This window comes from Delphinus delphis, chromosome 10, assembly GCF_949987515.2.
Source record: "Delphinus delphis chromosome 10, mDelDel1.2, whole genome shotgun sequence".
NCBI classification, from domain to species: Eukaryota; Metazoa; Chordata; class Mammalia; order Artiodactyla; family Delphinidae; genus Delphinus; species Delphinus delphis.
This window is the reverse complement of record NC_082692.2, coordinates 103,805,971-103,875,609: the sequence shown is the minus strand read 5'-3', so window position 1 is coordinate 103,875,609 and position 69,639 is coordinate 103,805,971. Positions and strand designations below refer to the sequence as shown.

General features: G+C 57.2%; 1 protein-coding gene across 1 annotated transcript; it reads left to right on the top strand.

Moving 5' to 3' along the window:
- Positions 1-20,677: 20,677 nt before the first annotated feature.
- On the top strand, positions 20,678-67,822 carry ALDH1L1 (aldehyde dehydrogenase 1 family member L1). Its single transcript, XM_060023206.2, has 23 exons — positions 20,678-20,772; positions 24,314-24,465; positions 25,890-26,124; positions 26,881-27,046; positions 28,665-28,766; positions 29,511-29,600; positions 30,722-30,859; positions 32,790-32,915; positions 35,701-35,792; positions 41,542-41,689; positions 42,956-43,075; positions 44,112-44,239; positions 47,251-47,401; positions 48,377-48,447; positions 52,124-52,229; positions 53,213-53,300; positions 59,914-60,007; positions 61,438-61,537; positions 62,733-62,831; positions 63,492-63,657; positions 65,981-66,086; positions 66,559-66,758; positions 67,577-67,822. Exons 2-23 carry the CDS (start codon positions 24,339-24,341, stop codon positions 67,630-67,632), a joined length of 2,709 nt encoding a protein of 902 aa, XP_059879189.1. The 5' UTR covers positions 20,678-20,772; positions 24,314-24,338; the 3' UTR covers positions 67,633-67,822.
- Positions 67,823-69,639: the final 1,817 nt, after the last annotated feature.

Below are 69,639 nucleotides of genomic sequence, written 5' to 3'. Positions count from 1 at the left end.
AAAAAGCTGACTCTATTTTAGTTGGTTTTGTAAGTTGTCTCCGGAGAAGCCTCCTGTGATTGTCTGAACTGGAGGCAGGACCCCCACTGCCCTGCCCTGGGTATGCACTGCTCCAGACCTCTTATATTTATTTTTCGTGATTTCTGTCTTACTTGATTTTTGCTATCTTCTTTGTTTATATCCTGTGATCACCTTTACATTTCATTTTCATCTTTTTTTTATTACTGATATTTAAGAATTTTTTATACCTAAATGCTATTAACTCTCTGTGTTAGTTTCCTAGGGTAACTCAGTCCCACGGACTGGGTATCTTAGAGCAACAGAAGTGAATTGTCTCTGTTCTGGAGCCTAGAAATCTGAGATCGGGGTGCTGGTCGGGTCACGCCCCCGCTGAAACCTGCAGGGGAATCATTCCTCGCCTCTTCCTGCTTCGGCTGGATCGCTGGTGATCTTTGGCGTTCTGTGGCTTGAAGATGCATCACTCTGACCCTCTCTCTACACACGGCCTTCTTCCCTGTGTGTGTCTGTCTCTGTGTCCAGATTTCTTTTTTATAAGGATGGAAGGTATTGGATTGGGGCCCACCCTAATGACTTCATTTTAACTAGATTACCTCTGTAAAGATCCTGTTTCCAAACAAGGTCACATTACGAGGTGCTGCGGGTGAGGACTTCAACATACGTCTTTGTGGGAGGGGACGCAATTCAGCCCATAACACTCTGCGATGTTCATTTTGGTTGTGAGTTTTTTTTTACCAGTGACTTCTTCCTCTTTTAATATTTGCAGTAATTTTTAGCATAAAAATTCCCATTTTTACATGATTAAATCAATTATGTTTTTTCCTTTCTGACTTCTGAAAAACAAAATACTTTTTACTCCAAGTTTTTAGAATTATTATTGTATATCTTATTGAAATAATTTTATTGATTTTTCATGTTTAAGTATTTATTCCTTCTAGAAATGAATCTGTGCGTGGTACAGAAGTATCTCTTGAATTAAACATAAACGTGTACTTAATGACCAGTGTTAGTTCTCCCCACACTGAGGAAGGAAACGTCTCCTTACTGCCTCTTAATTAGCAAAGGGCCCCCCCCTTCCGTGGACTCAGTAAAGCACCATTATCTGAAGTTCGGTCTTTTCCTGCTTCCCTTTCGGGCTTCGCCAGGAGACAAAGTGCCCACAGACCCCCTTCCCTTACAGGCTGCTCCCTGGCAGCACAACGAAAGCCTTAGGAATGGGCAGTCCGGAAAAGCCTGGACGAAATTATTAGCCAAGGAGCGTTACTGTCCTCGGTCTCCATCTGGGAGAAGAGAAAGGAGGCTACGCACGCTCACACGCATGCACAGATATACGCCCGTGTGCACACACGTGTTATAGTCATATATGCCAACGCCAAATTTAAAAAGTATAAGTCTGAAATCCAGCTGCCTTACTGTACTCTCTACTGTTTTGAAACGGACAGTTAATATAATGACACTTGTCTCCTTCCTTTCCAAAGTTTTTGCCTCATTTCTCGGTCTTGTTGCGTCGTCTAGAATCTTGTGGGCAATGTTGGTTGACAGCATAGGTCTTCAATCAGCAGTGCAGTTTCTAAGCGCCAAAAGGTCTGAAATCTCAAAGTCCTTTCATAGGTTTGTGGCAGACTCCCTGGGAGACAGACCCTGAGCTGAGCTAATGTTGGTTGTTCGTAGCCCTCACGTGCACACCTGGGGCGAGCACGCCTGGCTGCTGAGGCACTGGCCACTCTTCACCTCCCCACCACGCTGTGTCTGGTTGCACATCTCAGTGTCTGGCTGGGTTCAGAGTTGCTGGATCATTTTGCCACCTCCTGTTTTCTGTTAACCCAAAATGCCGGACCGATCGTGTTGCCAAGAAACAAGAGTTGAGAGCAGTGAAGGAAGTAGCCCAGGAAGAAAACTTGCTACTTCTGACTACGACCAGTGGAGGCTCTCTGCCCTGGGCAGTGGGCAAGGACCTGCAGCAAGTGTGGGCACCTCAGGGCAGCCGGAGAGGGAACAGCACGCCGAGGATGGTCTGAGAGTGTCGGAGGCCAGCACTTCATCTCTGTGAAGCGCTGTGGTAACGTCACCCAGAACCACCACAGTGGGTCCCATCGAATGTAGACATAGGGCTTTTGGTGCCCTGACGCTAGGAGTGGTCCTGAAGAGTGAGGACAGGCTTGGGAGACCTGTCAGGCTCCTAAACATGCTTGTATCAGGTAAAGGCTAGGTCGCACCATGGTAGCAGACAACGCTGAAGCAGCAGTGGCTTCGCACGGTAAATCTGTATGGTCCCTCACCCAGAGTCCACTGCACGTCCAGGCAGTGTTCTCCATGCAGGACCACGTGGTCCAGGCCATGATGACCTTGGGGCTTTGTTGGGGGAGCTGCAGCCGGGCACCAGGGACTGGAGGGTCCAACACCGGCAACGAAGAGCTTCAGCTTGGAATCGATGTTCACCGTTTCTGTCCGCGGCCAGAGCTGGTCACAGGGCCCCCGCTGATGGCCGAAGCAGCAGCGACTGGCTGTGCTCAGCGGCAGGAACTTCTGCCATGACCCTGACGCCTGGTGGTTTTGAGGAGAAAAGGTGCAGGGTGGGGCTTGGCATTTTTCTCTCCTCTCTCTTGAAGGGCAGCCGGTCCAGCAGAATGCACAAATCTCGTGAGGCCGTGTGACGAAGTTTTACACGTAGAAGGACAGCTGTGTGATGGACATTGTGTGAGACAGCGCCCAGATCAAGACACCCAGGTCCCCAGGAGGCATCCTGGTCCCTGCTCCAAGGGAACTGGCCCCAAACCTCCGCTCTGACCTCTCACGCTGTAGATCAGTTTTGCTTGGTTTTGTATTTTAAAGAATGAAATCCACAGTTGTGTGCTGTTTTGTATGAATGAGAATTCAAGATTATGCCTGTGAGATCCACCCACGTTGCTGCAAGGATTCGTGTTGTTTTTGTTACTCTGTGGTGTTCCGTTACGTTCTTAAACACCACCACTTAATTGGTCTTTCTACTGTTTAGAGACATTTGTGTTGTTTTACATTTGGGGCTAAAAAAACAGAGTTGTCGAGAGTATTCCTGACTGTAGCTTTTGGGGGATGTGAGCCTTCATTTCTGTAGATTCTATACCAGGAGTGGAGGTGCCGGTTCACATGGTCAATTTGCTTCATCAGATGCTTCCCCATAGTTTGCCACGTGGCTGCACCAGCCGTGCTCCATCAGCAGTGCACGGGTCCACACTCTCGGCCACACCTGATGTGGTGAATGTAGCCACTCTGGGGGGTGGGGCGTGGTATCTTGCGGTGACATTTATTCGCATCTCCTGGTGAGTGACGATGTTAAGTACCTTCTCAGGTGTAGACTGACCATCTGGACATCCCCCTTGGTGAAATATCTACTCCAGCCTTTCACCAGCCAGTCTTTACTGAGTTATGTCGTTTTCTTATTGATTTGTTCTTCTTCCCACTTTCTGGTCATGATGGAGAAAAGGTGACTTTTGTTAGTTGTTTGTTTCATTCTTAACAGTGTCTTCTGGTGAGTAGAAATTCAGTTAATGAGGTTTAACTTTCAGCATTTTCTTTTCTGTTTCGTGTTGGGCGGTTTTGATCCTGTTCTAACCAGGCAAACATAAATAACCACAGCCTCCAGGGGACCACCCCCCTCCCTGGCTCAAAGCTGAGCAAGTGGCATCACCCGGCAGGGTGTATGTCCTCTTGGTGGAGAGAAGAGGACCGAGGCCCCCTCACCCGAGGGCCCTGTGTGGCAGGAAGCAGGATGCGGATGGGAGATGGCAGGTCACGGGCCGTACCTCCCGAGGGTGTCGAGGGCTGACCCGTGCCTCACGCTCAACCCTGCAGGGAGGAGCTGGGAGGATCCGCCTGGGCCTTGTTCTCCTTCCAGACCCTAGGACCTCGCGGCCACACCTGCGGTCAACAAGCCAGGAGGCAGTAGTGTGTCACGCGTCTGGCCTCCCTCGTGCCGCTGCTCCCTGGGGCCCTCCCCCCGGGTACGTGACTACGTGACTGGGGCGGTAACTGGACCGTGCACCGGCTTCCTCCAGCTGCAAACTCACGGCAAGGCTCTGCCCCAGGGCGCTGGACAGCAACAGCTCCACTGCTGGGTGTCACTCAAAACGTGTGTGCACGTTCAGCAGGAAGCATGCGCTGGAGAGCTGGTCCAGGGCCGTTCCTCACAGTCCTGACAGGGCCCCCTGCAGGCGGGGGCGTAGATTGCAGTTCATCACGTGGCGGGGAGCCAGGCGGTGGTGAGGAGGAACCCGACGGGCGAGGGAATATCTGCCACGAGATTCGCGCACATAAAGGCCCCAAAGCAGGCAGAACGGACGTATGGTTGCAGAAATCAGGAAAGGGTTTTCCCCTGGTGGCAGGAGATCGGGGGAGCAAGACGGCTCCTGGCGGCTTGTAATGTTTGCTTTCTGGATCTGGGTGATGGTGACATGAGTGTGTTCGTGTAAAACTCAACCAGCTGCACACTGGGGGATGCCTGTTCCCTGCATGCATATTGAGTGTCCAGAAGTGAGAAAGGAAAAGACTCTGGCCTGGGGAACCCATCAGGGTGGGAGGTGGTACCCACAAAGATAAGCGCCCTAGCTGCCACTGGCGCAAGTGTCGGTGGGGGCCGAGAGGGATGGAGTCTTTCCAGGAACCACAAAGGCATTTTCCCTGTGGCTTTAGACCCTGGAGCTCCTGGGCAGGAAGCCCCACATCCTGGGAGACAGCCCTTTGGAATTCTGGGCACAGTGACTCTGGCTGCCATCCTGGAGGCGTCTCTGGAACCTCAGCCGCATGGTCTGCAGGCACATGGGGTGGCGGAGAGTGAGGGGCAGAGGGGAGGCCGTGGGCTCGGAAGTGCAGCCAGGAGGAGCAGGCAGGACCCCAGGCCCTCGGGTCTGCTGGGCTGGGGAGAGTGGGTGGCCCTGGCCCTCCATGGCTCCCTGGGCTCTGGTGGGCAGGCCGAGGCAGCGGGGCACCGGCTGGTCCCCTCCCTGGGGCCAACCCCAGGTTTCCGGGCCCGCGTTCCCATTTGCAGCAGGACAGAGCTGGCTGTCCTCACCTCCTCTGGGAGGGCAGCCACGGAGGACTGCGGCCAGGACGGCAGGACGCTCTTGCCATGCAGATGAGCTGAGGCAGCTCCGCGGAGTCCTGCACTAAGGCTCCTGATCTCAGACCCTAGTGTGGTTCCAGGCTGGGTTTTCCAGGGACTGGGGGTGTCCTGCAGACCCAGAGGTCCGGGGTGTGGGGGGGAGCTGGGGGGAGGGCATGGCGGTGCCGCTGGCTCTGTGGCGGGGGCTGATTCCATGCTCTCTCTCTCTCTTTAGTTCATTTTTTGCAGCAGGTCCTACGTTTACCTGGTTCAAAATCAAAATGATTTTTAACAAAACGATAAAAATGTTCACTTCCAAAACCTCACTGTCCCTCCCTGTCTACCTGCTCTTCTGCGCCCCCTGCTGGCACGTTGATCAGCTCTGCACGCGTGGGACAGGTTCAGCCCAAGGTGAAATACACACTCCGCGCCGCCCTGTTCTCCACGTTCTGTGCCTGGCCCGCTTTCTTTCTCTCTCCCCACACATGCAGAGGGTTTCCTGCTCTTTCTGACGGCGCACAGAGCTGTGGTGTCCACTTAGCCAGGCCCGGTGGGCGTGTGCCATTTTGCACTCCTGCAGACGTATCTGTGGGAGCTCCCCTGTTTGTCCCCCTCACTGACCGCGAGGCCCTCGGTGGCCAGGGCTGCACATCACGTGGGCCTGACTTATCGGCCCCCCACCCTGTCAGCCTCCCCTGCAGGAGACCCGGCTCAGAGAAGATTCGACGTGGCCTGACCCATATCCCGGGAAGCCCCTTAGGGGGTTTTGGGTCTCCTGGACCAAGCACAGAAGGCTCAGAGTGACCCCTCCAGTCCTGGTGACCCCCTGGGCTGTGAGCGTTCAGGGACCCTTGGGCAGTGAGGTCCACAGGACATGGTGAGCTCCCAGCCAGGAGGTTGGCCCTGAGACCCCACGGAGGGGGATCTGATGTGCGCCCTAGGCCGGCGTGGAGAGAGGTGTCAGCCCATCCGAGGCGTCGGCCCACCTGTGGGCTCTGGGCCCCAAGGAGAGGTGGGGCAGTGCAGCAGGGAGCCTGAGTGAGGATGCAGTCGGGAGGGACTGGCGGCTCCCAGGCCAGCCTGGGACATGGCGGTGGGCTTTCCGTCTTGGTCCCGGGACAGGCGCCTGGGTCAGGAGGGATGGGCACGGCTCAGGCAGAGCATCGGAGAAGCCCAGCGCTCGCCCAGAGCCCCTCCTGTGGAGCTCAGGCTGAGGCAGGGGAACTCGTGCCCACAAGGTGTGCCAGGAATTAGGGGACACTTACCTCAGGTTGGTGGTGACCAAGGAAGGGGGGCGCCCATCTCTTCACCGTGCCTTGCCTTAAACCCAGGACTGAGAACTGCGTCCTGGGCCCGTGTTGGGCCAGGACCCCTCGTCCACGTGTGAGATCGGGACCCGTAGTCCCCGTAAGAAGCTGCTTTTTCATTTTCAGTGATGACATACACATATTTTTCAAAGGATATTAAACAAAGATATAACTTGATTTAAAGAAAATTTTAATAACTGTGCCTATAGTATCGAAATATGCCATAAAAAGCAAGGGACTCAGGTTGGAGACACAGTGCTCTGAAGGTAAATCGTGTGACGGGTGAGCAAGGGGGGCGCAGTGGGGTCTCGCCACCGGGCCAGGTCTGGAACGACCCCCTCTGAGGCCAGGAGGGGAGGACCTGGGCCCCGTGCAGGGCTCCCCCATGGCCGGCTCTGTGGGCCCCTCCCAGCTGGCACCCTCCTGGGCAGGACGGTCCCCCAGTCTGTATGTAGCGAGTCATTTCCAACAAGAACCTTGGCCCATCTTGGAAGTGTCTCAGCCTAACTGACTTTAATTATGAACAAAGAGCCACACTGTGTGCTTGAGTCTTCGGGGCTTAAAAATGGGGCTTCCAGGTAGGAAAACGTGGTGGGAATTTTGACAGGCGGTTTGGGAGAGGTCGTGATCAGAAAGGAGATGTCTGGAAAAGAAACCACAGCCAAAGTGTTCGAATGGCTCCTTTGTCAAAATGCCGACTGATGGCATTGTTTCAGGAGAAAGATGTGGCCGAGGTTTTGTGCAGGCCCACGGGCCTCCCCAGACCTCTGTCCAGCTCAGGCCCTGCACGGGCCTGGGGGCAGGGCGGGGGGCAGGGGCGCCTGGACCAGCAGAGAAATTCCAGGTGGTGAAAAAGCACTCGCCCTCTGCAGGCAGCCAGGACCCTGCTGGGCTGGAGGTTTTGCAGGAGACAGTGCAGGATCTGGAAGAACCAGTCTGCGCACTGTGAACCGATCCTGGGCTGGGTGGATTGCAGCTTTCCCTCTGTCATTCACTCGCTGTGATGTTGGTCAATCAAATTCTTCTCTGAGCCTCAGTTTTCTCACCTGCAAAATGGGTTTTTTGGTCCATGTGGTTGTTTGTGGTCTGCGGGCCGCAGGGCCTGGCATGTGCCACTCCCCATCTTCCCAGGAGCCTCGGGTCTCTGCTGCCTTTGGCAGTGCCTGGATCGCGGGCAGCAGGACCTGTGTCTGGTCAACTGGAGCAAGAATCACATAGCAATGGGGCAGCTCACAGAATCGAAGAGGAGGTGAGAAACAAATTCCTAAGAACCAGAGCCAAGGGCAGCTCCCACTGAAAAGCTGGAGGACACTCCTCCCGGGGGTGATGGTGGGTCTCCTGCCGTCCACGTTTGCAGTACTCTGCTCAGGACTCAGGTCCCCAGGGACCCAGCGTCTCGGCTTGTGTCACCGCCTGTTTCCCAGGAGGTGTCTTGATCGACTTCTCACCACAACTGCGTGCACTACAGGTCTGCAGGCCCCAAAGCAAAACCAGCGAGCACTTGGAAGTGGGACTGGATCTGGGGGGTGCAGGAAGGAAGAGGGCAAGCGTCCATCAGCCCCTCCACTGAGTGTCTTCTGTCCTGAGAGCCTCTCCCCTCCCGTGTCCCCCGGGCCTGGGGCTCTCCGAGGACCATTCAGGATCACAGCGCACCTGCTCCATGGCGATCACAGCCTCGGAGGCACATTAACATCCCACGTGGGCACGAACCTTTATGTTCCCCAAGTGTGATCTCAGCATTTCTTCACACCCACTCTCTCTCTCGTACACCTTCGAGCTGGCAGGCAGGGGATCCCGCATTTTCAGGAGGCTCCACAGAGACTCGGATGGGAGAAGTGAGTGGAAGTGGCCGATGCCCGGTCACAGAGCTCACAGGATGGTACTTACTAATTTTAGTAGTTTTTCTGTTTACTCTCTTGGGATTTTGTGGATCAAAATCGTAACTTAAAGTGGTAGTACTTTATCTCTTCTATTTATTATGTATTCTACTTCGTTTTTCTTTTATTACACTACCCCAGCAATTTACAGTAAAAACAACAGCCGATGCCCCTGTTCGCTTCCTGATCTTAATGCGTCTGCCCCTCAGGTTCTGCCTGGAAACACGATGCTGGTTGATGTGCTGAAAACGGTGTTTGGTCTACAGTAGGTGCTACCTAAGTGTTGGAGAGTAATTATCATCACTCCGCCTCGCAAACAGAGCCAAGCCCCCTCACCCCTTCCACACCTGGGCTTGGGTGGAGCTGAAGGGGCCTTGGGTCGTGAGGCCAGAGGCTCAGGTACATGGTGGGGGCTCGGCGCGTGTTTACTGGCTTAAAGTGCATGCCTGGTGGACAGTGAAGGAGTTCCAGCAGCTCCGTCCGGGATGCGCCAGCCTCGCGGTGGAGGGGACAGTGGTGGGACGGTGTGATGATCCTTACAGCTCAAGGTGGAGTCGGACACCGTCCTTCCCCCAGCCTGCAGCCAGGCTTCTCACACCGAGAGCCGGACTCTGCCCTCACCCCAGAATCTGGACTGTCTCAGTGACTGGCCTGATGGGTAGACAGTGGTGGAAGCAACATTCTGGGACTTGCAGGCCAGTGATGGGCCTCATCACTCCACCTGGACTCTCGCTGTGCTCACTCTGGGAACACCTGTTCTTGAACGCTCCCTCGTGGAACCGAACTGTCACTGAGAGCAGCCCTAGCCCCACAGATGCCGAGTATGAGTGCTCCGGTCACGGGCCCCAGGTGACAGGCAGCATTGCCTGCCAGCGATGTGACTGAGCCATCCTGGGCTTCCAGCCCAGCTGAGCCTTCAGAGGACTTGCAGCCCCAGCAAAGACCTGAGAAACCCCGAGGAAGACTCCTGAGCCCGTCAGCGTCCCTGACCCCAGCGTCATGGCATGATAGCACACTGTGTTGCAGGCCACTGTGTGTGTGTGGGGGGGGGGTCTTAAAGCTGGAGTCGATGCCCAGAGCTTCTGCTTAGAGGGACACACACCACTTCCCCTCTCAGGATCCAGCCCCGAACCCGCAAGTCATCGGCCAAGAATTGGTGTCCACGGGGCAGAGAAGTATCATCCTCCCTCAGAGGGGCTGCAAGTGCTCAGGACAAGAGTGGAGAGCGGAGGAAAGTGCTGGATACAAGATAAACACGGGGATAAGGTGCATTAGTGCACACTAGCCACAGCCCCTTACAAAATACAGTGAGTGAGGATCCCATTCACAGCCCCAATAACAAAATAAAATATCTGGAAACAGCGTTCGCACCTTGAATCCATCTGGTTCCTGGTACATGGCCCCAGGGAGGTGGGAGAGGTTTTGCAGTGAGTGCGTTAGCAGGGTTGCATGCTGGGAAATTTCCAGCCAAGTTGCACACAGGCTTCCTGCATCTTCCAGATGACTGAAAATGTTCTTCTGAACTGTTAAAATGTTACTGTGTACGTGCTGAGGTCGGAAAACATGGTATAAAGTAGGGTAGCTGGTCTGATTGAACCATAACTGGGAAATTCTTTTAACTATGTGCCAACGTGAAAAAGCATAAAATCACCTGCAAGACGGAGCCCCCAGGCCTGGGCATTGGTTCCACAAGCACAGCCGACGCCACTGAGCCCTCTCCCTCCGTGGGCGCCCAGCCCAGGCCTGGGCGGATGGCCCCCAAGAAGAAGGCAGGTGCCCCGCCTCTAGAAATACAGTTTCTAATAAAGCTTTGCGTGCAGGAGGAACGCAGTGGGCGTCCCAGGGCTCCTACCCTTTGGGAATGAGACTCTGACCAAGGCTACAGATCCTCTCCCGGGGAGAACCCCACCTGCACAGCACACACATGCCTGCGTGACACTTCTGATGGCTGCTAACTCGGAATCTTGTCCCAACCCCCAGGTGAGCAGAGCCTGGGCTTTAGAGGTCTGCGTGACCAGGGGAGGGGGAGGTCGGCAGGGAGACAGGTGAAGAGGGTTTGCAGCACGGAGCACACCTGAGCACACACCATAGTGCTGGGCAGTGATCAGCAGAGGGCGGTGAGGAGAGAATGAACAGTGAGGGAAGAGGTCCTGGGGTGTCTCAGAGGATGGGGTCCAGAGCCCTGGGGCGTGGGCGGCCCGGGAGGTGAAGGGCACCTCTCCTCTGGAATGAAGGGAGGGAGAGGAGGGGGCAGGGCCCGGGACCAGCCTCACGGGCGCAGGACCCTCCCAGGCGCGGGGTCCTGGACCCTTCCCACAGGCATTTACTGAGCATCGCTGGGCTGGGGCTGCTCTAGGGCACCGTCCCTGCTCTCATGGGGCTTGAAAGGGGCAAATAAGTGAGTAGAATTTCGTTAATAAACTGGACAATTTCAGGCATTGCTTGGTACTGGAAGGAAGTATATCAGGGGATGGGAAAGGGGACAGTAGGGTCCTCGATGAGGCCAGGCAGGTGGCTGAGGAGAGCATCAGTGGGGGCCAGCGACTGCAAGGGCCTGGGGGAGCTGGCTCTGCTCCCACGCCTAGCTGTCAGCTTCCCCCTCCCCATGGAACGCTCACTGCCCACAGTGGGTGCTCACAGCCCTGAGTGAATGAGGAGCGAGGAAAGGTGGATGTGTGGTCCATGGCCCCCCACGACCTAGGTGCTGGATGCGCCCTGATTTCCCTTCATCCAGGAGCTCGCCAGGCACAGCCCTGCCCCAGAGCCTGTGCTCAGCGTGCCCTTCCCCCAAGTGTCCCTTTCTTCCAGGTGTGCCCTTCTGCAGGTGTATCTTCCCCCAGGTGTGCCCTTCTGCAGGTGTATCTTCCCCCAGGTGTGCCCTTCCCCAGGTGTATCTTCCCCCAGGTGTGCCCTTCCCCAGGTGTATCTTCCCCCAGGTGTGCCCTTCCCCAGGTGTATCTTCCCCCAGGTGTGCCCTTCCCCAGGTGTATCTTCCCCCAGGTGTGCCCTTCCCCAGGTGTATCTTCCCCCAGGTGTGCCCTTCCCCAGGTGTATCTTCCCCCAGGTGTATCTTCCCCCCAGGTGTGCCCTTCCGCAGGTGTATCTTCCCCCAGGTGTGCCCTTCCGCAGGTGTATCTTCCCCCAGGTGTGCCCTTCCCCAGGTGTATCTCCCCCCAGGTGTGCCCTTCCCCAGGTGTCTCTCTCCCCAGGTATATCTTCCCCCAGACGTATCTCCCCCCAGGTGTGCCCTTCCCCAGGGCCCACATGGCTCCCTCGCCTTCTCTAGGCCTGTGCTCAGCCATCACTGTCTCATGAGGCGTCTCTCACACCCTGTTTAAAAGGCAGCGTACCCAGCCCTCCTCTTCCTTTTCCCCACTTTATTTTTCTGCATCTCACAAACTCCGTAACTGCCGTGTTTGTTCTGTTTATTGCCCACCGCCAGCCATCGGATGTAAGTGCCAGGAGGGCGAGGTGTGTTTTGAGATGTTTTCCTTCTGTAGCCCCGGCGTCCAGAACAGCGTCTGCAGCACAGCAGGTGCTCAGCGCACCTTCAGCAAGAGAAAGAATGGTCTTTGACTTTGAACCTCAGAAGCACAGGAACCTTGTCCTTTTCATCAGGGCCAACACACAGTGGGTGTTTGTTCAAACGTTGGTTAAACTCAGTGGCCCATCTGCCACTAGAGACACCAGTAATTTCCAGGCAGCTCAGAAAACCCTTACGGGAAAGGTTCTCCCCTGCCCTGGTGGGGACGGCTCCCTCCCCTGTTACCAACTCCTGTCCCAGCAGTGACCTCAGTGGGGCTTACTCAATCTGATCAACAGAGAAATTTCACAAGCCCGGTGCCACTCCTGTGGGGAACCTCAGCACACAGGAGAGCTGGGGCAGCCCTTCCCTGTCCAAACTCCCCACTCGGGGAACCAGTCGCTGGGATCAAGTTCACCAGAGCGACCCTCAAAACGGAGAGCCGCCTGTGAGGCCAGCCAGACCTGCCTCGGCGGGCGGCTCGCTGGGGGATGCGCCAGCCCGCGGGTAGGGTGCCACGCTCCTGTTTGCAGTAGGGCCCCACCAGAGAGGGTCTCAGAGGTGACAGCGAGCTCCCCCAGACAGCACCCGAGTCATCAGCCCCGGGCACCCCTGAGGAAGAGGCCATGGAGAGATTGTCGTTGGCCTTCTGGGTCATCTGGGGGCCATCCGCTGGCCACGACCAGCATACTGTCCGTAGACATTCCAGCCAAGTAAGCCCCCAACTGACCCCGCATAACTGTTGGGCCCTTTCAGCTTCCCAGGACCCCATGCATGGAGCGGTGTATGTGTGTGTCTGGTGGGGAGCCCTCTGCACCTGAGTATGGCGAGCTGCTCTGCCCAGCCCGGGCACTGGTACAGACAGCCCTGCTGAGTGGACGGTGCCTAGAGAGCAGTACTGCCCAGGGAGCGGACACAAATGCGACCTGCAGGATGAGTAGGAGCGGGCGGGGCGCCAGGAGAGCTCAGTGTGTGCGCGACGTTCCAGGGGCTGAGGTCGGCGTGCTGACCAGAGCGAGTGTGCTGGACAAGCGCACACGTGCTGACCAGAGCGAGTGTGCTGGACAAGCGCACACGTGTTGACCAGAGCGAGTGTGCTGGACAAGCGCACACGTGCTGACCAGAGCGAGTGTGCTGGACAAGCGCGCACGTGCTGACCAGAGCGAGTGTGCTGGACAAGCGCACGTGTGGGTCCTTGGCTTGGGAAGGCGGCACCGGAGGAGGGGACGGGGAGGGGAGAGCCATACAGCCTCCTGGCAGGGTGGCCTCTGCTTGTTCAAGCCACGAGCCTTCCGAGGAGCCTTTGGAAAGGCATCTCACCGGGAAGGGGAAGCTCTTGCTGTCCACCCCATCTCCCTCGGGTCCAGGCCTGCCTCGTGGGGTGGAGGTCCCTGAGCTGTGGCTGCCAACACCCGGCAGAGACGAGTCCAGATGGGCGGGCATTCCCGCAGCCACCAAACCAGCATCCTCCAGCTGCACCTTGACAGATGCGCTTCCATGGTGACCTGCAGGCCGCGTTTGGTGCAGGTCTTAGGCGCCCAGGCCTCCAGGGAAGGCCTGGCTTTCACGGGCCCTTGGGACAAGTGTGGAGTTGCATCTGCAGGGAGCTGGGATGGTTGTGTGGACTTTATTATTTCTTTCTTTCACTTTAACTTTTAAAAGAAGTTACAGAAACCTGGTTAAAAGACACCCTTCCAATCCACCGTCCTCACTTTAGACCCTCCCTTCAGTGTCCTGGGCTCCAACCTGGCGATCGCGTTCTGCTTCTACTGCTCCTTGAACGGAATTTGCCTTTTTACATTTGACAAGCGCACGAGCTTGTCTGGATGCGTTAACTGTTGTTAATTGCGCTCTGCTTATCCTAAGCTTAATTATCAAGCAGCACTTGACTCTGCCCCGATCGCACATTGAACTGGGATGTTCTGGTCGCCACATTCCAGCCATCGTCTGTGTAGGGCCCAGTGAGCCTGCGGAGTCCCGCCCACCCTCCAGCCCCCCCTTGGGTGGCGTGGGGTCACAGACTCCGGCTGGGCCGGCCCCCCAGGCCAGCCGGGATGGCCGTGGCCAGTCCAGGTGGATCCGAGGGAGGTCCGGGCCTCTCAGCGCTTTCACGGGAGGGGTGAGGTGTGAATGTCTATCGAGATAGAGAAACACATCCCCTTGCCATGTATGTGCCCGTTCTGCTTTGCAGAAACAAAAAGTCCGTTTCAGGAGCGTGTGTTACCACAAAGGAGTTTTGGCGTAGGAAGCGCTGTGTGCACGTGTCCTGCTGGAAGGGGCTGGGGGGGGACGGAGCAGTGGGGACTCCTCTGGACTCCGGGAGAGGGGAGCTCAAGGCCCGCGTGGTGTAAGGAGGCCCCTAAGTCTGCCGGCCTCTGAGGTGCGTGATCCTGACCCTTGCGGAGGTTCGTCGGGTCGTCCATAAACAGCAGGGCCCAGTGCCTGGCTGCCCCCTGCCCACCGCCCCTCTCAGCACCCCAGCCCCGAGAGCTGCACGCAGCGGACAGCGGTGGCCCCCGTCTGGTGGCCTCACCTCAGCTCCTGCTTGGGCCCTGTCCCAGCCTCCCCGCCTCTTCACCTGCACTCGGTGACAAGTAACTGAAGACGCTGCAACGGCGCCAAGCCCAGGGGTTTTCTCCCCAGCCTGGTGCTTGCCAGCGTGCTCTGGGGTCTGCCTGACACCCAGCAGGTGGCTCTGGTCCCCCGTGGACGGGGGCTGGGTCTGGGAGGGGATGGGGGGTGGCCCTCCCGAGGGCGTGGGACGCGACCCATCAGACCATGTGCCCTGCATTGTGCTTTTCTAGTCCCCATAGGGGAGAGAGTGAGGGAGAAGAGTTGGAACGACCCAGTTGTTAACGTTTGTTTTTATGAAAACAGCACGTGCACGCGGTTACACACTTGAACAGCGCTAAGAGCACAGGACAAGAAGGCCTCCAGACGCCGTCCACTCCTGCCCCTCTGCCTCACGCGGGCGCCGCATCCACAGCACATGCGCTCCTTCAGCCGCTGGCTTTGCTCCCCGTCCCTGTGCCTAGAACAGTGCCTGCCGGGCAGTGGGCCTTCCAGGACCGTGCGGTGGACTCTGACTTGGTCAGTGTTTCCAAACAGCAGGCGTCCAGGACTGCGGCTCGGGGAGAAGGTCCGTCACAGCAGGCGAGGGTCTGGGCCTCGCCAGTGACTCCCCCTCGCCCTCACCCCCGACCTTCCAATGCAGGAAGAGCAAAATGTGGGTAAAACTAATAATCGGTTATAAACTGAAGAACCTATCATGACCGTGCATCACTAGGCACTGTAGAGACACAGTAGGACATTGTGATTTTCCTTCCTGGTCCAGTTCTTTGTTATTCTTAGAGTTAGTTTTTAAAATGTGCTCAATTTCAATGTATGGGTCTTTATTTTTTATTTTTCTGAAATGCCCCATCAGGCCTGTCACACGCACAGCGATGTTCTTTCTTTCGTGCTTCTCCTAATATACAATCTGTGGGCTTCCGTCCCAGCCCCTCTCTGCGGACGCTTGTCCGGCCTGGCCGGCCATCCTGAGATTGTCCTTTTTTACTTCCTATGCTGAACCCTGTTTCCTTGATCCAAATCCTGCTGTCTCTGGGTTTATTTTGTTCTTTTTCTGGATCACGTGCTCCAGTGTCCTCTCGGAAAGAATGCTGTGTGTGTGTGTGTCTGGGTGTAACTTTCAGTACTAGCTTGTCTTCAAAGTGTTCTTACACTCCCTCTGTGTCTCACTTGGAGTTGGGAATAAAATATTTGAAAGTAATTTTCCCTCATAATTTTGAGAGCAGTGGTTCTTGCTTCTGAGAAAGCCTCCTTCTTTATTTGGTTCTCAGTGCCCTCCCTTTTCCCTGCTCTGAAATCGTGTGGACACCTGCTTTTCCGTTCATGGAAGTGGCGCCAGGCGAGTCCTTTCCATCTGGGCGTCCTGGTCCTTCGATTCCTGAAGGTTATGAAGCACCATTATTCAAGACTGTCTCAAATTATTCACTTTTCATACGAACTTGTTTCAGAACATAAAAGCTTTTCTTACTTCCAGTATACAGAGGGCTTCTGTAAATTGACAAAGAGAAAAAAGGGAAAATGCAGGCAAATTATAGAAGCAGAATCCACAGCGTTAATAAGCATAGTAAAGGTGATAGTTTCTCTGGTGTCACAAAGTTGCAATTTTAAGACGACAGTAAGATTCTGGTTCTGAGGTTCTGGTTGGCAGAAATGAAAAAGCCAGACAACTTCCAGGGCTCTCTTACCCTGCAGTGTGAGGGGGAAGCGTGACGTATTGTAACATCTTCAAAAAGCAAATTTGGGTAATATCTGCTAATATCAAAAGTGTCCATACCATGTAACTCAGCAATTCAACATTTGGAAAACTAGCCTTCAGAAAAGTTCCCGCACATAAGGATGTTTGCTACAGTTTTGTCGGTTGGGGGGCAGGGGGGTGTGAAACTGCGACGTGCACCAGAAAGCCGTCCCAGCGGCCACATGTGAGCCCACGCCCGCTGCCGTGCACGTGTGTGCGGGACGGTGCCACCGGGCAGAGTGCACAGATGCGAGAGGAACCACCTGGGCTCCTCCCAGCCAGTGTGCGGGGCTGGGGGATGCAGGAGCCACTGTGACCATCAGCGTCCCGGGAGGAGAGCAGCACAGAGGGCAGACCAGAGGGTTCAGTGAGATGTTGCAGCTGAATCTGAGCTGAAAGTTTCATTATGAACTTGTGATAAATTCTGTCTTTGCACGTGTTTCCTAGCTCCTGACCTGGGGTTCCTGATTAAACTGATTTAATCAGGTGGTTCCTGATTAAGCTCATCCCGGTCCTGCCAGGCCTTATCCTCCCAGGGGGGCCTGATGCAGCCCAGGCCCCACTCCTTATGTCTCCCCTCTCACTGATCACGGCACTTCCCCGTCTTTGGTTTCTGCTCCCCCGCTGGGCTACAAGCACCTCCAGGAGGGACACTGTGCCCGACCCTCTGCCATTCTCACTTGCTCCCCTGCACTGAGCTCCTGGGGGGCCACCTGCAGCCCAGGCACTGTCGCAGGCGCTGGGGATACAAACCCAACCACCCCCCACCAAGGTTTGATTTTTACATAGGGGTCAACAGGCCCCTGTGCGAGGCCTTTGCAGGAGCACAGCTGTGCGCTCTGTGACTGTCAGCCCAGCTCTCCAGAAACCCTTGTTTTTATTTCCAGGTCCTTGCGTGGGTCCCGGTTCAAAGCCTGGAGCTGTATGAAGGTTCCCTCATACTTCGCCTCTGTCTGTGCTGTGGTCTGAATGTCCGTTTCCCCGAATTTGTATGTTGAATCCTAACCCCCAAAGATGCTGGTATTAGGAGGTGGGGGCTTTGGGAGGTGATCGGGTCATGAGGGTGGAGCCCTCGTGAAGGGGATTTGTGCCCTTAGAAAAGGGACCCCAGAGCTCCCTCGCTGCTCCTGCCACGTGAGGACACAGCGAGAAGTCTGTGACCCAGAGAAGGGCCCTCACTCGACCATGCTGGCACCCTGACCTCAGACCTCCATCCTCCAGAACCCCAAGCGATGAATGTCTGTTGTTATAAGTCACCCAGCCTGTGGTATCGTGTTACCAGGCTGAACTAAGACAATATGTGAAATCCCACGTTGCCCGTTTCAAGGGGGAATATCGAGGGAAACCATCCTGAATTCTCAGTCCCCATGGGGGCTGGGCATCAGGTGACACCATGAGTAATTCACAAGGTGGGTAGATGCAGGGGTTGGGGGGGCGGGTCTCACTTTGCACCTGAACAGGAGACCTTAGGACTTGGGCAAAGGCAACACTGGCCCCAAGTTGGAAAAGAAAGCCTGGGTCATGCGGCCACTGCCTTTGCTTTCCCAAAGGCCACAGACCTCCCGAGTTAATGTTTCCCTTCCAGCATACGCACAGCACCCAGCTCCTGAGTTCCTGAGGGACAGCTGACTCATCCTTACACAACAGAAAGAGATTCCATCTGGTCACGCATCCACCTGGCTTGAGCCACACTCACCCCCTAAGCGACCCCTAGACTGCCTCTCACCCTCAGCCTAGGCCGAGCAAGCCCCCACTGTGCCCCGGCCACGAGGGGCCTGCAGGATGCTCAGCAGAGACTCTGTCTGTTGGGGGCATCGTCCGTCCACACTTGCCCGCTGGGGCCTCTTTAGAGGCGGCTGACGGAGACCCTTCCCCCTCCTCAGGAGTCTTGCCATTGTGGAAAGACAGACAAGCATATGGCAGAGTATACCAGGGTGCGAGTTTTGCTATGAACGTGGGATCCCGAGGGAGGAGGGCTGGGGCTGCAGGAGCCCATCCCTGAGCCGAAGCAAGGCTCAGATAGACCAAGTGCAGGGCATTGCGCAGAGCGAGCTGAGCTGGCAGAGGTGGGTGCAGTGTGATGCACTCAGAGCACCATGTAGCTCTAGGATGCAGGAGAACTGCCTCCTGCCGCTCTCTGACCTCAGGCCCCATTCCTCCATCTGGAGAGTCACACACTGTCACCCTCCATCTGGAGAGTCACACACTGTCACCTCCACCACGTTGCACGTGTGAGAAGTGAGCCACGGAGTTCAGGCCACACTCGAGGGCGCGAGGAACTGCACTCCTCTCCTGAAGGGGTGTGTTAAAGACCTCTAAACTGCCACGGTCCTCCGAGAGCCACAGATTACTCACAGTTCTCCCACACGCAAAACATACGCACTCCCCAAATCCCAGCCACAGCAGGATGGGCTCAAAGTCCAGAGTCTGCGTCTCAACCAGGTTCTGATGTGGAGGAGGCTCCTGGGGTACAGTGGCTCTCAATCTGAACACCTGTGAATTCAAGCACCAGTTGTCTGCACTCCCAAGCCCTGCCCACACCCAGCACACAACAGTGGGACAGGCACAGTGTGACCACCACAGGCACTCGAAGGGGACAGGGCTGGGAGGCGCACAGGTGTCACTCATCATACAGTCCTGAAATCCCCTGGGCAGAGACTGGAAGCTCCTTCATTAGGGCTCGGTCTGATTCTGGCCTGAAAATATGTCCTCGTGCTCTTGGTTCCACCTCTGGACTCTTCATTCTGCTCTGCAAGCCATCCTTTCATTTCCATAAAACGTACCCTATGTTTGCACCTGTGTGGTCTCTCAGGCTGCTTCCTGCCAGAAGAATTTGGGGGTGGGGGAGGGGAGTTCCAGAGGTCTCTTTTCATTTTGCACTGTCTCTGATACTTTCAGTCCAAGCTTTTGCCAATATAATTCTTTTAAAAACCAAGTGTGTCTTCTATGAATCTTATTGAGGTTCAGTCCTTTGATCAGCTGGCAAACCCACTCAACCTCTTTGAGATACACCCTTCTCTACCTTGGGCTTCTGCTGAATGACAACTTTTTCTTTTTTTAAATTCATTTATTTATTTTTTGACTGTGTTGGGTCTTTGTTTCTGCGTGCGGACTTTCTCCAGTTGTGTCGAGCGGGGGCTACTCTTCATTGAGGTGCATGGGCTTCTTGTTGCAGTGGCTTCTCTTGTTGCAGAGCACGGGTTCTAGGCACTCGGGCTTCAGTAGTTGTGGTGCACAGGCTCAGTAGTTGTGGCTCCTGGGCTCTAGAGCGCAGGCTCAGTAGTTGTGGCGCACGGGCTTAGCTGCTCCGCGGCATGTGGGATCTTCCCAGACCAGGGCTTGAACCCGTGTCCCCTGCACTGGCAGGCAGATTCTTAACCACTGCGCCACCAGGGAAGCCCTGAATGACAACTTTTAAGCTTCCCGGAAGTCCTACTGTTGAACCGAATACTCTGAGGTGCCACCTTTGACCTTTTTGAGAACTTAACAAAGGATCTTGCAGCATACACTGGGCTTCATCTTTAGACTCTCTTTTCCTGCCACGGCCATGCCTATGTTTCCCTTCGCCTGGGAGTTGTGTGTTAATTTTAGCATCACCTGACATCCAGAGAAGCTAGGAAATTTGAAAACCAGCAAGTTCTGGTTCCTTTTTATTTACCAGTCCTCCTTTGGCTTATCTGTTTTCTCTCACATTTTAGTATAAGCAGCAAGAAGTCAGGAGGTACCTTCAGCATTCTGCCTGGAAATTGCCCCAGCTGGACAGCCCAGGTCCCTTGCACATTTCCTGCTTTCCACGTTACTGTAGGTGGCAGTGCTGCCGGACTTGCTGCTTAAACTCCCCTCCTCTCTGTACACCCGCTAAGACTGTGGGTTCTTCTCTGATTTCCTAACACCTTTTTGGGGTGTCCGATCTCCCAGCCATTCTTCCAGTGTCACCTGTCACTCTTCGTTCTCTATTCCAGCTTCAACGTTCTCACACAACTTTCCCACCCCAGGCTCCTCACATTCAGCCATTTACTCCTCAAGTTTTACTGAACACCTACTAAACACGAGGCACTACACCAGGTGCCGGGGAATTCCTGCGACTGAGACCGTCTTTGACCTCGTGTTCCGATGGGGGAGCCAGTCAGATAATCCCGAAAGCAGTGATAAACTGCGGCTGAGCTGGTGCCTGGAGGAACTCTGAAGCCCTTCTGTGCTCATGTGATGAGGGGGTCTTTCCTAGCGGGGCTGTGGTTAGGAAAAGCTTCCCGTAAGATGTGACCTTGAAGTAAGAGCCTCCTGAAGTACGGGTGGGTTTCCCGGAGCAAGACCTTGACAGCACGTGGAGAGTTGCTGAGCCAGTGAGTGAAGTTACCCGCCTGGCCACCTTCCCCTTATCCCGGCAGCCTTGAGGGTGCTCACAACCACGGGACCTTTGCAAAGCCCTGTGGGGCCGGGAGGGGTCGCAGCCCGGGAGCGCCCTCCCCACCCCACCCGGCGGGACTTTGCGCCCGCCCCGGCCCCTCCCCTCCCGGGCTCTGGCCTTGGCCGGAGCTCCGGGACTGGCAGGGGCCGGCCCCACCTCCCCACCGCCCAGGCCGGGCCAGCGCCAGCGCTGTTCCCTGCCCGGACCCGGACTCAGAGGTCCGCTCTGGCCAGCGACGCCTGCGCTCCTCCCGTGCGTGGTGAGTCCCGGTCCCCGGCGCCCCAGGGAGGGAGGCCGCCCCCGCTCGCGACTCCGGGAGCTCCGGGGGCTCCGGGGGCTCTAGGCTCAGGCACCCCGGCGGAGGCGCCTGGGGGCGCGCAAGCCTGGCCGGGGACGCGAGTCAGGGTTCCCCTGGGGGCAGCCGAGACTCCAGCCTGGCGGGGGGTCCCCTGGCTACAGGACCGCGGTGCGGGGCAGGGCCTGTGGAGGATCGCGCAGCGGTGGCGTGGGGGAGGGCGGGGCGGCCTGGGTGGGCGTTATCGGCCCCACTTACAGAAAAGGAAACTGAGGCCGGAGAGGGAAAGAGACGAACCGAAGGTGACTAGATGGTCCTGCCCCGCTGCGCCGCCTGCCCCCCCTCCAAGACCCTCACCCCATTTTCGGGATGGGGAATGGTCCCCCCTGATTGGCCAGATCTGGGGGCCGGGAACGAGGATCTCTTGTGATTGGAGAGCTCCAGCCCTCCCCCCGCCCCCGCCCGCGCCGCCGTCCTTCTTGCGCCGGGGGAGGGGGCGGGGGTTGGGGACCTGGGACCCCAGAGCCCCAGCCCCGCCCCACGACCTGGTTTGGGGGTTGCACGAGCTCCGTGTACTCAGAGCCCGGGCCCTTGGCGCATCTGTCCAGGCCCCTCACCTGCCACCTGCCCAGGGGAGGCGGAATCTCCCTCAGGTACCGGAGTCGGAATTCAGTGTGCTCAGAGCAGGGGACCACCCCCCCGCCCCCCCGGGCAGGGTCTGGCCGCTGGGCTGGGGCGGGGGGCCTGGGGAGCCCGACGGTCCCTCTAGTGCCACCTCAGCCCCACAGCGGCCCCGGGAGGAGGGCACCGAGGGCGCCAACCGGGCGGGAGGCCCTCGTGGGCTCTGCGCCTCCCCCATCTGACTTAACGGGCGCCAAAGCCCAAGGTGGGCTGTCCCTGCCCAGGGCTCCTGCCCCGCCCGCTCCACAGGTGTCTTCCCTGACCCTGCCTCCCTGCTTCCAAAGGGATCTTCTTTGTCCCCTTTATTTTTCCACAAGTAATATACGCTCAATAAAAAAATAAAAATTCAAAAAAAACATTCTGGAAAGAAAAAGAGAATTACCATCATCAAAAGACTTCCAAACCCCAAAACCCTAGCTGGTGACTTTTAATATTTCTGTGTGAGTCCTTCCAGGCGTTTTCTCTGCCAGTACACACGTGCACGTACATACATACCACACACACATACACCCCCACCCCACACACCACACACATACCATACACACCACACATACCATACACACCATACACACACACGCCACACACACATACACACCACCCTCACACACACACCACACACACCACACACACACCCCACACACACACCACACACATACCATACACACCATACACACACACACGCCACACACACGCCACACACACATACACACCACCCTCACACACACACCACACACACCACACACACACACCACACACATACCATACACACCACACATACCATACACACCATACACACGCCACACACACATACACACCATCCTCACACACATATCACACACACCACACACACACACCACACACACATACCACACACACACACAGGACCACCATCCTCATTCATGTGACAGTGTCTTTTGCAGACTTTTTAATCTTGATGACGTCCAGCTTATTTTTTCTTTCTTGAATCGTGCCTTTGGTGTTGTATCTAAAAGGTCACCGGATACTCAGTCATCTAGGTTTTCTCCTGTGCTGTCTTCTAGGAATTTTATACTTTTGCATCTTACATTTACATCTATGATGCATTCTGAGTTAATTTTTGTGAAGTGTGTAAGATGTGTGTCTAGATTCATCTCTTGCCTGTGGACGTCCATTTTTTCCAGCGTCATTTGCTGAAAAGACCATCTTTGCTCCATTGTGTTGCCTTTACTCCTCTGTCAAACAATAAAGATCTTAGAAGGTGAAGAGAACATCTCTAGGAACTTGGAGGAAGCAAAGATTTCTGTACCAGAATAGAAAGCCCACTAAGCATAAAGGGAGACTTTGATGCAGCGTACTATATAGAGTTTAAGAAATTGTGTTCATCAAAAGGCACCACAGAGTGAAGAGTCCAGCCGCAGAACTGGAGAAGGTGTTTCTCATAAATATATCTGACAAGGGACTCATAGTCTAGATTATTTAAAAACAAAATGAAACAATACCAAGCAAACAAAAACCTCCTACAAAATCAGTCAGGAAAAGATCACCCAGTGGAAAAAACAGACAAGAAGAAATCCAAGTGGCTGATAAACGTGGGAAAAGGTGCTCACCTTCAGCAGCCACCAGGGAATCGCCAGTGAAGCCCCAGCAGCATGGCTCCAGTCCCTGTCAGCAGGAGAGTAAAATGAACAGACAGGAGGCTGCAACGCAGAGCACATGGAAATTGGTAAAACCGCTTTGGAAAACTGGCAGAGGCTGGTAAGGCTGAACATTTTCACACCTGGGACCCAGGAATTCCGCTCCCAGGTACACACCCAACGGAAGTGTATTCTTGTACACAGTGTGAGCCATGTGCCAGAATCTGTGTCACATCCGTCTTGGTAATAGCCTCAAGCTGGAAACTACCCAGATGTCCACCCACAGTAGGATGGATACGTGACCGTATTTATTTACGCTCACAGGGGAACACTGTGGAGCAATGAGAATGGACACAGCACAGCTACGTGGACAGCGCTGAGGGGAAACAACGCACAGAACATCGCGCAGTGTGATTCCATTTATGTAAATGGAGTCCACCCTGTCCTGCCTCTCTGTTATCTAAATGGGCTTCTGGAGTGTTTCTTTATCTGAGCGCTGATTATACTGGTGGGTTCAGTTTGTGAAAATTCATTGAGCTACATACTTACAGTCTGTACACTTTTCTGTATGTCCGAAACATGTAGTACTTCAATAAAATTTTCTCTAAAAATGTATATTTTTGTAGATAGATAATTTAAAGAAACGTATCAAGTAGATAATAGGTTTTACGGATATGAGCATGGTGAATGAATGAGCAAACTTTGGTCCAGCCGCGCGTCTTCCCATGCAGCCCAGTGGCCCCTGTCGCACCTCCCACCCCACCTTCCGTCCTCGGCCCGTCCGCTGGGCATCTGTCTCTATGCAGCCAAAGTCCAGGCCCATTGCTGCTTCCTGCCCAGGGAGAGCCTGGCAGCATTTGAGGAGCATCTTTCTCATGAACAAGTGAGGAAACTGAAGCTGATGTGACTTGACCGAGGTCACAGGACTGGTTAGTTACAGAAACATGCTCAGATACGCCTGGGAAGACACCACACGCAGCGCCCCATGCCGTGTTGGAGGCTCCAGGGAGGAGTCCCTGAGGCTCACGCTGCGGTATCTACAGGCCCACCGTTCAGGACCTCTTCCTTCGTTCCTCGTGCGGCCGCCTCCCCACAGTGGCCGGCGGCCCAGGGAGCCCAGCGCTGGGCCGAGGGGTTGGGGCGGGGGCGGCTGGGCTGCCCCCTTGGCCCAGCGAGCCCTGTCTGACGCCAAGGCCTTATTCCTTTCCCAGGTCCTCCCGCCCCGGCCCCGCTGCCATGAAGATCGCAGTGATCGGACAGAGCCTGTTCGGCCAGGAAGTTTACTGCCACCTGAGGGAGGAGGGTCACGAGGTCGTGGGCGTGTTCACTGTGCCGGACAAGGATGGGAAGGCGGACCCCCTAGGTGAGTGGGTGGCCCAGGAGCACGGAGAGGCGGTGCCCCGTGGGCGGTGGTGGGAGCAGAGCCTGCGGGGTCTTGTGTGGGGCTGTGGGCTTCCCCAGACAGAAGCGGCCACTCGTGGTCCGCCCCGGATCCTGCTCAGGTGCCAGCTGGCCGCTGGGCTTTTCTGGAACCAAGTGGACTGCAGGGTGGGGCCTGTGTCCTGGAGAAGCCGTGGAGAAGCCTGGCCTGCTCCCAGGACCCTTCAGTCTGACCACTCTGGGCTCCCCCCGACCGCAGCACCCATGCTCTGAAAAGGCCCCCAGGCAGGAGTCACTGCAGCCAGTGTTCTCAGACGTGAGCGTGCCCTGCACCGCGTCTCGGGGGGCACCTGTTGAGCGGAGTGCTGACGCCCCGACGCTGCCTCCGGCGGACCCCCTGGAGTTTCTGCTCAGAGGGACGGAAGGGACTTGGGAGTCACATTTCTAACAAGTTCCCGAGGGCATCTCAGCAGCGCAGCAGGAAGCAGGGCCCTCAGCTCGATGAACAGACCTCCAGGCCCCTCCCGGGTCCTTCTCAGGCCTGATGCGTTCAGAATATGGGTCCGGACGAGGAAAGGGGCCTCGCGGGGCTGCCGGGCCCCAGGGCTTTGTGCATTAGGAATAGAGAGTCTCCCCAGATGGAGAGCGCAGGCTGCCCCCATGCCAGCCAGACCTCGGCTCCAGATCTGAGCCCACCACAACCCATAGCACAGCCTGAGTCCTGCCCGTAGCCACTCAGGGACCCCCGGCAGCAGCTCTGAGCCTGGCTGGGGCTCCTTCTTGACCCGACCTCAGATGTCCAGCAGATGTCCCTGGTCACGGTGGGGACAACTTTGGCAAGCATGGTCTGGTCTGCTCACGTTCACCCACGTCCCTGACCCCAGGGCACAGAGGCAGAGGGACCGACAGTGGGTCAGGTCAGCCAGGGCCACACACCAGGTACACACACCAGGGTGTGTACCAGAGAACCCAGGGCTGGGAAGTGCTGGACAGGGGCTGAGGGGCAGGCAGAGGGGAGCTCGGAGGAAGCGGCTAGTGACTGCAGGGGCAGCGGGGCAGGCAGAGGCAGGAAGCCGCATTCTAGAACTTGGGGACTTGCGGACTGCACATCCGACCCGCGGGGAGGGCGCCCTGCTCCGGGCAGCTAAAGAGGCCAGGGGTCAGGCAGGCGCCTGGGAGAGGGAGGCGGTCAGCAGAGGTCAGTCCTGGCGCAGCAGCTCCTGAGACCTGGGCCTTGGCCGGCGCCGTCCCCTCTGGGCTGTCCAGAGCAGCCCGGCTGGGCAGCGGGGGAAGTTGGGGGGACAGGCTTGGGGAGGGGGTGCGGGAGCCACCCTGCGGCGCAGGCAGAGGTGCCGAGTCGGAGTGGGTGCAGCAGTGGGGAGCAGTTTCTCACCCGCTGTCCCGCAGGCCTGAAGGCTGACAAGGATGGAGTTCCAGTGTTCAAGTTTCCCCGCTGGCGGGCAAGGGGACAGGCTCTGCCCAACGTGGTGGCGACGTACCAGGCCCTGGGAGCCGAGCTCAACGTGCTGCCCTTCTGCAGCCAGTTCATCCCCATGGAGATCATCAGCGCCCCCCGCCACGGCTCCATCATCTACCACCCGAGTCTGCTCCCCCGGCACCGGGGGGCGTCGGCCATCAACTGGTGAGACAGGGCGCAGACACCCCACCTGCCTGAGGCGTCCCCGTCCCTCAGCCCGGAGCTCTTCTCTGCGCCTGAGGAGCAGGTGGCACGCGGTGCCTGTGCGCGCTGCTGGACGGCGTCCACGCGGTAGATCACAGCACGATCCCTGAGGAAGAACTGGGGTCAGGCAGCGCCGTGCGCCCTGCATTCTCACAGTGAACCGCAAAGTGTTCCCGTCCTGCAGCGGGGTTGCCGGGGCAGAGTGGGCTGAGGGGCTCCCTCCAGCTACCGGTGCTCTCAGCAGCCCCCCGCTTGGAAAGAGATAGAGATGGAGGAAAGAATCACCTGAACAAGCTAGTCTGAGATGAGAGGTGATGTACGTATCTGGAGGGTGGAGCCGTTCAGAGGAGCAGTCAGGAAGGGGAGACATCTGAGCTGGAGAAGAGAGCGGGTTTGTAGTCAGACTGGTCTGATTAGGATTCAGGCTCCCTGACCTCCAGTCACGTCTCCTCACTTCTCTGGGCCTTAGTCTGCTTATCTGTGAAAGGGGCGTACGACGCTGTTACACCAGTGGGGAGGATGAAGCTACACGAGGCGTTAAGGCTTGTAGCGCAACACCTGGCACGCAGTCGGCATCAGCAAACACCATCTTCCGTCTTCAGTCCTCCCCTGGGGAGATGGGGGTGTGCTGCAGGGCGGCGGCGGTCACAGGGGCAGCCCCCAGGGCCTCCTTCTCCTCCTTCCTTCGGACTCAGGTTCCACTCCTCTGCTCCCTAGGACCCTCATCCATGGAGACAAGAAGGGCGGCTTTACCATCTTTTGGGCAGACGATGGTCTGGACACCGGGGACCTTCTGCTCCAGAAAGAGTGTGAGATCCTCCCGGACGACACCGTGAGCACGCTGTACAGCCGCTTCCTCTTCCCCGAAGGCGTTAAAGGGATGGTAAGGCTGCCCCCAGGGCCTCCCCTGCTGGCACCCCCACCCCACCGCCACCCCACCCCGCCCAGCTCCAGCCTGCTGCCCTGAGCTGGCCAGGATTCTGGAGGGGGAGAACGCTCATTTCAGGGTTTCAGAGGCAGGATTAGGACATATAATGTTGTATAGGCGGGACTCTTGCTTACAACTGTCAGAACAACTCAACAAGCTTTAGCCAGAAAGGGACATTTTTGATAGAAGACTCCAGGCAGGATGCCGTCAAGCCTGGCTGAATCCAGAGGCTTTATCTGTCACGGGATTCTATCTTTCTATTTCTTCACCCTGATTCTGCTTTCCTCTGTTTGATTAGCTTCATCCTCAGGTTGCCCTTAAATGGGAGGAAAAGTAGTCACCGGTGGCTCAAGTTTTACACCTCTTGATTCTAGGGGAAGAGAAACCCTCTTTCCCCTAGAATTTATGAATAAAAAATCAGAGGAGACTCTGATTGGCCAATTCAGGTCACGTGATGACCCCGAGCCAATCACTGGCCGGCATGGGGGAGCACTCTGATTGGCAGCCTCTGTCACATGTTCCGGTCTTGAGGGCTTCTGGCCAAGGCTGGCCCAGGTGTGGTCACTGCACTGAATTCGCGCAGGAGGAGGAGGGCCGACCCAAAGGCTGATGTCAGAGCTGGTTGTGCAGGCCCCGTAGAGGTAGTGTGTCCAGCAGGGGAGGCCGGCCAGGACAGGAGTCAGATGGGGACATCTCCATAGCACAGCAGTGGCTGTGCCCCCAGCCCTGGGCCCCATTATGCGGCCTTGGATCCACCTGTTCACAGGAGTGAGCAGGGAGACCTGCTGCAGGTTTGACGTGAGAGGCAGGAAGGGGTCATCTTGTTCATCCTACAGAAAACAACCAAGAGCATCCTTCAGGGCAGCGTCCAGGGGGCAGCCGCTAGTCACTGGTGGTTATTAAATTAATTTAAATGACTTGTAGTTAAAGATCAAGGTCATCAGCCTCACTGGCTACGTTTCAGGTCCCCAGAAACCACACGGGGCTGATGTGGAACACGTCCGTTACCAGGGAAGTTCCCCCTGGGCAGTCCTGCCTTAGACACTTCTGAGTTCTCCCGGCTTCTCAGCCTCGGGTCTCCGGGGGCTCCCACCACCACCTTCCCTCCCTCCGGGCCCAGCGCCTTGGCTCTCCTCCCCGACCTCCCTGACTTCTTCTCCACAACCTTCCTCTTTCCTGGAGCAGAGAAACTGCTTCCTGCTGAACTTATTAGGGACCTCCAAACCCATCACGCAGTCCAGGAGCCATTCTGCCTAAGAGACAGGGAAGGTTTTAGACAGAAACGTGGACGTTGGTGTGTGTTACACCGTAGAGGGCTTTAGCTTACGTGATCTTCTAGGGCCTTGTGTGGGAGAGAGGGCGGGGTCTTGCAGTCATTGATCAGACTGGAAGTAGATTGGAGCTAATTTTACCTGTCCCTACAGCACCCGTTCCGTGGGTGCCCGTCACGTGCCCACGTGGTGGCAGGTGGGTCTGTTCAGTGAGTGGCCTGGTCCAGACTCAGTGTGAACCCAGGGTCTGAGAGTTGGGGGGCCCTAATGTTGGGGACACCAACCAACCCTTGTCTTCCCAGGTTCAGGCCGTGAAGCTGATCGCTGAGGGCAGAGCCCCCAGGCTCCCTCAGCCTGAGGACGGCGCCACCTACGAGGGGATTCAGAAGAAGGAAACAGCCCAGGTGAGTGCCAGGGCCCTGCCCACCCAAAGCCTGCCTGTACCCGGGCCGGGGAAAATGGGCAGCCAGGACATACCTGTTAAAGGCCAGAAGAAAGAGCAGCCCCAGTGCAGGAAGCACGCGCTAGGCTCGAGTGGCACCTGGACAGGCAGGGAACAGGGTCTGTTTGGGTGCTTCCTGGTTCCTCCTTAGGAAGAGGCAAGCGGGCCCTCAGGGAGAAGAACTGGTGGGGGGGGGATGTAAAAATCAGCCGAGCTGCTGGCTCCTCATATCTGAGATGAGACACCAGAGGGAATTCGTTCCTCGGGACTGTCGCAGGTCGGGAGCCCAGGTGGGCCCCTGGGCTGGAGCTGTGCTCAGGGCTCACGGGGTGCTCTGTCGGGATCTGTGTGAGCCCTGTAAGTGAGGGGAGGCCGCCGGGGGGGAGGGATGGGATGGGACAGACCTGCACTTTGTGTAGGGCCTTGGCCATCTTGAGCACAGAACATTATCTCCCCCAGGCCATCCTGGAGTTCACATCCCGTGAAAGACTGAGGGTCCACGCGCACCCAGATCCGGGTTGCCAGGGGGAGGCCCAGCCCAGCTCTGGGCCTCCGACTGGAGTCGAGAGGAAGCCAGACTTCCCAGCCCGTGCCCAGGGCTCCACCCAGTGTCAGGGTCATCAGGGCAGGAGGGGAGTCCAGAGGTGTTGCCCAGATGGTCAGGGAGAGAGGAGAGACCGCTGAGCACACACGTCCTGCCCCGCAGATCAATTGGGATCAGCCAGCAGAGGCCATTCATAACTGGATCCGCGGGAACGACAAGGTGCCGGGCGCCTGGACGGAGGCCTGTGGGCAGGTGTGTCCCTGCGTGGCCGGGACGGGCTGTGCTCCGTGTGTGTCCCCTGACTGCACAGCTATCAGAATGTGGCTGAACTAAGCGGTACAAAGCCATTGCCCAGACCCCCAGCCCCAGCCAGGTGCCCCCGGCCCCCTCGGCCTCTCCCTCGGGACCCGCGGCTGAAGGAGAGGGGCTGGCGCAGAGCGAGGCCGCCAGGCGCAGCGGCAGCTCTGGGGTCGAGCTGTGCTGGTTGTTCGACTCTCAGCCCCGGGCTGTCAGAAGTCCCGAAATAGCAGAAGTAAAACCGATGAATCGGCGAAGTACTGCTAAGTAAGTTTATTGTGCACACACGGAAAAGACAGTTCCGGGACCGGGAGCCCTCAGACCACACGCGGTCTGTTGATGAGCCGTGAATTGAGGAGGCAGTGACTGGTTATAACAAGAATTTCCTCAAATGATAGGGATTTGGCTAACGGTTACTTCATATCCATTTTGAGGAACAGTGCAAATTTTGCTTACGATTTCCAGAGACACAAGCAAGACGTGACTGAGGTCAAGTTGGTCTTGACCAACTTGCAAAATAAGCTAAATTAAGCTCTGCTCCTGTGACTGAAGTGGTTTTATCTGCTCAGGAACTCTTCAAGGCTGCATTTGTGTTTGATTTGAGCAGCTCTCAGAGACCCCGGGCCCAGCCCTGACTTGTCTTTGCCCCGGGGGTGGGGCCCTTTGGCCGAGCACCGTCGAGGGCAGCCCTGTCCTCCACGGAGCCCCCGGCTGTCCCAACCCCTGCTCGCAGGCTGGCTGCCAGACCGTCCGGGGTCTCTGCTGCCTGTGCCGCCGCCAGACCCTCTGCACGGTAGCCAGGGCTTGGTGGTGTCCCCAGGCAGCACCCTCACTTGGCGATGCTGCAGCAGACCTCCTGCCGGTGTCTGTCCCCCTGGGTCGGAGGTCACGGGCCAGTGTCCGGTGACGTAGTGCCCCTCCGAGGCCTCAGTGCCTTCTCCAGGTCTCGTCTGTGCCCCCATTTGTGCCCTGACCCTCACCCCCACCCCATGATTTCCCAGCCCCCCCAGCCCCTCCTGGCCCCCCACAGTGGGCCTCTTTCATCCAGCACCTTCTGCTTTTCCTGTCCTCAACAGAAGCTGACGTTTTTCAGCTCGACGCTGAGCACTGAAGGCCTGGTGCCCGAGGGAGAAACTTTGCCCATCCCAGGAGCCCATCGGCCAGGGGTGGTCACCGGAGCGGGACTCATCCTCTTCGGGAATGACGACCGAATGGTAACGTTGCTGCTGTGGGTCCCCTGTCCGTACTGTAGTCTGAAGGCCACACACGCCTGTCCAGGGGCTCGGGCCCCACAGGGAGGCTCCAGGCTTTTCTGGAGGAAACGGGAAAAGGAGACGATAGGCTCCAGGAGGGAAGACCCTCGACTGCTGGATCGGCCTGCTTCTTCCCTGTCCCGGGAAGGCTGACCCTGGGCTCTTCCTGCCCAGGTGCCCCCACCCAAGCTGGGTGCCCTGGGCGGGTGTCAGAGTTGGGGAGGCCCTCTCCGGGGAGCCCGGACCTGGAGTCCGGGTGCCCAGGGCACGGTCATTGGACCTCTGTGCCTCAGTTTCCTTCTCTTTGAACAAGGAAGCCACACCGGGCACATAACATGCTCTGACTCACCTTAGAGAAGTGCAGCTCAGAGTGACAGCTACGATTTATGCAACTAAATATTTATAGCATCCCTGCATGCCAGGCACTGTTCAAAAACAGCTGGATGGTTTAATTTAGTTTTCCTGACAACCGTATGAGACATGTATCAGTACTATACCCTTTTACCGAGCAGAAAACTGAAGCAAAGAGGTTAAATCACCTGCCCATCTTCACCCAGGCTAGCCTGTGGCAGAGCTGGGAGTCCAGCCCTAGCTCTGGCTCTGAGGCCCACCGCTCAGCCGTGATACTCTGCCTTAGTGTTCACCCCACGCAGCGGTGGGCAGATCTGGGCCTTAAGGTACCAGGGGCAGAGAAGAAGCAGGACAGGCAGGGGTCTCTGAGCACTTTGGGGAATTTCAGCAAACACCGGGATGCTGAACGCTTGGTAGCGGTGGCACGCACAGGCCAGGCGGGTGTAGGGCAGCTTTCGTCGGCCTGGCGTGAGCTCACGCTGGGTGCCCACCCCCCTGGCCCGAGGCTGCCTGCAATCTGCAGTGACTGGGTGTTTGAGGTATTCGTGGTTGATGCCTTCAGACGCTACGTATCTGTCTCCGATCATGTTCCCAAAGCAGATCTGAAACGAGTTCTAGCGCTTGTGAGTTATCGAGGGAAGCGGCTAGGGCAGAGGAAAACACTCAGCAAAGATACAGGTTCTGGAGCCGTACAGCCTCCTTCTGCCCCCCGGGCAGGCTCTGCGCTGTGAATTGCTTCTGCCGACTACGCCCCCGCATCCTCACGGCACTCAGGCCTGGGTTTCCACCCGCACTGGGGAAGGGTGAGGGGCAGCGAGGCGTAGCCCCTGGGCTTCTCTGCATGACCATGACCGTGCTTACCCACCAACAGCGGTCAGTGAGTGGTGCACGTGTAGACCGCTAGCGGCAGGCGGAGGAAGTAGGGGGTTGGGCTAAGTCCTCCGTGAATCGTGAGGCCGGCAAAGTAAAGGAGCAGCCTTCGCGGAGACCCTTGATTGAGCGTCTTTCAGGAACTTCCAGCTGGGGCCTGGCTAGGCTTTAGCTCCAGGAAGCTCCAGAGCATCTTGGGAAGACAGCAGGGGTGGGCAGTCAGCTGGGAGCCCGGCTGTGGTTCCGTCCGGTGTGCGCAGAAGGTGCCGTTTTCATAGACCACTGTTACCCGACAGACGCAGTCTCTGCCGTGAGCTCACCTGCTTCTCTGCCCCGAGGGGCACCTGCTGACCTGTGCCAGGTTTCTAGGGAGTTTCTGGAAGCTGGGCTCTTGGGTGGTTAGTTGTTTTCTCCATTGAGTTTCAAGGTAGTGCTTGAATTACTTTAGTCTAACGAGTAGGCATCAGTTTTACAGGGTAACCCAGCCATAACTGGTTTTTGAGCTTGAGAGCACGGTGGGGTGGACGGCAGGGAAGGAGCTCGAGTGGGTCCCTATGGCAGCAGCCTCCTCGCCGGATCTGGGCTCCCGGGCCTGCCTCCGGGGAGGATGGAGACGAGCGTGTGCCCACGGCTCGGGCAGCCTCGGGTCCCGACAGCCTTCCTTTGGCAGCTGCTGGTGAAGAGCATCCAGCTGGAGGACGGCAAGATGATCCCAGCCTCGCAGCTCTTCAGGGGGGCAGACAGCACTGGCCTCGAGCTGACGGAGGAGGACCTGGTCACCGCGGAGGCTGTGCGGGTAAGAGACGCCCGCGGGGCCACCGTCTGGTGGGGCAGGTCGTGCACAGCAGGTGCGTTTCGCAAATCACACCCCCTGGGGTTGGGCTGTGCACACCCTCTAAGGACGTATGTCCTGGCCCCGGGCGCAGTGTTGGTCCTGCCCTGTCACGGGGCTTCCTGATGCCCCCTGCCCCTCCTTCCTGTGCCACGGGGACCTAGGATTCGGCTGCTGGGTCCGACTCCTCTGGGGACACACTGTCAACAGTGGGCAAATAGAATAGCTGAAGGACCCAGTTGTCCTGCCGTAGGGCATGTGCGCTGGAACCTTCCGGAAAGGCCTCCCGAGAGGAAGACCCCCACGTGGTCACCAGCACAGGTGTCACAGTCGGCCGCCCTGGAATCCGGGCCACCCCTCCTGTGTGCCGCTGGACACCACTGCCCTCTCGGAGGCCCGGTGTCCCCCCCACCTGGAGTCCAGGCATCGGCCGCTTCCCAGAACCGCCCTCCTGCTCTCTGCTCCACCCCCCTTTCCCTGGAAGGCGTGGTTTGGAGGGTGTTTAGCTGTGTTGCTCAGAGGGCGCTGGATGGATTTTCAGCTGTTCAGTCATTCGGTCGTGGGTTCGCTTATTTGAGATACGCGTCCAGACACTAGGGGTGTGATGGTCCGCAGTGTCTCTGCTGTCACGCGTGTCCCTTCTCACAGGAAAGAGAGCTGGCGAATGACCAGGCTAGGGATAAAATAATTTCCAACGGGAGATGTGCTCAGAGGGCAGTAACGGTGACGGGAACGAGGTGCCTGGAGGCCGGGGATCCTGCAGAAGGGAGTTCGGGGAAGGCCACCCTGGGTAGGGACGTGGTTTGCGCTGAGACCCAAGTGCAGAGGGACGGCAGGCACAGCAAATGCTGAGAGCCGGGGAGCCACGGAGGGCCAGGCGGCGGCCGCGGGGCCACTGCGTGCTCGTGACCAGTGCAGACGCAGGACCCAGCAAGGGGGGACGGGGGAGCCTGCCGCTCCGGGGGGCACCGAGCACCTCCTCAGGTGGAGGCTGAACATTCTGAATGTCTATTAAAAAAAAAAAAGCCCGGGCTTCCCTGGTGGCGCAGTGGTTGAGAGTCCGCCTGCCGATGCAGGGGACACGGGTTCGTGCCCCGGTCTGGGAAGATCCCACATGCCGCGGAGCGGCTGGGCCCGTGGGCCATGGCCGCTGAGCCTGCGCATCCGGAGGCTGTGCTCCGCAACGGGAGAGGCCACAACAGTGAGAGGCCCGCGTACCACAAAAAAAATAAAAAAGAAAGAAATCGAGTAAAAAAAAAAGCCTGTTCATTCAAAAAGTATTCTTGGAGCAATTGCTCTGGCCCTGGGCCTGAGCCTGCCCTGGGGTTACGGGGCCAGCTGGACAGACTGCCTTTTGGAGCTGGTGGCCGAGTGGTACCGGGATGGCTGAGGCTGGTGGCAGAAGAGGTAACAGCTCAGTGGCACCTGTTAGGACCTCAGTACCGCTGGCCGTGAGCCCAACAGTCATGAGAAAAGCAGATGCTTCTAGAGTGTCCGGGTTACTCTAAACTGAGTTCCAGACGTGCAGCAGAGGCCTCACGGGCTCTGAGGCAGCATGGGGTCCTGCACCCCGAGCTCTGCCAGCCTCATTCCAGGGATGCTCCCAGGGCTGCCCCCAGCCCCTTGCCCAGATGAGGAGACCGAGGCAGGGGAGGCTGCCTGCATCTGACGGCTTGTCAGGCGCCGAGCTGGGGTCTGGACGAGGCCACGCGGCCGCTCGGGTTCCACACACCCCAGGAGGGCCGGCGTGCAGCGCCCACACAGCGACAGTGACTGCTGGCCCCAGGCTGAGCGAGCGTTGCAGTCAGTGAAGGTTTGGGGGAAGAGGTGATTTAGCAGTTGACCTTGAAAGATGCCCAGGATTGAGTGTGAGCTGGGGGTTCAAGGAAGCCTGTCACCAGAGGGTGAGAGCCTGGGTGGAGGCCCGGGGAGAAGGGATGGCTCAGGACGGCTTCTGATGGTCTCTAGGAGGATGGGGGGCAGGAGCAAATCCAGGGCAGCCTCCTGAGAGAGGCCAGGCAGGGTCAGCCTAGGGGTCACCGGGGGCTGGTCCTGGTTGGGCCACAGCCTGGAGCCCGGCCTGAGTATGGGCCTCCCAGCGCCTGCCCTGAAACGCCCAGCTGGGAGCTGCCCAGAGAGCAGTTGTCCCGTTGTGTCCCGTCGTGACCCACAGGATGGCCCTCCTGTGCTGCCCACTCGGCTCTCACTGCCCTGTCCACGCTCGTCCACGAGGCCCGGGGCAGGAACCACTGCCCTCCACAGGCCCGGGACAGAGCGGCACAGAGCCAGCTAGCCCCTCCGTGAGGACGAGACCCAGGGCTCCCGAGCCCCCTCGGTGGCCCCATTCACTCACAGAACCACCCCCCGCTTTGCTCTCCCTTCCACGTGGCAGCACCCCCACACAGTGTCAGGCGGGGACACCCACACTGGGCAACCCTCCCAGTGGGGCTGGCGGGGGGCAGGTCTCAGGAGGAGCTCCGGCACATCTGTCCTCCCGCCCCCCCGGACCAGTGTGGGGACCCCCGCGAAGCTGCGGTCCAGGTGAGGTGGGTGTGCGGACAGCAGCCTGGGCTCCTGCTTCCCCAGGGAGGCTATCACCCCAGTACCATGAGGCACCTGGCAGCATCAGAGAGTGGAGTGGACGGGCCAGCCTGGCGCCGGGCAGTGCGCACGCACCCGGGGCTGTTCTCACCCCCGCCGCTCGCGTCCGGGCCCTGGGAGCCACGTGCTCACCACTCCTGCTTTCCAGGGTGCCTGGAAACGGATTCTCCCCAACATCGTGGAGGTGGAAGACTCCACTGACTTCTTCAAGTCGGGGGCCGCGTCGCTGGACGTCGTCAGGTAAGGCCTGGAGTGGGGATGGTGTCCCAGGTGTCTCTAGGTCAGGAGTCACCCTAAAACGGAGTGGCAGGAAACCATGCGGGTCAGGGATCCAGAAAGGACTCACGTGTGCAGGCCTCGGGCCCACCAGGAGTGGACCAGCGGGAGCTGGGACAGCTGGGCAGGCATGTCCTCCCCCAGGCTGTGTCGTGGCCCCAGAGCAGCCACTCTGGGACCTGGACGTCTAGCTGGCGGCTCCTGGCTCTGCAGACGTGAGGCCAGCAAGCAGACAGGTGCGGACCACTGCCCTGACTGGTCTCAGTGGCCACAAGCCCCCCCAGATTCAAGCGCAGGGGCGGGACTGAGACTCACCCCTCATGGGAGGAAGGTCAAACAATGTGCGGCTCTTTTATTTTTTTATTTATTTTATTTACTTTTTTAAAGTAAATTTATTTATTTATTTTTGGCCGTGTTGGGTCTTTGTTGCTGCACGCAGGCTTTCTCTAGTTGTGGCGAGTGGGGGCTGCTCTTCGTTGCGGTGCGCGGGCTTCTCATTGTCGTGGTTTCTCTTGTTGTGGAGCACGGGCTCTAGGCTTGCGGGCTTCAGTAGTTGTGGCTCACGGGCTCAGTAGTTGTGGCTCGCGAGCTCTAGAGTGCAGGCTCAGTATTTCTGGCTCACGGGCTTAGTTGCTCAGCGGCATGTGGGATCTTCCTGGACCAGGGCTCGAACCCATGTTGCCTGCATTGGCTGGCAGATTCTTAAGCAGCGCGCCACCAGGGAAGCCCTGCACGGCTCTTTTAAAACTGCCACAAGCCCAGCACCCCGGTGAAAGCCAGCATGTGTGGGGAGGGGCCAGGCAGGTAAGGCCTGGCACAGGTGGGCCCGCTGGGCTGGAGCGCGGGCAGTCAGGGAGTCATGATTGCGACTCCTTCTATTTCATTTTATTTTTTGAAACAGATAGTTGTTTACTTATTTTTTTTTAAGTCTTTATTGAATTTGTTACAATATCGCTTGTGTTTTACATTTTGGTTTTCTGGCCGCGAGGCATGTGGGATCTTAGCTCCCCAACCAGGGATCCAACCCACACCCCCTACATTTTAAGGCCAAGTCTTAACCACTGGACCGGCAGGGGAGTCCCGCAAGTCTTTTTAAATTTTAGGAATGACTTTACGTGCAGTGAGGTGCACGGATCTTGAGAGGACAGTGTGGTAGCTTTGACTTAACGTGTGTAACGCACACGTTATAGCACATGTATAATATATATATTATGTGATGTATATCGTATTTCACAAGCTACACGTTGATGAAGACATGGGCCCCAGCCTCACTCCAGGGGATCCCCCTGCCCCTCCCCAGTCGGCGGCCCCCAGGGATGATCCGTCACCACAGATCAGGTCACCCAGTCTTCAACTTCATGTGAAGTGTCCCTCTTGCACTTTAACAGTGGTATAAGCTCCAATTTGTATAAAGAGAAGGATAATTTTGCATCTGCATTCATCAGGGATATTAGCTTGTAGTTTTGTTTCTTCTGCTGTCACTGTCTGGCTCAGGTATCAGGGTAACGCTGACCTCGTAAAGTGAGTTTAGGAGTGTTTCCTCCTCTTCCGTTTTTTTGGAAGAGTTTGAGAAGGATTGGTATTAATTCTTTTTAAATGTTGGGTGGGATTCACCAGGTTTTCCCTGGTGAGGCCCACCCAAAGTCCTGGGCTTTTCTTTGTTGGGAGGTTTTCGATCACCAGTTCAGTCTCCTTAGTTGTTACTGGTCTGTTCAGATTATCTGTTTCTTTATGATTCAGTGTTGTGTTGTGTGTTTCTGCGAATGTATCCATTTCTTCTGGGTCATGCAATGTGTTGATGTGTAATTGTTCACAGGAGTCTCTTATGATGCTTTTTATCCGTGTGGTATCCGTTGTATTGTCTCTTATATCTAATTTTTTTGTTTTAGTCTTCTCTTTTTCCTTAGTCTACCTAAAGATTTGTCTCCTTTTTTTATCTTTTCAAAAAGCTGACTCTTAGTTTTGTTGATCTTTTCTATTGTTTTTTTCCCCCCCTGGTTTCTATTTTATTTATTTCCACTGTGATCTTTGCCATTTCCTTTCTTCTGTTACCTTTTGACTTAGTTTGTTCTTCTTGTTCTGATTCCTTGAGGTGTAAAATTAGGTTGTTTATTTGAGACTTTTTTTCTTAATACGGACATCGATCACCATACACTTCCCTTTAAGAACTCTTTCTCTGTGTCCCATAAGTTTTGGTATGTTGTGTTTCCTCGTTCATTTGTCTCAAGGTAGTTTTTGGTTTCCCGTTTGATTTCTTTGGCCCACTGGTTGTTCAGGCGTGTGTTGTTTAGTAGCCGCATTTTTTTGAATTTAGTTTTCCTCCAGTTTTTGATGTCTCGTTTCCACCATCGTGGATAGAAAAGATGCTTGGTATGATTTCAGTCTTCTTACATTTGTTAAGACTTGTTTCGTGACCTCACCTGTGACCTGTCCTTGAGAGGAATTGGTGCCGTGCTGCTGGGTGGAGTATCCTGTGTGTATGTGAGGTCCGTCTCACCCCCAGAGTTCAGTCCCCGTCTGCCTCTTGGTCTTCTGCTTGGATATTCTGTGCGCTATTGAAAGTGAGGTGTTGAACTCTCATGGATCTTTGCGATGCTACTTATCCCTTCAGTTATCTTAATATTTGTTTCGTACATTCAGGTGGCCCGATGTCGGGTGCGCATATGCTTATAATTGTTATATCTTCCTGGTCAATTGACCCTTTAACCATTGTACAATGTCCTTTGTTTCTTGACAGTTTTTGATTTAAAATCTATCTTGTCTAATAAGAGTATGGCTACCCCAGCTCTCTTTTGATTATTATTTGCATGGAATACCGTTACTACCCTTTTACTTTCAGCCTTTTTGCATATTTGCATCTAAGTGAATCTCTGGTGGTGTATGGGTGGATGCTGTTTCTATCCAGTCTCATAATCTATGTTTTTAAGAGGAGAGTTCAGTCCATTTCCATTTAACCAGATTACTGATAAAGGGTTTACTTCTGCTGGCTGGCTGTTTTCTGTATGTCCTTTATGCTTTTTGTTCCTCAGTGTCTCTATCACTGCCTTTTTCTGGTACTATACCACTTGGATTCCCTTTTTTTTTTTTTTTTTTTTTTGCTATTTCTTAATTACCTTGGCGATTACAGTTCACGTCTTTAACTTATAACAATGTAGTTTGAATAATACCAACTTAATTTCAATAAAATGTAGACACTCGTATCCTATATATAGGCACCCCACCCCTTTATATTGTTATTATCCTTTATACATTGTTATTGTTAATTATCCTTTATACATCTTTATACATTGAATACCCATTAATGTAGGTGTTAAATGTTTATGTATTTGCCTATTACGTAATGTAGTAAAAGGGGAGAAGCTGCGAACCATACCAAAAGTACAGCAATACTGGCATTCCTAGTTACCTACCCTTTGCTAGTGCTCTTTACTTGTCCTTATAGCTTTGAGTTACTGTTTAATGTCCTTTCACTTCAGCCTGAAAGACTCCCTTTAGGGCACATTTACTAGCAATGAACTCCCTCAGCTTCTGTTTATCTGGAAATGTCTTAATTTCTCCTTCATTCTTGAAAGATAGTTTTGATGCATATGGAACTCTTGGTTGACACTTTTTTCCTTTCAGGACTTTAAATATGCCATCCCACTGCCTTCTGGCTTTCATGGGTTTTGGGGGGGGGATCAGGTTTTAATTTTATTGAGGATCCTTTGTGTGTGATTAGCTTCTCTCTTGCTTTCCAGATTCCATCCTTGTCTTTGGGTCTCAGTGGGTTAACTGTCACGTGTCTTGGTGTGATTCTCTTTGAGTTTAGGTGTGATTCTCTTTGAGTCTATCCCGCTTGGAGTTCATTGAGCTTCTCGAACGTGTATATTCATGTGTTTCCTCAGATTTGGGAACTTCGGGGGCATTATTTCTTCAAATATTTTTTCTGTCCTGTTCTATCTCTTCTCTGGACCTGGTATGATGAGTGTGATCTGATGATGTTCCACTGGTCCCTGAGGCTCATTTTCATTTTCATTCGTATTCTTTTTTCTTTCTACTCCTCATACTGGATAATTTCAGGTTCACGACCTTTTCTTCTGCTTGTTCAGATGCGCTCTTGAAACCTCTAGTGAGTGTTTCATTTCAGTTATTGTATCTGTCAGCTTGAGAATTTGTTTGGCTTATTATTATAATTTCTGTCTCTTTCTTGATATTCTCATTTTTTTCATAATCATTTTCCTAGTTTCCTTTAAGTCATTGAACACATTTAAGATGGTTGATTTAATGTCTTTGATAATAATCCCTAGGGGTGGTTTCTTCCAAATTCTTTTTTCCTGTAAATGGGCCTGTTTCCTTGTATGTTTTGCGATGTTTTGCTCCAACTGGACATTTTGCGTGTAGTGCTGTGTCGGTTCTGAGAATCTGATTCTCTCACTCCGGGAAGGTTGTTAAATCTTGCTTGTGGAGGGTTGGAGCCGTCCATTTGTGACTTTTCCAAACTTTTCTTTGCATGGTGTGTGTACCTTGTTGTGTGTAATCATTGAAGTTTCTCCTGTTATCCCTGGGGTCGTACGCACTATGCAAAGCGTGTATGGGATTGGCCATCCTTTGGGCCAGCCCCTCAGCACTTGGAACCCACGACGCAGATGTGTGGAGGACGAGGTCCTCATTGCCCCCCAACCCCCGCCTCCAGGAGGCCACGGCAGGAGTGACCTGCTGCCACTGCTGCCTCCTGCCCTGGGGGTGGAAAGTCTGGAAGTTCCTGCCACACCCCAGCTCTTCACCACGTTCTCCCCTGGAAGCTGCAGGTGTCGCCGAGACTCGAGAATTCCAAAGCGTTTGGTTCAGACAATTCCTGCCTGTCCAATAGTTGTTGAGGTGGAGGGACGGATTTTTGGAGCTTCTTGCTCTGTCGTTTTGTGTCTAGAAAGGGGCTTTTATTCCTCTTCGGTACATACCTAAAAGCGTTGGGAAGTATATGTTTAATTTTTAGGGAACTGCCAAAGTGCTTGCAACGTGGCTTCCAAAGTACCGTTTTCCAATCCCGCCAGCAGGGGGCGGGGTTCAGGTGCTCTGCAGCCTCACCACTGGTTGGTCTGAACCAGTGGTTTTAAGTTCAGATATGCTGGTAAGTACGGAGCCCAATCTCGTTGTGGTTGGTTCGCATTTCCTGTTGACGAGTGATGTGGAGCACCTTTTCATATGCTTATTTGCCATCCATATTTCTGCCTTGGTAAAGCATCTGGTCAATCTTTTGCCTATTTTCACTTGGATTTTTTTCTTAGAATTGATTTTAAGAATTATTTACATATTCTGAAGCCAAGTCTTTGATCAGGTATGTGATTTGGAAATATTTTCTCCCAATCTGTGGCTTGTGTTTTCATTCTTTTCACACTGTCTTTCAGTGATTATTATTAATCTTCTATTAATTATTACCACGTGGATTGTCTCATTTACTCATCAGGAAATAGTAGAGGAGCCATGATTGGTCCAATTTTACAGGCAAAGGAACTAGGCTCAGAGCAATTGGTCACTTGCCCAAGGTCACAAATTCATAAGTGCTGGAGCCAGAACTTGAAACCAGAGCCTCTGAATCCACAGACTGGGCTTTTAACCCTAACTGTAGACTGACACCCACACCTCGGGAGCTGAGATGAGCCACCACCTCTGCCACTAGAACCGGGCAGGTCTGCCAGGCCTCCTCCAGGCCCTCGCTTTTCCATCTTCCCTCCAGACTGGTTGAGGAAGTGAAGGAGCTGTGTGACGGCCTGGAGTTAGAAAATGAAGACATCTACATGGCAACCACCTTCGGGGACTTCATACAGCTGTTAGTGAGAAAGATGCGAGGGGACAACAAGGAGAGCAAGTGCGTCATCGACCACGTGAGTCCTGGGCCCCCCATGCGGGCCCGGCCTGGGTGTCATCGACCACGTGAGTCCTGGGCCCACCACATGGGCCCGGCCTGCACACCCCTCAGGCACCCATACCTGTGGATCCACAGTGACACTTGGGGGAAGCCTGGATGTCCAGAAGCTTTAGTGACCCAAGCTTCCCTTGGTAATTCCAAATAGCCTAAAGATGCCAGGCGGTAGGACAAACTCAACAGAGGAAATTGTTGTCCAAGACTCAGTATAGGGGACAGGTTTGGTCCCAAGACAGGAGACAGGGTATTAAGGAGAGACTCTTACAGTGTTCTTCTCTCTCCACCCCCTTTCTCCTTTGGTGGGTTTCCTGGCGTGGCTTCCAGCCCTGCCAGCTCACCCTGGACCCCGGGTGCCTCTCACCCCTAGTCCTGGCTCCACCACCTCCCAGCAAGGGCAGCGGCTTCCTGCTGGTGTCAGCCTCTGGCTTGACTCATGGCTTCTCAGCCCTTCCATCACCTGTGCAACCAGTCAGCTGTGTGAAATTCCGTTGGTTGAAACAAAAGAGAGAGAGAGAGCGAGCGAGAAAGGGATTGGGAATGTTCTCCCAATAAGGAAAACAAATGATCCTCTACATTCAACTTGTATATATGAAGTATGAGGAAGTAACTAACTGCAAATGTAATTTTTAAAGAAACTGTGGAAAAACCATCCCTGGGGTATCTCGGTAGACTACCAACTCCTATGGGAATTAGCTTTGTGATAGTTTGTCTGGCTGGTGCTTTGGAACAAGGGCTGATGAAGAAAGTATGGGTGACCAGGGTGGACACCAGGCTGGCCTTAGGGCTGTGGACAAATGACTGCGGAAGGAGGGGCGGCATCCCAGAGGCTCCGCGTTCATCGTGGGATTGCAGGCCCGAGGGGCAGTGAGCGGGGGCCGCATCATGTCTGGGGGCCGCAAGTGCTGTCTGCCCACTGGCGCTTCCTGTGTGCGGAGGCCACGCAACCAGCCCAAGGTCAGTGGCAGAGCCGGGGCTCCAGCCAGGCAGTCCAGCTGCGGAGTCTGGCCCTCCATCTCTGCTTATCACTCAGCTGCCCACACGACCGCTCCCTGGGCAGCAGGGCTGGATCCGATAAGGAGACCGAGTAGCCCGGGCCCTTGCTTGTGTATTGGGGGGGGGGGCAAGGTGAGTGGTCCCTGTGTCTCTGGTGGGGTCGTGCCCATCAAGGATGCCCCTTCGCGAAGAATCCACACTGCAGCTCCGGCCTGTGGCCCTTCGTCCCCAGGTGGAAAAGACCGTGAACAAGCTGACCCTCCGAATGCCCCACCAGCTCTTCATCGGAGGCGCGTTTGTGGACGCCGAGGGCGCCAAGACCTATGAGACCATCAACCCGACAGACGGAAGTGTGAGTGCAGGCCCCGCACAGGCCCCCGATGCCCCCTCTCCCATCTACTCCCCCTCCCCAGTCTGGGGGCCTCTGGGTCCCGGCTGGGGGCCTCTGCTGGGGCGAGAAAACACTGCAGTCAGCCTCCAGCCCTTCCTATAGGAATGGCGTAGAGGGAGATGCGGTGGGGAGGGTGATGGGGACGCGGGAGGACTCTGGAGGGGCTGCAGCAGAGTTAAGCCCTCCCAAGGAGGAAACGGAGGCCATTCCCTCCCCTCCACACCTCAAGAACAACCCCAGCGTCGGGAGGCCCGCCTCGCATCCCGGGTTTGTCAAGACGCCCTGGCTGTAGCTGTCCTGCTCAGTGCACACGTGTGGCGCTGTCACTTTCGTGCACGCTCACACACACCTTCCTACAGACACGCACCGCAGAGGACAGGGCCTCAGAATGGTCCTCTGAGGGGAGTTTAAGAAAGTGATGGGCAGGTTGTGTGGACCCAGACAGGTGCCCTCAGGCAGGAAAGTCAGGTGCTGCCACCACAGCCTCGGGGCCAGTTTTGGGAAGGCCGGGCAGGAGGCTGTGTGGATGCCTGGCGCCGGGGCCGTGGGCAGGGAGGGCACAGCGTACCTGTGGTGACCAGCAAGGAGGCGCTGGCCTCCGCCCTCTCACCCCATCCACATGGCGGGAGGTATGGGGGCCTGTGCTGGCGGGAGGTGGGCGGCCTCGGGACATGGAATGCAGGGGCGTTGGGCCGGCTTATGTCCCTTCAGGAGTAAACCTCCCGCCTGCACCTCACTAAATCTATGGGTCTCTGCTCTCGGTTTGCAAACGCTGAGCTGACCCTCGGCCTTCTGGCTGCAGCCTGAGTCTGTCACCCTGTTTCGGATCAGTGGGAGAGTAGAGGGAAGGCCCTCGGGACGTAGGAACACGGCCCTTTCTGCAGGCCCCATCTCCCCTCGTCGTGCAGACCCTGCCCATGCCCTCCTGTCCGCCGACCTTCGCCTCCGCGGCCGCCCAGGTGGCCAGGCAGGGCTTCAGGGCTCCACTCCACCACAGGTCATCTGCCAGGTGTCCCTGGCCCAGGTCAGCGACGTGGACAAGGCCGTGGCTGCTGCGAAGGACGCCTTTGAGCACGGGCTGTGGGGGAAGATCAGCGCGCGGGACCGGGGCCGCCTCCTGTACAGGTGGGACCTCGCCCGCACCCACCTTCCTGTCCCGGGCCTTCCTCTCAGGCGGCGGCTGGCGCTCGCGTCCTCCCGTGAGGACGCGGTCCCGGAAGGGCAGTGTGACCACGGCCTGAGGCCCAGGGGAGGCTTCTCAGAGGAAGTAGCTTAAGAGGCAGGAGGGACTGTCCCAGGCGGGGGCCTGGGGGAGGTGCCCGGGTGGGGGGAACAGTGTGGGCGGAGACGAGGCACCGCCACCGCCACCGCAGGCTAATAGCTGCTCTTGGGCCGGCCCAGAGGGCACTGCTTGCTTGACGGGCGGGGCTCCCAGGAGCCAAGAGGGGGGCGCGGGGGAGCCGGGTCGGGGGGAGGGGCGGGGCTCAAGGAGCTGGGGGGCGGGGCGGCGCGGGGCGGGGCGGGGCGGGGCGGCGCCGGCCCTGCCTGGCTCCCGCTGCCAGAATCTCCTCTCTCGCGTTCCCCTTCTGCTAAACCCTCGGCCCAGTCGGAAGTCCAGGGAAGGGTTGGGACGCTCCGGCTCATGACCCTGGTGGGGTGAGGCGCGGAGGAGAGCTGCTGCCCGCCCTCCTCGAGCCAGGCGGTCCCACTGGGGAGGAGCAGGTGCCCCAGGAGGCGGGGTGGTGTTTCCAGAAGGGGGCTGCTGGCGGGTGAACCGAGCCGCGTCGGGGAGCCTGCTGAGCCGGCCTCAGGAACCCATTTTTCTCTCTGGGTCCTGCGGAGCCGGGCTGGGGCCAGGTCGCGCTGCGGTCCCCAGCTTGTCGCCGGGCGGGAGGGCCCCCGCCGTGGCCTTACTGTCCGAAGGCCTTTTGTTTCTACTCCGGAGGCCAGAAATGCCGGGGCAGCCGCCACACAGGCAGCCAGAGTGGTTTGCAAAACAGAATGGAGATGGTGGCTTTGGGGCGGGCAAGGGCGTGCCCAGCCTGCCGTATCTCAGGAGCCATCAGTTGTAGGAAGGCATTGGCTGGGGATCTGAGGCCCCAGAGATCTGGCAGAGCAGGGACCATGGTGGACTGCCCTGAGCCAGACCGCCTCCCTCCCCCGAGACCCTCTGCTGCCCTGTGGTGGCACGTGTTGCAATAGCCCACTGGCCACAAGGACCTTGGGGGAGGTGCCCTGAGCAGCTGCGTAGACAGACCCCTCAGGGCTCTACAGTTCCTGCTGACCCAGTCCCCTCCCAGTCCCCGCAGAGGGGCGAGACAGGATTTCCCTGGTCCATGGAGGGAAGTGGGACCCCCGTGGATGCATCACAGGAGCAAGACACCACGCAGTTACGGGAGAAGCTGGGCAGAAAGGTCCAGGGGGGAGTCAGAGAAAGTCACCAGACACCCCCAGGAGCCAGGGAGCCGCGTACCCAGCTGCCGGAATGCACCCTGCAGAGCGGGTGGGCATCCGTGGAAAGCTGCTGCCCTGTGCTCGCACACTTCCTTGGGTCCATGGCCCAGAGTCTGGTGGTGGCCCGGGCTGCCGTGGTCAGGGGCCGGGGAAGGGGGTCTGAGCCGCCTGGCACCTCAGCGTCTGCCCCTCCTGGTGCCCACCCCGCAGACCTTCAGGAGGCCAGCGTTGCCTGCCCGTTCTTCCCCGACCTGGTGCTGTGCGGGGACCAGGCTCTGGCAGGCAGAAGGCACCCTCACCCAAGCTGCCCCCCAGCCTCCCAAGCAGCTCAGGTGACAATTACTTAGGGACTCGTGACACAGTCACATCACACGCACATGGCATTTTGCACAGGTGTGGCGGATGGAGGGATTGGGGGTTGACCAAGGAAGAAGACGTGGCCACGAGAGCCAGCAACACACCGCAGGCTTCATCGGGCACCGCCCCACAGTGGGAGGTCCCCCGAGGCTGTAGTGGCGGAACAGGGGCGCTCCCGGGGGGAGAGGGACCTGAGAGGGGCTCCCGTGTCTGGGCAAAGTTTTCCAGCAGCACGCACGCCAGGGTCTCTGCATCAGAGGACTGGGAAGGCCCGTGGCTGGAACCGCACAGCCTGTCTCACCAGTGGTGACAGCTGTTGGGTGAGGTTCCTGGGGGACGCATCCGCTTGTCAATGGCTACAAATGTGCACATTTGGGCTATTTTTAAATAGCTGGCTGTGTAAAAGTTGGCGCTGGCGGACTTTTGAGCTAAGGTGTCTCAGGCTGCAAACACCTTAAAAGACAGGAGACGTGACAACCTAGGGGCCGACACACACAGGCCACCTCATGCTGACTTTAATGTGGATTTATGTCTTTGGCCTTCTGTCCTCGTAGCTGATGGAACCCTTGTCCTTGTAACGCCAACAACACGGTATCTCCACTGTTTGGTCTATAATTTTTCTCAAAATGTGACTTACCTTTGCTCTCGTACCCGGAGAGTGACCTGGTGCGTCCCTGTTTGTGCGGTGACGATGGGCCCTTCTGCTCAGTCCCCAGTCCCACTCGCCAGCCCCACGCTGTGTGCGGGCCGTGCACGCAGCAGGAGCGGGAGGTCAGGGAGGCCAGCTGTCTCTGCTCGTGGGAGAGGCAGGCAGTCTGGAACGCCTGTCCCGGCACATGTCTGTGCCGGCCGGAGAGTTTGAAGGGCGGCGGGAGCGGGAGGGTGCTGGCAGGACGCTGTGGGGTGTGATGGCGGGGGCACAGGGACCACTGAGGGCGGCTGGACGTGGGCTCAGCCTGGAGGAGGCTGTGCAGATGCTCCGTCCCTCATCCCCGGTACAGCCGCGTGGAGTGGTTGCTGCTCGACACCAGCATGCTGTCCCCGGACAAGGCGTCTTCTTGCAGAGGCAGGAGGTGTAATTAGGAAGCAGTGGATCCATTGATATCCCAGGAAGGAAGAGAGAGAGGAGAGGAGGGGGACGGGGCACCATGCTCACGCCCCTGCAGCCAAGGACACGCCGCCGTCCCATGTCACAGATGAGGACGCTGAGGCCGGCCCCTGAGTGAGGTGGTGCTGGCAGGGCGCCCGGCTCCTGAGGAGGAGCCCCGAAAGGGCAGGCGAGGCCGTGCCAGGCCTGAGCCCTGCGCCCTGCCCGCCCCGCTCAGGCTGGCCGACCTCCTGGAGCAGCAGCAGGAGGAGCTGGCCACCATCGAGGCCCTGGACGCGGGGGCCGTCTACACGCTGGCGCTGAAGACCCACGTGGGCATGTCCATCCAGACCTTCCGCTACTTCGCTGGCTGGTGCGACAAGATCCAGGTGGGGCTCCCACGGGCGTCCGGGCCGGCAGGGCCCCCGAGGGCGGCACAGCACTCTGAAGGCCGCGCCACAACCCGCCACAGCTTTGTGGCCTTAAGAAAACGCCGGTTATCCGCTCCCGGTTCTGCAGGTGGGAAACGGGTCGGGCGGGGCTGGGTTCTGTGCCAGGGTCTCAAGGGTCGCTGTCGGGGTGTCACTGGGCTGGGCCTTGCTGGCGCTTCCGGGGAGGACCGGGTGTCGGCGGCGCCCAGGGGGCAGGGCTGCAGCCGGGGCTCCTGCAGTCGTCTCTCTGGTCCTCGCCCAGCCCTCCGCACCCCGCCCCTCTGACTCTCTGCTGCCACTAACCAGAGGCCTAGAGGAGAGCCACCTGCTCTCCCCGAGGTTCCTGTGCTTATGCTTGGCCCACCTGCACCATCTCCCCACCCTAAGGCCAACTCTGTCATACTGTGTCATCGTACGGGCAGCTCACCAGGTCCCAGGGCTCAGGGTCTCACTTGGGGGCCATTATTGGAGGTTTTCCTGCCGCAGGCAGTGGTGGCTGAGCCCTTCCAGGGAGACCCACGGCCGCGGGGTTCTCGGTGTCTCTGCTGGGTCTGGGCGCTCGCCCCGTCCGAGTGCAGGCGTGAGCTCAAGGGAGGGGGTCTGCCCGGTGCCTGCTCCCCGGTAGCCCCTGCATCACAGGCCCCCAGAGGCAACGGGCCCCCACCCTGGCCCTTCCAGGCCCTTCCCTGCCCCGGAGGCCGTCCCTGTGCAGGACCTGCTTCCTGTCTGAGGACTCGGCCAGGCTCAGCACCTCACCCCCTGTGGCTGCCTGCTCCACCCGGCTCTGGACCCCTCAGCTGTCCTGTCCTGCACAAGCGGGGGCATCGGGACACAGCCCCTGTCCCTCCCTGGGTCCCAGGCGCAGGCTGGCTGCCCACAGGGGAAGGGGTGAGGGACCAGAGCCCCTCCCGGTGATGCTGCTGCTTCTTCCAGGGTGCCACCATCCCCATCAACCAGGCCAGACCCAACCGGAACCTGACCATGACCCGGAAGGAGCCCATCGGGTGAGTCACGCGCCGGGCACTTTTTACGACTGCGCGGGGGGCTCAGATGTCTCCTCTCTGTGTATTTATCAGACAGCCGTTTATTTGCCAGCCACTACCTCCCAGACATGGCAAGGGCCGGAGATGCAACAAAGAGAAAAACCAATGAAAATTCCTATCCTCAGGGTGAAAACAGCTTTCACCTCCACAGCCCCTGTTCCCTGCCAGGCACTATTTAATGACTTTGAGACCATAATTGTGTTTAATCCCTATAGTAACCCTCCATCAGTCAGGGTCGTGGGGGGAAGAGAGGGCACGCCCCCAAATTTTATCTGAAGAGTGTAATGACCGGTGTACTTAAGGACAAGGAATTCCTACACAGCAGCGGGGACAGGAACCCTCAGCGAGACCAGCCCGCGGCACAAGGAGGAGGACAGACGTCCAGTCAACATGGAAAGACTAGGTTTGGGAGGGATTTTAAACCCGCAGCGAGGGGCCCCATCTTACCATCCGATGTCCAAAGGCCCGTGGAGGCAGCAGGCCTGCCTCGGACGAGCCCACCCGGCAGTGTCCACTGAGACCTGGTGTCTCCCGCGAGGCTCAGTGTGGGGGCTCGCTAACGCAGGACGGGGACGGGCACCCGAGGAGACGGCATGTGGCAGAGCTAAGGGCTCAGCACGTGGATGCAGACGCCGCCGGGAGGGCTCAGTGCCGGGGGAGAGCATGGGGTCAGGACACGGGGGCTGCAGGAACCACCCCCCCAGCAAAGAACTACCCAGCCAAGGCGTCAGGAGTGTGGAGCCAGGACCCTGCTCAGAGCCCCCTCAGGTGCAGGGGCCAGTCGCGTGAGTCTGCAAGGTCCCTGAGCCTCAGCCCCCGCACAGGGTGCCCATCCCGTCGGACTGAGTAGGACGCTGACCCTGCCCGGGCGCCTGGCTGGCCGGGCGAGTCAGTGGGGAGGCCTCCCCTGTACTGGCAGGTGGGGGGCTTTGTCAGGGCTTCGTAACCAAGCACCACAGCCTGCGAGACTCGCGCTGCGGACTTTGGTCATCTCACAGTCTGGGGGCCGGGGGTCCCAGGCTACGTGTCGGTAGAGTTGGCTCCTTCTGAGGCTGCCCCACTGGCTTCTGGTGATGGAGGCCACCTTGGTGCTCCCAGGCTCTGCCCTCGCGCCCACACGGCCCTCTCCCTCTGCGGGTCTGTCTTCACAGGGCTCTCGGTTCATAAGGACGGCGGTCACATGGGGTTAGGCGCTCACCCTAATCTGGGGAGACTCCATCTTAACTAATTACACCTGGGATGACCCTGTTTCCAAATCAGGTGACACCTGGGGCACTGGAGTTACGTCCTCAGCACCGGGATGTGAGGGCATGATTCAGTCTTGAGGGCAGGAAGTCTGTGCTGCGTTTTCTTCTCCGGAGCCTCAGCCTCCTTCTCCTCGGTGACCTCTCCCGCTTCCCTGGGGGCTCTCACCCTGCTCCCTCCACTGCCTTGTCCCTCTGGGTGTGCTGGGTGTATGTGGGGTGAGGACCGGCTTTCCTAACCCCTCAGCACACCCCACCACTCCCAGGAAGGTGTGTGGGGCCCCGTGCCGGCCCCAGGCCCCACTGCACTCCCGCTCTCCCGGCCCATGAACCCTGTGGCTCGTCAGTGACCCGTCATGCCCTTGGCCTCTGCGTGTGCTCTTCCCACTGCTGGGTCAGCTGAGCCGTCATCGTTTGGGGAAACATTCTCTGATGATGATGGAGGTGATGATGATGAAGAGGATGGTGGTAATGGCGGTGAAGATGATGACAATGAAGAAGATGGTGATGAATATGATGATGGTTAAGATGTTGACAGTGAAGATGCTGGTGACGATGGTGAAGAAGATGGTGATGAAGATCGTGGTAATGATGGTGAAGAAGATGACGGTGAAGATGGTGATGATGGTGATGAAGATGATGGTGAAGATGATGGAGGTGATGAAGATGATGGTGATGAAAACGATGGTGAAGATGATGGAGGTGATGAAGACGATGGTGATGAAGATGATGGTGAATATGATGATGGTGATGAAGACGATGGTGAAGATGATGGAGGTGATGAAGATGACGGTGAAGATGGTGATGATGGTGATGAAGACGATGGTGAAGATGATGGAGGTGATAAAGATGGTGATGAAGATGATGGTGAAGATGATGGAGGTGATGAAGATGATGGTGATGAAGACAATGGTGAAGATGATGGAGGTGATGAAGATGATGGTGATGAAGATGATGGAGGTGATGAAGATGATGGTGATGAAGACAATGGTGAAGATGATGGAGGTGATGAAGATGATGGTGATGAAGATGATGGTGAAGGTGATGGAGGTGATGAAGATGATGGTGATGAAGATGATGGTGAAGATGGTGATGAAGACGATGGTGAAGGTGATGGAGGTGATGAAGATGGTGATAAAGATGATGGTGAAGATGATGGAGGTGATGAAGATGATGGTGATGAAGATGATGGTGAAGATGATGGAGGTGATGAAGATGATGGTGAAGATGGTGATGAAGACGATGGTGAAGGTGATGGAGGTGATGAAGATGGTGATAAAGATGATGGTGAAGATGATGGAGGTGATGAAGATGATGGTGATGAAGATGATGGTGAAGATGATGGAGGTGATGAAGATGATGGTGATGAAGATGATGGTGAAGATGGTGATGAAGACGATGGTGAAGGTGATGGAGGTGATGAAGATGGTGATAAAGATGATGGTGAAGATGATGGAGGTGATGAAGATGATGGTGATGAAAATGATGTTGAAGATGATGGAGGTGATGAAGATGATGGTGATGAAGACGATGGTGAAGATGATGGAGGTGATGAAGATGATGGTGATGAAGACGATGGTGAAGGTGATGAAGAAGACGGCAGTGACGATGATGAAGCAGCAGTCACGTGGTCTGCATGGGGCTCCGTGTGGACAAGCTCATCTAACTGACTCACAGGGAGGGGCTGCCATCACTGAGTTCTACGGGCTCAGGAGGAGGCAGGGCCACATGCCTCCTGGGAGCACAGGTGTCATCAGTATGTCTCCTAGGACGTAGGGGCTCCCTCCATGGAGACACTGCCCAGCCAGAGGCTTCTCTGGGACAAAGGGGAAGCACTGACCCTGGACACCATCTCTCAGTGCATAGCAGGCAGGCTTCGTCAGGTCCCCAGACTGACTGTGTCCTTCTTGTCTCCTTGGCACTGACCCTGGCCTAATGCCCAGGAGGACCCTCATCCACAACCACCTGTGGGACCCTTGACCCTCTCTCACATCCTCCTGGTCCACACATATGACCCCTGACCTCTCCCGCGTCCCCCCGGCCACCCCTGTGACCCCTGTGTCTCAGCCCCTGCCTGTTTTCACCTGTGCCTGCTGCCTGCTGTCACCTCCCCATCTCCTGGTGCTGCCCGTACCCAACTGTGTCCCTAGACTGTGTCCCATCAGAAGTTGTGCACTGTCCCCTGCCATCACACCCTGCTGGGAAGAGGGGCTACTGCCGGACTGGACATACTGCCCCATCAGGGCCTGGGAAGGCAGGTGTCAGCGGTCCCTCTGCAGGGCCATTGATGCCACATCAGGAGCCTGGCCCTGGAGTGGAGAGGCGGCAGTGGCAGGTCCACGTGGGACCCAGGCCGAGCGGAGAGACGAAGGCCTGCTTCCCTCGTCCCACAGGGTCTGTGGCATTGTCATCCCCTGGAACTACCCCTTGATGATGCTGTCCTGGAAGATGGCCGCCTGCCTGGCTGCAGGGAACACAGTGGTGATCAAGCCTGCCCAGGTGGGTGCGGGCACGTCCTGGCGGGGCCTGAGGCCTTGGAGGGCAGGTGGCACCTGCGAGGGGTGACGGACAAGGGGGAGGGCTCTGCGGGGGAGGGCGGCCTTTGTGGGCCGGCGCACGGGGCAGAGGCGGCCTTGGGCGGATCTGGTGTTGTTTGGGCCACGGGGCCAAGTCAGGCTAGCCATGCGTGCGTGTAGCTGCTTGGTGAGTGGTCGGCGGTCTTTCACAGACTCCAGCTCAGCCCCCTTGTGCGGCCCCGGGAACCAGGATCCGGGCTCCAAGCCCTGAGTGTCTGCTGTTAAAACTGGTGCTTCAGGGCCCAGACATCCTGGGGAAGCTTCTGTGTGCCCACCACCCAGGCCCCTCTCAGAGAAGCCGTGTGACGGGGTCCCTCATGCAGGCTGAGGGGCCTGAGCAGGGTGCCCTGCGGTGAGGTCACCCCACAAGCCTCGAACCCTCATCTGTACTTTGGAGGGTTTAGTTAGGAGCTGAAGGTCAGATGCTGGGGCGGTGGGCCCAGGGGGTCTCACTCAGCTCCTCTGGGGCGATTTGGCCTCAAGGGTATTAACATAGTAAAAACCAGCAAAATGATACTCGTTTATAGTATTTACCCTGAGTTAGGCACTCCTCAGGCATTTTAACGTGCATAACAAATTTCCCAGTAATTTGCGTACATCTGCTTACTAACCCCTGAGGTGACCCTTAACCTCCCCCTTTAGCGTGATGGGATGCTGAGAGGTCAAAGCAGTTGTCCCTGGAAGGCCCCACTCACCCAGCCCCCACAAAGTCTGAGCACCCACAGATGCACCTCTCAGCCTGAGGCCCAGCAGTGGGTGGGGTGTGGACCACCGAACCAGGCGAGGAAAAGTTACCCCTTTTCCTCCAGAAGAGGAGCGGCTGCTGGCTTGTGGGGTGTCGAGAGCAGGGGACGGCCGCCAGCAGGGGACGGCGGAGCCCACTTCCCTCCTGTCCTGCCTCCTCAGGTGACCCCACTCACAGCCTTGAAGTTTGCAGAGCTGACCTTGAAGGCTGGCATTCCCAAGGGCGTGATCAACGTCCTGCCAGGATCCGGTAAGGGCCGTGGTTGGGGGCATGAGGTGCATTTGGTCAAAACAGGGCCTGCTATGTGGTGTGCCCTGGTGGGCGGGGCAGTGGTGGGGAGGCCTGCCTGGAGGCGGAGGACGCTGCCCTGCGGTCGGGGAGAGCTGTACCTGGAAGGGTTTAGCGTTCAAATGCCTCCCCAGATGTTTTCCATTTTCTGTACATGTGTGTGTGCTCTGGAATAAACTACACAACCTGGGAATTATCAGTTAAGAAAGGAAAGAAAATATGCATTTACCCTGTCTTTTATAATTATATAATCACGTTTACTGGTGTCCTTTGTTTTTTTCTATGGATGTGAATTTCCATCCAGGTCACTTGTTTTCCTTAAGTATTTTTCATAGGTGGGTCTACTAGCAACAAATTTTCTAATTTTTTGTTTATCCAGAAATGTTTTATTTTGCCTTGATTTTTTGAAAGATAGTTTTGCTGAATGTCAGCACTTTGATTGTATCATCCCACTGCCCTCTGGCCTCTGCTGTCTCTGATGAGTCATCTGTTGATCTTATAGTTCTCTTATTTACAAGTCAGTTTTCTCTTGCTGCTTTCAAAGTTTCCTCTGTCCTTGTTTTGCAGCATTTTTACTATGCTACATCTGGGTGTGGTTCTCTTTGTGGTTATTTGATGTGGAATTCATTCCGCTTCATGGATGCATAGAGTAATGTCTTTCATCAGCTTTGGGAAGTTTCTAGCCATTATTCATTCTAATACTTTTTTCTGTGGTTTTCTCTTTCTGCATGCCTTCTGGCACTTCCATTATGAGTATATTGATGTTGTTACTGCTGTACCACTTTTCTATGAGGCTCTCTTAACTCTTCTTCATTCTTTTTCTCGCTATTCTTTTTTTTAAAATAAATTTATTTATTTATATATTTTTGGCTGCATTGGGTCTTCGTTGCTGCCCACGGGCTTTCTCTAGTTGCTGTAAGTGGGGGCTACTCTTCGTTGCGGTGCACGGGCTTCTCATTGTGGTGGCTTCTCTTGTTGCAGAGCACAGGCTCTAGGCGCACAGGCTTCAATAGTTGTGGCTTCACCGGCTCTAGAGCGCAGGCCCAGTAATTGTGGCGCACGGGCTTAGTCGCTCTGAGGCATGTGGGATCTTCCCGGACCAGGGCTCGAACCCGTGTCCCCTGCATTGGCAGGCGGGTTCTTAACCACAGTACCACCAGGGAAGTCCCTCCTCGCTGTTCTTTAGATTGCATTATCTCCATTAGTCTTCAAGTTTACTGACTCTTTCTTCCGCCAGTTCAAACCTACTGTTGAGCTCCTTTACTGAGTTTTCATTTCAGTTGTACTTTTTAGCTCCTGGTTCTTTTTTTATTTGTTCTTTCTTGATATTCTCTGTTTGATGAGACATCGTATCGCAGCTGCCTTTAGATGTGGTTTTGTTCAGTTCTTTGAATGTCTTTTTTTTTTTTTTTTTGTGGTACGCGGGCCTCTCACTGTTGTGGCCTCTCCCGCTGCGGAGCACAGGCTCCGGACGCGCAGGCTCAGCGGCCATGGCTCACGGGCCCAGCTGCTCCACGGCATGTGGGATCCTCCCGGACCGGGGCACGAACCCGCGTCCCCTGCATCGGCAGGAGGACTCTCAACCACTGCGCCACCAGGGAAGCCCTGATCGTCTTTATAACTGCTGCCCTGAAGTCTTTGTTAAGTGTGGTGTCTGGGTCCTCGCAGTGTCAGTTTATGTTGCCTGCTCGTTTTGCCTGTGATGGGTCACGTTCTGTAGTTTCTTTGCATGCCTCATAATTTTTTTGTTAAAACGTAGATATTTTAGGTAACACAGTATACCAACTCTGGGTACTTGTCCCCTGTCCCCTCTCCAGAGCTTGTGTTCACCATTTTCTTGTTTATTTGTTTAGTGACTTGCTGGACGGTTTCAGAGAAGTGTCCTTCCCCTGCAGTGTGCAGCCAGTGAGGTCGCCCCCCAGAGAGCACAGCTGTGGGCTGTGCAGTCGCCCAGTGGCAGCCGGTGTACAGGGGCCTCTTCCTCTCCCGGTCTGCTCATCTGGCTGCCTCTGTCGTTATCACGCCAGCTGCTCAGCTCCACTCACTGCAGGCTGGCTGCTCTATTGTTTTCACCAGTACCCTGGGGCATAAACTGCTCCAAGGTCTGATCTGGTTAAATTCCTGTCTCTTTGCTCAGCCCTTGAGGTTTGTTCTTACACAGAGGGCTCTTCCCTGGTTCTCTCTGGTAAACTAAATGACCTGTGGTCTATCTTATTGCTGCCATAGAGCTACCAGCCTCCTCTTAATTGTTCACCTCCAAAATCTAGTGTTTTTGAGAATGTCCTTAGGATTGAACTTCCTCATACGGTTTCAAATAAAGTCAGTTCCGGGCTTCCCTGGTGGCACAGTGGTTGAGAGTCCACCTGCCGATGCAGGGGATGCGGGTTCGTGCCCCAGTCCGGGAAGATCCCACGTGCCGCAGAGCAGCTGGGCCCATGAGCCATGGCCGCTGAGCCTATGCGTCCAGAGCCTGTGCTCCGCAACGGGAGAGGCCCCAACAGTGAGAGGCCCGCGTACCGCAAAAAATAAAAAAAATAAAGTCAGTTCCTCTGGGGAGTGTTTTGGAGCTCTCTGTTTTTATAGAAAACCTCTTCCCCGGCCAAAATCTCTGAGCCACGGCCTCAGGCGCTGGGCCCCCTGCAGCAGCTGGGGCCAGGTGGAAGAGGTCCCGGGAGACTCAGCCTGCCACACATGGGAAAGAGCTGTCACCTTACAAGAAGGGCAGGTGGAAGCCATACTCACAAAGAATGTGGCCTCTGAAACTCAGGGTCGGAGGGGATGCCGGCCTCCCCTCCTGGAGAGGTGCCCCATTCCTGGACTGCATTGCTGACCACACCTGCTTAGGCTGGAGGAGAGGGGAGAGTGGTTCACGGCTCAGGTGCCACAGACTCTCCTGAATAAATGTCTCTTCACTTGCTCTCTGCCCTTGGGAAGATTTACAGAGACTTTAAATTGTTGTTTTTAATGATTTTCACCAGTTTTGGTTGTTTCCCTGAGAAGTTGTCGATAGGGCTCCTCATACTGGCCTTTGGTGGTGACTCTCACCACATACCTTTTTTTTTTCTTTGCGGTACGCGGGCCTCTCACTGTTGTGGCCTCTCCCGTTGCGGAGCACAGGCTCCGGACGCGCAGGCTCAGCGGCCATGGCTCACGGGCCCAGCCGCTCCGCGGCATGTGGGATCTTCCCGGACCGGGGCACGAACCCGTGTCCCCTGCATCGGCAGGCGGACTCTCAACCACTGCGCCACCAGGGAAGCCCCTCACCTCATACCTTTTGAATACATTGTGTTTATATTTTTATTATTCTTAAAAAATATGTCATTGTAATTTTGGTATCTTCTCTGACCCGCTAAGTAAAAAGAGATTTTTTTTCAGCTGTCTTTTTCCCCCTAAAATTCTGTTCTAATATTTCTAGCTTTACTATGTCATAATTAGAGAATTCAGCCTGTATATTAGTTTTCTAGGGCTGCCATAACAAAGTACCCCAAGCCAGGAGGCTTAAACAACAGGGATGTATCGTCTCACAGTTCTGGAGGCTAGAAACCCGAGATCCAGGTGTCGGCAGTTCTGTGCTCCCTCTAACGGCTCTGGGGGACGACCTTTCCTTGCCTCTTCCAGCTTGTAGAGCATCACCCTGACCTGGGACTTGCCCTTTACATGGCATTTTTCCTGTGCATGTCTGTATCCAAGTTTCCCCTTTTATAAGGACACCATTGTCCCAACAACAACCTACCTTATTCCCAAATAAAATTACATTCTGTGGTACTGGGTGTTAGGATATCAACATATGAAATTGAGTGGGACACAATCCAACCCATGATAGCCTGTAAAAATTATACTTTCTAAAATGGAGAATTTCTTTGTGACCTAGTATATGATACCTTCTTATAAATATTTCTTGGAGAGCCTAAAACAGTGATATTATTATTATTCAATAGACTTTATTTTTCAGAGCAGTTTTAGGTTCACAGAGGAATCGAATGGAAAGTATAGAGATTCCCATACATGCCCTGTCCCCCTCATAATGTCCCACATGTGTTACAGATGACACACCTACACTGGCATGTCATCATCACCCAAAGTCCATAGTTGGCATGAAAATTCACTCTTGCTGTTGTACATTCTGTGACGAGTGTAAAACAACATTTACCCAACATTGTGGTATCAGATGGAATGGATTCACTGCCCTAAGAATCCTCTGTGGACGAGGAAAAATCCCATTCATTTCTCCCTCCCCTGCAACCCCTGGCAACCACTGAGCTATTAAATGCCTCCAGAGTTTTGGCTTGTCCAGAATATCATTTAGTCATCATCATACAGTGTGTAGCTTTTTCAGATTGGCTTCTTTCACTTAGTAACATGCATTTAAGCTTCCTTCGTGTCTTTCCCTGGCTTCATGGCTCATTCCTTTTTAGAGCTGAATAACATTCCCCCGTCTGGAAGGACCACAGTTTATCCATCAGCTACTGAAGGACGTCTTGGTTGCTTCCAAGTTTTGGCAGTTATGAATAAATTGACCTTCCATGGCATTTTTCCTGTGCATGTCTGTATCCAGCCCCCTATGCAGGGTTTTATGTAGACATAAGTTTTTTACTCCTGCGGGTAAACACCAAGCAGCACGATTGCCAGATCATATGGTAATAGTGTGTTTAGCTTTGTAAGGAACCACCCAAAATGGCTACCCCGTTCTCGCGATGACGAGAGTTCCCGTGGCTCCACATCGCTGCCGGCACTTTGTTAAGGTTCTGGGTTTTGGCTGTTCTGTGGATGTGTAGGGGCGTCTCGTTGTTGTTTTAATTTAAATTTTCCTGATAACATATGATGTTGAGCATCTTCCCATGTGATCATTTGCCATATGAATATCTTCTTTGGTGAGGTGTCTTTTCAGATATTTCGCCCGTTTTTTAATTAGGTTGTTTCCTTATTGTTGAGTTGTTTGCATGTTTGGGGTAATAATCCATTATCAGATACATCTTTTGCAAATATTTTCTCCCCAAGGCAGTGATTTTTTAAAACATTAGTGGGGGAATGAAATTAGCATCAAAATCACTTTTGGAGGGGCTTCCCTGGTGGCGCAGTGGTTGAGAGTCCGCCTGCCGATGCAGGGGACACGAGTTTGTGCCCCGGTCTGGGAGGATCCCACATGCCGCCGAGCGGCTGGGCCCGTGAGCCATGGCCGCTGAGCCTGCGCGTCTGGAGCCTGTGCTCCGCAACGGGAGAGGCCACAACAGTGAGAGGCCCGCGTACCGCAAAAAAAAAAAAATCACTTATGGAGCCTTAACTGTTTAGAGAGAATGCAAGTGTCCTACTCCAAACCTTCTGAACCAGACCTTCACTGGTGCCGCTGGGCACAGGCAGTTCTACAGGCGTGGAGGCAGGTGCACAATGGCGATGGGGGGACTGGCTGATTAGTGGAGGGTTGGGGGAGGGCAGGTGTGGGGACTGACTGTTGGCTTGAATGGCTGGCTGCACAGAGAGGTTGCTGACTGAAATGGAGAACATGGGGGAGAAGCAGGTCTGGGGAAGCTGAGGAGCTCAGTTTCAAACATGCTGAGTTTGAGAGGCTGTAAGGCGTCCAAGTGGAGGTGCCGAGCAGGCCGAGGCGTGATAGATGGGTCTGGATGCAGGGAAGCTGGGCATGAGATAGAGATTGAGAAGATGGTGAGCCTGCAGATGGCATTTGAGGAGGTGAGCCGGGGTGAGATGACTGAGGGGACCGTGAATGGAGAAGAGAAGGGGGCCCAGAGTGCAGCCAGAGGCACTGGGTGTTGTAAGAGTGGAGGGAAGTGGGGCGCAAGGAGGTGGAGGAAGGGCAGTCAGGGAAGCGGGAGTGCAGTAGCAGAGGAGGAGACGTCAGCAGGGGCCTTGCGTCAAGTCTGCGCAGAGGTGACCCTGAGGTCTCATTGCACAGCAGCCCGGGAGGCTCAGTAGGCGCTGGCCACGTTGGGGAGGGTCCCTGCAGGTCCAGGAGGGTCAGTAGGCGCTGGCCACGTTGGGGAGGGTCCCTGCAGGTCCAGGAGGGTCAGTAGGCGCTGGCCACGTTGGGGAGGGTCCCTGCAGGTCCAGGAGGGTCAGTAGGCGCTGGCCACGTTGGGGAGGGTCCCTGCAGGCCTGGCATGGTGTGGGGGGTCGTGGAGTGTGGGGCGGCCAGGAGTCCAGGCATCCCCACAGGAGGGGTAATGCGTACTGGTTGGGGGCTTTCACCCTTCTCTCTGCGTCCCCACATGGTCGTCTGTGTCTCTGTGTGTCCTTGTCTCCTCTTCTCATGAGGACACAGGTCGTATTGGTTTAAGGCCACCCTAATGACCTCATTTAATTCAGTCACCCCTTTAAAGATTCTACATCCAGTATAGTCACATCTGAGGTCAGGGGTCAGGACTACAGCCTGTGAATTTGGGGAGACACAGTTCTGCCCACACCAGGGACCAAGGCGCGGTGAACCCGGGGGTGCCGAGGCCCTGGCACGTGGGCCCCGAGCTCTGGCCATGGGAGGACGGGCTGGAGGAGAGTGGCCGGACCCCTGCCTTGCCCTGGCACCGTGGCCATCCTTATCCCCCGCCCACTCCTCCCCCAGGCTCAGTGGTCGGCCAGAGACTCTCGGACCATCCCGACGTGCGGAAAATCGCGTTCACGGGCTCCACCGAGGTGGGAAAGCGTATCATGAAAAGGTAGGCGGAGTGAGTGGAGGGGCCAGCACTGCGGGGCCAATGGCCTCTGGTCCCGCATGTGAAGTGGACAGTGCTGTGCGTGAGCTCGAGCCTGTGGCTGTCACAGGGTGGGGCCACTGCAGACCCTGGTTCCATGAGTGACGAGCCCTCGGTCAGGCCGGTGCAGCGGGGTGGGACCAGCGAGGGGCTGGGGCTTCACTGCGATCCAGGGCCACGAGCAAGCGCGGCTGCTGGGGACGAAGCTGCTCGGGATTGAGACGAGCTGTGAGCGCGAGGGACACAGATCTCGGAAACTTAGCAGAGTAGAGCATCGCGACAGTTTCTATATAGGTTACCAGTTGAAATTATATTATTATTAATGGGCTTAAATAGAATTAATTTTACTGGATTCTCTTGAGCTTGCTTTTAATGTGGCCACTAAACAAAAATTACCGTGTCCTGCGGCTGGTATGGGAGGCGTTTGCCCTCTCCTGCTGACCAGCGCTGGCCGAGGGCCGCTCCCCGCCTAGTGCTTGGACGTCAGCCTCAAACCCGCTGGGTCGTGTTGCTGATTTATGATACGACGTGGGCCGAGCTCTGACCCTTCCAGGCCTGTTTTCCCCGGTCCCGTGAAGGAAGTTGGCATGTCAGTGGTTCTGGTCCAGGCTGCTGACGAGCTTGGAGAGGTCGATGGGGCCGGACCCCAGGGCAGCAGCTGTAGCTCTGGCTGCCCCAGGCCTCGCAGGGTGCCTGAAACCCCCCGCCAGTGCAGCTGAATTTCTGGGGTGAGGTCTGGGCAGACGTCTGCACTTTGAGTGACAGGTGCAAAGGGAGAGGAGCTGGGGCTGCTGTGCAGTCTGACCTGCAGGATCTCCAAGCCCTTTCTCTGAGGACACCTGACCGCGGTGACTGCTGTGCTCCGAGGGTCACGCATGGGACCTCCCGGGACGGTCCAGCTGTGGCGGGGCATCTCCATGGGGATTAAAGCTGCACCCTGCCCCTGCCCTGGCTCCCACAGGCCTCTCTGTACCCCTCAACCCTGAGGTGGGGGCCATGTGCCCCTTCTTGAATGGGCACCACACGGGTGCCCATCAGAGTGGCTCTGCGTGGCCTCCTCTTGGGGTCAGGCCTGAAGACAGCGAGGCTGACCTGGAGGATCGTCTGCAAGGGGAGGGGTGCAGGGGTGCCCGTGGGAGCAAGGCCTGGGGCAGGGCTGGGCTGGGGTGCTGGGCTAGGAAGGTGGCAGGGAGCTGGGGAAAGCGGGGGGACGAGGGGAGAGTGACGGGGGAAGGCGCGGCCTGGGTCACACGGGGCTCCCCCCAGCCCGGACCCTCCACCGTCCTTTTGAGTGAAGCGTGCTCTGGAGCTGCTCTCGTCCCTCACCTGGCTCTCCCCCCACCACCCCGTGTCCCGGGCTCCGGGACCCAGCTAGCCAACTCTGTTCCCTTCAGCTGTGCCCTGAGCAACGTGAAGAAGGTCTCCCTGGAGCTGGGCGGGAAGTCTCCCCTCATCATCTTTGCTGACTGCGACCTCCGCAAGGCCGTGCAGATGGTGAGGGCCATGGAGGGCGGGGGCCGGGGCTCAGGGTCCACGGGCAGATGCACAGGCATCCTGGACCGCAGAGAAGGAAGGAAGAGGCCTTGGGGCCAAGGAGTGGCATGTACCTTACAGAACAGACCCCCAAGAAGTTTCACAACTGCAGGGATAACTGCAGTCGGCTTCAAAGATGGGGAAACGTGAGCCAGGGTTCCGTCTGTTGTGAAATCAGCACGGCCAAGTTTCCTGTCGCACAGAGAAGCAAGCAGAGCCCCGGGCACTTGGGCGGGACCTTGCTGGCAGCGGCCGCCCACACTTGCCCAGCGCCGCCATGGACTCGCTGGGCAGCGTCGGGAAGTCACTTAGCCCTTCTGGGCCTTGCGCTCTCACCGGGACGATGGGGGAGGATGGGCATACGGGATTCAGCTGTCATGGCTGAAGGGCGTGGACCACGTGGCAGGTGCGGTGGGTCAGTAGTCCTGACGCTGTCACTGTCGTCACCACACCTCTGCACACCAGGGGGAGCAGGCCGGTCAGGCCATGCTCAGCCAGGTGCCCAGACACCCCCACCCCATCCAAGTGCTGCTGTGCCGCCGAGGAGTGAGCCCGGCACCGCGTGGAGGGGCTGCAGCCTCCTTCGAGGGGAGACCGAGGGAGACTGTCGGCCGAGCAGAGGCCGATGCTGCCAGGCCGCAGGCCTGTGTGTGTCTCTGGGCAGTGCAGTCGCAGCTTCTTCCAGGAGAGCTGAGCCTGAATGGCTCCCCAGGTCCAAAGAGCAGGCTCCCTGGGGCCTCTGAGGACGTTTATTCGGGACTCGGGCCTGGGCAGGCACCATCCCTCCCGAGAGGCCCACCCCTGCCGCCTGCTTCAGGGCGCAGACCCCGTCTCCAGGCTCAGCTCCAGGAGCACAGTCCTGAGCCCCGTCATGCCCGGGAGCCCACCCAGCCTGCGGGGTGTCCAGGCTCCCCCACTGCACGCCCGCTCGTGCTCTCCCCGCTGGCCTGGTCCCCCAGCGGCCTCACTTCCTGCTTGTTCCCCTGTGGCCGCTCGTCTCCGGGGATGGTGCCCAGTGCTGGTGAGCCTGGATGGCCGCAGGAGGTCAGGACACCTGCCTCCTTCCCCTTCCCGACGAGGGGACACCGGGGCCCAGTGGGGGCTGGGGGCTGGCGCCCAGGGGTTGTAACCCAGCCCTGTCACCTCTTCTGCGAAGGGAATGAGCTCTGTCTTCTTCAACAAAGGCGAGAACTGCATCGCCGCCGGCCGGCTCTTCGTAGAGGACTCGATTCACGACCAGTTTGTGCAGAGGGTGGTAAGTTGTGCCGCAGGGCCTGGGAACTGCCCACTCACCGGGTACAGGGCCTTGGCAGGCAGAGCCAGGGCCGGGCCAGGCGCTATCCACCTGGTCGGGGGCGCTGTGACAAGTCTTCCCTGGTTTTTATTATTTCGGCGAGAAACGGCAACCCCGCGGCTCCCCTGACGTGAGCAGCGGGGCCCATGTTCGGGCGGGGCCCTCCCGGTGCAACCCGGGCGAACAGACATGGGGCCGGGCCAGGGGGAGTCCAGGTGCAGCCCCTGCACGCCGCTCCATCTGCCCACCTTGTCACGGGGCGTCATTGTCTTGTTTCCCCACCCCGTGGCCTGTAGCTCCTCCGTCTGGGAGGTCGGGTGCAGGACCTCCCTGTGCTGCCCCCGCGCGCGCCCCCCCCAACTCCCACCTCTCTGCACGTCTGCGTCATCCCAGCCCCCGGCACCAGGTCCAGGTCTCCTTGCACGGAGGGTGCAGTGGGGGCTGCAGCCTGGAAGGCAGGTTTGGAACCAGAATATGGTCCCAGGAGTCAGAGCCCTGCGTGTGGACTTTCTTCAGGGGCCAGCGGTTGGTTGCTGAAAAGGCATACGTGGGAGGCGGGTCAGGCGGCGACTGGTCAGGAACCACGGCACCGGGCGACCCTGATGGGGAGGACCTTTGCAGGTGGAGGAGGTGGGGAAGATGAAGATCGGCAGCCCCCTCGACCGGGACACCAGCCACGGGCCACAGAACCACCAGGCCCACCTCCAGAAGCTGGTGGAGTACTGCCAGCGCGGCGTGAAGGAAGGGGCCACGCTGGTCTGTGGTGGGAACCAAGTCCCCCGGCCAGGTCAGTCAGCCCTCCTGGCCACGTGGGCAAGCCAAGGCAGCAGTGGCATGGCCTCCGGGGCAGGCGTCGCAGGGCCAGGCGCCTAGGCTCCAGCCCCCAATCCGGGACATCGGGGATGGGGGGCACCTTGGCTATTTGGACACCTGCCAGGTCAGGTGTGGGGCTGGTAAGATGAGGCCCTGGTTGCCCAAGCATCTCCGCATCCTTGAAACTCTTTCCTCCCATGGATCCATGGTGCTGGATTTCATGGTTTGCCTATCTTTGGCCATCACTCCTCCATGGCCACTCTTGGCCGGAAACCCCCTCTCCGCCTGTCCCTTAAATGTAGGGAGAGCCCCGGGTCTGTCCTGAGCTTGGACACTTTCCCTGGGGGGTCTCTCACCCTGCAGCGGCTCAGACCCGCCCAGGACTTGTCTCCTCACCCAGACTCCTGAGCCCTGGACCCCTCCGCTTGCACGTCACCCAGGCCCCTGAGTCTCAGTGGTGCCAAGTCCACCCTGTCACAGCATCCCCAGCCCTGACCTGACCCCAGACACACACCTGCCCCTCTAGAATCTTCGGTCCGATCCAGTCACCGAGCCCGAGAAGCCGGAGCAGCAGGTTCGGACGATCTGGGCTGCTCCCCCTGTCAGGCACACGTCTGTTTCCTACACCCTCACCATCCAACCCTTGGTGCCGGCACCGAGCCTCATGCCAGCCTGTCCGCCCGATGGCGTGAAGGAGGGAAGGAGGGAACGGATTCCAGGCTCCTCCCTTTCTTGACTCCAGCTCTTAATTAACTGCCCGATTCTCTCAAACCTGGAGATCTCCCCCGCCACCATCGTGCCGACTCTCCCCTGAGTCTGGACCGGAGCGGGGGTCCCGGGGGCCTCCTGAGCCCCCAGTCATGCATTTATGCGGCTGCCGCGTCTGGCTGTGTGTCTCCCGTGCTGAAACCCTCCCACGGTGAGCGCCACCACAGAGGCAAGCTCACCCCGGCGCGTCTCCCCACCTGTGTCCAACCTGCGGCCCTGGACTCTCCCTCCGAGTACGCCCGGCGTCTTCCTGCTCGTGTGCTGGCTGCTCCTTCGCTTGCAGGTGCCTCCTGAGCGTCCCCACCTGGTGACCTCATCGCTCAGGTGACCTCGGGCTCAGGCCATGGTGCTCCCGCAGGTCTCGGGCGTTCCTGGGCACCTCGTGCCTGCACAGAGCTTATGTAGCCACTGTGCCACCGCTGTCTGCTTGCCCTCTTCCCTGCCCCCACGAACTTGGGCTTCCACGAAGCCAGCGTCTGGGGCTGACGTGACGTGAAGGCACCTTTGCAGAGCAGCTAGGGCTGCAGCACCCAGGAACCGTGGGGCCCGCTCCCCACCACCCCCTAGCCTGAGGGCCCCCATGGGGGACAGTGCTGTGAATACAGGCTTCTCCCAGTGGCCCACCCACCTGGAGGCCAGAGGATGAGGGATTCCGGGCATGCAGCCCTCCTTCCCGGGGCCCGGCACGCAGCCGGGACGGAGGTGTGGGCGGAGACTGGCCACCCCGGAGCACGGGGACCTGGGGGCACATTTCCTTTGCAGGCACGGTGAATACAGGCCACACCCCAGGGGTCAACAGGTGTTCATACACAACTCATGTTTTAGAAACTGTAATTACTGTTGAAATATAGTTTATAAAAATACGGAATATTTTATTAAAGAAACTGTAATTACTGTTGAAATATAGTTTATAAAAATACGGAATATTTTATTAAAGATAAAATTTTTTTTTGTTCTTCTGAACACTGGAGGTAGAAAATTTCAAGTCTCTTGGTTTTCCCTAAATCAGGCCAAACTAAAGTTTAGTCCAGCGGGTCTCAGGGCCCGCGGCTCTATGTCCAGAGGAGTAGTCAGAGGACGCCTTTCTGCCACCAGAAATGTTTTTGTGGGGCAGCCAGGGCCTGTGGGGCGGCAGTCAGAATGGGAGAAGGTGTGTCTGGCCGAGAGCACAGGCCCCTACCCCCGGGCAGGCAGTGCCCACCCCGCAGGGTCAGGAAGGATGGAGAGGCTGTCCTGGGAGGACCTGTCCATCAGGACCTCTGTCCAAGCCCCCCTCCACGGGGCCAATGGAGGGCCTTCCGGAGGCTGCACTGGCCGAAGGATCCAGATGTGCTTTCAGACTAAAGGTCACTAGAAAAACCCAGATTTCGTCCGGCTGCGAGCTGCAGCCCTGGCGGTGGACAGACCAGCTCCCAGCATCACCTCACTGTGCTTACAGCACTAGTTGAAAGGCTGTGAGGGTCAGGACTCGTGCGCCTGGGGCAGGAAAGCCATGCACAGTGTCACGAACTCCTCTGTCTCCACCACAGGTTTCTTCTTCGAGCCGACCGTCTTCACGGACGTGGAGGACCACATGTTCATAGCCCGGGAGGAGTCCTTCGGGCCCATCATGATCATCTCTCGGTTTGCCAGCGGGTAGGGAGCCCACTTATGGCTCATGACAGCCTGACTCTTGCCCTTGTTACTGGGGTCTTCACGTGAGCTGCGAGGCCGGGAGGGGAGCTCAGACGGGTGGGGGCTGTGGACGCAGCCCGGACCCCGCAGACTCCTCGCAGCTGCGGGGGTGGGGACCCCAGGGGACCGCAGGGTGGCTGGGCCCACCAGGAGTGTCCTCCGCGTCTCTCTGGGCGTCTCCACGGCGTGCTGGGTTCAGCCCTGAGCACCCACGGCTGCGTCATGAGCCAGCCAAACCTCAGTGGCCGGAATAGCAACCGTTGTTTGTTTCGCTTGTGAATCTGCAGTTTGGTCAGTGGGGCTGACCGGTCTGTGCCCTGTGCCGGCCGTGTCGGGCTACCCCCGGGGCAGGGGGCACAGGTCTCTCTGGGTCCCACGTCCAGGGCTGGACCCTTGCCCTCCTCACGGAGGCCCTCCTGGCTTTTCCCTGCAGCGACGTGGATGCGGTGCTGTCTCGGGCCAACGCCACAGAGTTCGGCCTGGCCTCTGGCGTCTTCACCAGGGACATCAGCAAGGCCCTGTACGTCAGCGACAAGCTAGAGGCGGGCACCGTGTTCGTCAACACGTACAACAAGACCGACGTGGCCGCTCCCTTCGGAGGCTTCAAGCAGTCGGGATTTGGCAAAGACCTGGGTAACCTGACCGTGCCCGCTTTCATTTATCCATTCAACAAACATCGGTTAGAGCCCGCTCAGTCCCAGGGGCCAGGGGTGGAGCTGACGAGATGGCTGCTCACTTCTTGCCGGGAGGGGATCGGTGATAAGTGGGGCTGGAAGCCAGATCCTGCTGGAAGCCGTCCAGCAGAGCGATCTGAACAGGAGGCTGGAGGGTGGCTTTAGCTGGGGGCCAGGTGGGCCTCCCTGAGGAGGTGTCCTCTGGGCTGAGACCTGAGTGGCTGGAGGAGCTGCCGTGAAGGCCCAGGTTCGTGCATTCCTGCCAGAGGGGACGGTGGGTCCTGAGGGAACCAGCTTTGGTTTTGGAGCTGCAGAGAGAGGCCGAGTACTGGAGTGGGCCCAGGGGCGGGCAGGAGGCCAGGGAGGCAGGCAACGGCCGGGTGGGGGACCTGGGACCACGGTCAGGGCTGGGGCTTCAGAGAGGGGAACCCGTGGGGGCCGAGCGTGCCCGATGTGGTGACGTGAGTCCCAGTGTAGAGACGGTGTCACCGGGCCTGCCTGTCCAGGGAAGAGGACTTCTGCCCGGCACCCCTCTTTCCCTGGCTGCTCTGTAATGTAGGCTGGGTCCCACTCCCCGCATCCCGCCACTGTGGAAGCCAGAAGCTGGGGGTTAGGACCAGTCGGGGATCAACTCTGACGTCAGGCTTGCAGCGGGGCAGGGGGGTGCGAAGGTGCAGGAGAGCACAATGCTCTTCTCAGCTACGGGGCCAATGGGGTCATGAGACCACAGCGCTGCCGGGACCGTGACGTTGCTCCCGGGCTCGCGGTGTCTTGCAGGAGAGGCGGCTCTGAATGAGTACCTGCGGGTCAAGACGGTTACCTTCGAGTACTGAGGAGGGCCTCAGGATGTGTCCGCGGCTGTGGGCTCGCCCCCCGCAGTGCACAGCCCCTCCCTGAACGTGGTGGAGGCCTCCTGCCTGCACCCCTGTCCCCATCTGGGACCCCAATCCTGTCCCGTCAGCGCGGCCGTCGTCTCGGGCAGAAAGCGGCCCTGTGCGAATAAAGGTTCTGGCTGGCACCCTGCGTCCCGGCGCGTCTGTGTGCCCAGGCCCTCCGAGCGGGTCCTGCTCTCGGGCCAGCTGGCCGGGCTCGGGAGAGCCAGGCGCCCTCCTGGGCGGGGTGTCGGCTCCCGCCTCAGAAACCGGGTGCTGAGATGAAGTTAGGACGCACGTCTGTTGGGGTGACCCTGGGAGACGCCAGGGAGGAAGCAGGCTGGGCCGCGGACGCCTCCCCAGCAAGTGGCTGGACCCTCCCCCCATGCCGAGCAGACCCGTCCACGGCCCCCCGATGGCCGTCCTCCCCCTTCGCCCTGCCTGTGTCTTCCGGGGCCCGGCGGCCTCCCCGCTTCTCCTGGCCCCCGCCATGCGGCCTTCCTCTCCGTCCGTCTGGCCCTCAGCGTCCCGACCTCCCTGGGGAGTGGCAGAAGAGCCATGAGGAGCGGGTTCCTTGCTCCCAAACGCTACCTGCACACACCCTCCCTGCCCCGCCCCGCGTGTGGGTCACTTAACCCTTCCCCTGGCCCACGGTTTCACCCGTTTATAAACCAGGGGGCTGAGTGGACGTCGTTGTTCTCAGATCCCAGGAGCGAGGACCTCGGACACGCCTGCCAGCAGAACAGCCCAGCAACTCCGAGCAGGCAGGGGTCCCAGACTCGCTCTGGGGCTGGTCTGGGCCCCAGGCCCCGCTCCGCCTTGGGGCGGCCTCTCTCCCTGTGTCCTCTCTTCTCCCCCGACCTTCTTAGGGGTCAGGAAGAACCAGCAACCCCGCCTCGAGGGGCGACGCAGCCCCGGAGCCAGACCCCGCCCCATGCCCACCTGCCTACCCGAGGCAGGGCCAGCCCCCCAGTCTGGTGCCGGGTCTCCAGTCTCATGGCCCACAGAGGGGAGAAATGTGTTTCGTCTCTGGACTCTGTCCCCTGCCTGGGGCCATTCGTGAGGACCCACGGTGGAGGGGACCGGCCCTGTCTGAGGGGACATGGACCTGCCTTATTATCTCCTAACTGGAGTGACACTCCCACTCCTGCCCCTTTGCTGGGTCCCCGTTGCTTCGCCTCCAACCCCCCGACCCCAGGGCCAGGGCGTCCACAACAGAGTCCGGGCTCTGCAGCCGGCTTGGCCCTCAGCGGCTGCTCTCCTGCCCCCTTGCTAGGTGGGAGCCTGCAGGGTCCCCAGGGGTCGGCCTGGCTTCCCTGAAAACAGCCCCGCAGGCAGAAGAGCAGGCAGGGCCTGGAGCACAGCCCGTCCTCGCCCAGGTCGAGCTAGGAAACACCTTCCTCCCCGTGGCCCAGGGCTTGGCTGGCCGGGCGACTAAGCTGCACTTGAGAATTCTGGTTCAGGTGCGAGGCAGCGCCTGGCTTTGTCCTGAATCCTGTCTCCAGAAGGGATTCAGGAATCCTTCGGAAGCCACAGGCAAGTGTATAAGAAAAGCACCCAGTTCTCCCGCCTGGGTCTGTCTCTCCAGTGAGGCTCCTTCACTTCCACACAGAACAGGTCACTTCTGGTCACTAGATGTCGGGGGGCTGGTCCCGTGACACCAGCTGAGTGTCCTGCAATTTAACCAAATTCCGCCACTGCTGCCCGGAGCTGGTGTCAGACCCCACAGATTGAGGGCTCAGCCCCACAACACTGCCCCCCGGGTGCCCATCCCAAGCAGGGCCCCCAGGTTGGTTACCTCCAACTTCTGTCTGACGTGGCTACACAGCAGAGGCTCCCACGACCCCCTCCTTGGGTTCAGTCCATTTGCTAGAGCAGCTCACGGAACTCAGGGAAACACCTACATGTATCAGTTCATTAAAGGACGTGATAAAGGAAACAGATGAACGGCCGGAGTACGTAGGGCGA

Bases quoted from the DNA above. Each gene is read 5' to 3' on its own strand.
- ALDH1L1 (XM_060023206.2), top strand. From the start codon at position 24,339: ATGAAGATCGCAGTGATCGGACAGAGCCTGTTCGGCCAGGAAGTTTAC. The intron at 28,767-29,510 runs GTGAGTGCCAGG...CCTGCCCCGCAG, and splicing joins AGAAGAAGGAAACAGCCCAG to ATCAATTGGGATCAGCCAGC. The intron at 61,538-62,732 runs GTGAGGGCCATG...TCTTCTGCGAAG, and splicing joins TCCGCAAGGCCGTGCAGATG to GGAATGAGCTCTGTCTTCTT.